The 72,089-nt window shown below is 37.5% G+C and overlaps 1 protein-coding gene across 5 annotated transcripts; it reads right to left on the minus strand.

Moving 5' to 3' along the window:
- Positions 1-2,253: 2,253 nt before the first annotated feature.
- On the minus strand, positions 2,254-56,459 carry AGFG1 (ArfGAP with FG repeats 1). 5 transcript variants are annotated; one of them, XM_029933672.1, is made up of 14 exons: positions 56,372-56,430; positions 54,592-54,652; positions 31,977-32,092; positions 28,582-28,744; positions 27,430-27,583; positions 20,040-20,159; positions 17,766-17,975; positions 16,083-16,263; positions 13,103-13,182; positions 12,799-12,891; positions 8,151-8,198; positions 6,169-6,327; positions 5,137-5,228; positions 2,254-4,529 (listed from the first exon to the last, which is right to left on the minus strand). In XM_029933672.1, the coding sequence occupies exons 2-14, from the start codon at positions 54,598-54,600 to the stop codon at positions 4,470-4,472; spliced, it is 1,485 nt and encodes a 494-aa protein (XP_029789532.1). In that variant the 5' UTR covers positions 54,601-54,652; positions 56,372-56,430; the 3' UTR covers positions 2,254-4,469. The 5 variants fall into 5 exon arrangements, with proteins under 5 accessions (XP_029789532.1, XP_029789531.1, XP_029789530.1 ...); XM_029933671.1 differs by lacking the exon at positions 54,592-54,652 and having other exon boundaries at positions 5,137-5,222; positions 56,372-56,459; XM_029933670.1 differs by lacking the exon at positions 54,592-54,652 and having other exon boundaries at positions 56,372-56,459.
- Positions 56,460-72,089: the final 15,630 nt, after the last annotated feature.

The following is a 72,089-nucleotide window of genomic DNA, read 5'->3' on the forward strand; positions in this document are numbered from 1 at the left end:
CATGATCTCGAGGCTCATGAGTTTAAGCCCTGAATCGGACTCTGCGCTGACAACTCAGCCGGGAGCCTGTTTTGATTCTGTGTCTCCCTCTCACTCTGCCCCTCCCCTGCTCACTCTCTGTGTCTCTCTCTCTCAAAAATAGACGAAAAAAAAATTAAAGAAAAAGAAATGAACAGTCTTGGAATTTCAAAAGATTTTTTTAAGGCTGCTTGCACACAGACTGGTCAGCCCTTCAATGCAGCAATGAAGCAGGTGCTCCCCGAGCACCAGCCCTGCCTGGCTTGCGCTCCCTGGGCACCGCTCCTCGCACCCGCTTCCGGGATCATGTACTACATGAGAAGCACTTGGCAAGGGGCTCGTGTGTGGAAAGGGCTCAGTAAACCACACTCCATGACACACTACTTGGAAGTCATTACTCCTGAAAAAACGGATCCTCTTCAGAGCGGTCTCCGGAGTAATTTCCTGACAGATGCCAGTCTGTCAGTGGAGGCCACAGAGGAGGCGAGGCATTCTGAACACAGGTTCTGTGAAGGAGCACAAGACCGACGAAGGCCCAGGGAGCAAGGCAGGCCCAGTGTTCCCTCAAAAAAGCAGCTTTTACTGTACGCCGGCAGTGCAAGAACGCTGGAGTTGGTGGTGACTAATTACTGCAAACCATCTTTCAAAAGTCACTTGAAAAGAATTTCAAAACATTCTGTTCAAGTGAGAGGCAACACCAAGTGCTCTCTTTAAAAATGGACACGGTATAAAAAGCCGCTAGGGGGAACCACCGCAAACCCCACTCTTACACCGTGAACACCTCCCTTTCATGGTAACAGCGGACTTCCTGGGGGGTAGTGAGAGGAATCCACTTTTCATTAAAAAAAATTATTTAACTATAGGTCAATTATTAACTATAAACATTAAAGATAAGAAACTGCTCATTTTGAGCTTTTCTTCAATAAAGTATTTTAAAAACTTGTAAATAGCTATTTGATAGTCCCCCAAAGCGGTTACCCAATTTTAAAGTGGTCAGAAGTGTAAATGATTCCAAAATAAACAAACATCAATACCCATGAATTCGAACTCGTAATGTCCTTCAAGGAGCTATTCACCCATTTCATCATTATTAAAACGATTTCAAATAGAAACAGGAGAACATCCAGAAAACAGCATTAAGAATGTTTGCAGTTTCAACTCAAATTTCCATTTTTCCCCCCATGCAAAGAAAACCACTGAGAAGGTTAAGGAGCAGGGTGCTTACAGAAACTCCGTGCAGCGCAGTGGCTTCCGAAGTGTGGCTGGAGGACATCTGCAAAGTCCCCAGAGGCCAGGGGCCAGAGCCACCTTCCTAACAACACAAAGACGGCCCAGGTCTCCTCGCTCGTGACCCCGGAGGCGCCCACACGCCCCGCAAGGGCCGAAGAGCTGGGACGCCGGAGCGGGAGGGAAGCTCTCGGTCTCTGAGCCAGGTGTTAGAGAGAGACGCGAAACACAGAGCAGCATGTCCTTCTCATTAACCGTCGTTGGGAGAAAACAACCTTTTATTCAAAATGGCATTTGTTAGCATGCGATGGGTTCATTGTTGTTATATTTAAATGAATAAACACGTGTTCTAAGTACCTCAGCATTAATTTCTCATATAGAAATTTCTGATAGGTACAATCTATAGAAACAGAAGCTCTCTGGGCATCTCCCAAACTGTCGGGCGTACGGTCCTGAGACCAACATGTCCGAGGACCGCAAGTCCCCCTCCCCACCGAAGGAGGCATGTGCTGGCGGCAAGGGCCGTCCCGGGCCGGGCGCGGACTCGCTTCTTCAAATTGACAAAAGGAATGGTTTGAAGGGAGAAAATGATTACCTCATCTCTGTGGTCACAAAAACGACAATAAAATATGCCTTTAAATTGTATCAACAATGTCTGCCACCCTAAAAGAAAAGAAAACGTTCTTTCCAGAGCAAAGGCAGGAGAGAGGATGTGAGTCAACCAGTGAGCCAGAGAACGCGCTGGTCTCCAGCCTCGTCGCTTTCGAGGATTTTCTCCTCTTCAGCACTCAACACAATTCAGATGGTCTACAGAAAACCAAAAGCAAATCTTAATATGAAAGTCTAACAGAAGTGGATTTAAGTCCACATTAAAGCTGGATCACTTTTTAAACTAAGTCTTTCGATTTCATACGCCCTCATTTAAAGTTGTTTCAAGTCAGTAATTGAGAGTTCTCGTTTAATTACAAACTTCAAGATTTACCAAGAAAAAAAAGTAAGTCTTTAAAATTATTTTAATAACAACAGTTTAATTTACTTATGTCTCAGACGGAAAGCCTGGTAGGTTATTTCGGTAATGGCCTACAGTTATATAGCATGACTTTGTACATACGAATTGACTGGGCCCCAATACAATCTAAAGCATAGAAATTCAAAGACATTTCGTAAGTACTCCCTCCGTGAAAGGGGGGCTGGAGGGAGACCCCCAAACTGCAGGCACTCCAAGTACACACCCACACACACACCTAGACTCTGGCACACCCACTCGACTCTAAGAGAAGAGGCGTAATGTTCAAAAAGGGGCAGAGATCCCCAGTCTTCTTGCTCATCAACCACACATTCAGCTGGAGACAGAAGGGACAGCAGCCCTCTAACAAGTCTGCAAGCAGTACACAGACTTTAAGGTAAGTGCAACAACTCACGTAGTCACTGAGTCACTGGAAAAGGTATTCAAAACAAATAAAATGTCTGAAGAAACTGATGTTCACTTCCTTTAATACCAAAGCTTTTTCAAAATTGTTTAATCATTGTAAGATGGAACTTTTCAAACACATATTACATATTTGCATATGTAACGTTACCTTTTCTTGATGACACAGAGTCCTAGTAACAGACTACTGTTAGAAGGTGATGTCATATAGTGACGTCCTCTAGGCTGGCCTAGCTGTCCTTACACTAAACAGGAGACGGTTTTTCACGGTTTTTCTAACTCCTTCCAAACCATCACTTCTGAACTGCAAATATGCTATGGGCTGGTTAAGTCAAATAATCAAAATTTCACATAAAAACAAACGCATGAGCTCCAATACCTAGAGACTCTGTGACTTATGTGCGTTGCTCAAAGGCTTTTAAGAAAAATTAAAATTCCAAGTTTCTCAGTTGTGTTCGGTTTTGTTGAGACTGCTAAGCTATGTCCGGATGAGTGAGGCATTACTGTACATAAATATTAAAACAAGTTCATGTCTTGACTATTAACAAAAAGATACAACTAAACATTAGTATCGTTGCCTTTTTAAACAAAGTATTGTATAACTTTAAGGTAACACTGGGTTCCAGTTTGTGTCCCCCCAGAAACGAACATAAATAAATGTCCTATTTTAATAATATCAGTTTATCCGAACAAAGGGGAAAAAAAAAAACTGAGGTGCAATCATGTCACAGTAATGCATGTCTGCTTCCAATACATTCAAAGACAATATTTTTTGTTTAAAAATCAATAGTTAAAATAGGACTTTTGCAGTCTGAGAATTCAAGATACTTAAAAAATTTGTAAATACACATACATGCAAATTCTTCATATATACAAATTTTCACAAAATTAAGAAGTTGCAAAGAAATTAGAAGGATTATGGTGAATCTGACAAGCTACATTGAAATGCTTTACCACTGACATATTCCTGAATATAGCAGTCATAGTAGTTTTAATAAATTTTCTACATGGCCTTTTTATAAAATTTTCTCTTTTAGACATAAAAGTTAGTCACTAGAAGTCTTCTGAAATTCTAATTTAAGAATTCAAGATGTTCTCAATTCACTACTCATATTTTAAGGCCACTTTGGTAAAGGCATTGCAGCAAGAACACAAAAACGATAGCATATTTTCTAATATTTATTTTTTTCACCTGCAAACTGTAGCAAAACATGATCAGCTTTATGATGCAGACAGGTATCCCTCTACATGTTTAAAGGATTTAGGGATGTATAAATAGAAGAGCTCTTTAGAAAGGAAAAATTCAAGAATGAATAAAACCTTCCAATTTTGACTTTGTAACCTTCCAGTAGCAATGGTTAAAATGATTTTAGGTCATTCCTTCCAAGATATATGACAGCACCTTAAAAGTGGCTGATCTATTTTCCCAGGAACATCTCTCACATAACAATGTGTTAAAGTTACAAATACTGATATGCACAAATAGCTAATTTCTAAGAAAAATATGTACAGTACTGCAGCATAATGAATGTGGTATCTGCAATAACTTAATATTAGCCAATTTTTAATATACATGATACCGCTACCTTTTTCTGCCAATTCACAGGTTAAAAGTTGTTACTGGAGCCCTCTGTTTTGCACGTATTACCTGGTGTTTAATACACAATGCAGGCTTTTTAAAGACTTCTCTCGTGTTTAAAGCTAAGATCAGTGAAACAAGACAACAGTGCAAGAGGCGGAGAGATGTGATGTCACCACGCACAAGTTCGTTCCAGTAAAGTGTCTCTATATAAGGCTATAAGAAAGGGTTGGTTGATGAGCTTCCCGCTGGAAACTGGCCTGCTGGCGCACCAGTCTGAAAGGAAACATAAGACGAAACAGACCCGTAAGGGTGGTATATGTGGGAAAATAGGCAAATTGATTTCATTAAAGCTGATTTATTGAAACAGTATTTATTTACATTAGAAATTCTTTTATAATTAGTGGCAATTATAATTATTCATTATTGTTATTAGCAACATACTATAATAAAATTATTAGGTGTCGGGAACTGTGTTATGACCTTTAATATCCATTATTTCATATAATTCTCATAACAGATTATGCGAAAGGACTCGGCCCTTAAGCAAATGCATTTACGATTCAAACCAAATCTCTGACTTCAAGCCCTTCTCATACTGTTCACTAAAGCCACAGGTACTCATAAAATATTCTTTTGACGAGAAAGCAGACAAGTTTCATGTTATAAAATAGCTTATTTACTGTCCATGCTTTGATCTGCAACTGATTAATGTGTGTTTTTTATATCGAAAAAGGATGCTGCACGGCAGCTGCCTCAATCTGTGAAATCTCATCATGCAGCATCTAAAGGGTAACTGCATCCAGCAGAGTCACATTCTGCTTTTCCTGATCTGAAAATAACACACAACTTATACAAGGGCCTAAACCCCCATCTCACTTACCATAAAAGGATTACTAGATACTCCAGCAGCTGCAACTTGACCGAAGGGGGTTACCACTGGCTTGGTTTGTCCAAATGCTGCAAAACCTGCACCTTGTTAAAACAGAACCACCGATTATAAGCCGTGCCTTTAAGAGACAATCTGGTACTTGTAAAACTTCAGAAGGAGTTTCAGAGGCATTCCCACCAGAGCAATAGTGAAGCATCCATGTTAAACTGTTGAGTCTCATGCTCTTTCAAATCCGAGAGACAGAACTTCCTGTGGCACATCTTAAAAGAGCTTTCATACAGCTCCTCAGAAATGGTGAATTCTAATCTCTCTCAGCTACAGAAACTGCTGGCGTTTCAAAGGTCGGAATTACCAGATGAGCCTGGGGCGGACTATGGGAGAGGGGCTGTTTGTGTGATCAGCACAGGATTCCTTAGGGAATATTTTATCATTACGGCTCTGCCACGAACCAAATTTTTATCTGACTTAACAAAAGAAAGCATACAATTATAATTTACGAATAATCTTCAAAAATCTATGGACTTTCAAACCTTAGCAAATGAGCTTAGTGGGTTAAACAAAAAAAATTCCTGGTCTCTAGTGAAAGTTCCTGAAAACAAGTAACAAACTCTAGCCACAATATAGTTACCTATTTGGAAATTTGGTCTGTCACCAAAATAAATAATTTATACAAAACAGGACACACACAGCAGTTTTTAACGCAAAACAAAAATACTCAAGGGCTTTTAAAATCAAGAGGAACATTAGAACACACAAGATAAACCAGTAAGAAAGATACTGGAGAGTAGAAAGGAGTAGTCATCTTTAGAGTCTCTGATTTCTCCTGTATCTATAACCTGGTTACAAAATCTTACCAAATCACTCCATCTCCCAAGGCCCAAATCACCAAAGGCGTCTATACTTGTGTAGTCAATGTTAGCAGACAATGTCAATACCACGGTGTTCCTCAGACAAGCCTTTTTGTCCAAACATACAACGTTATGGTAAAGAAAGAGCACGCGGGGCGGGGGCCGCTGGGCTTACCGTTGGGCTGCTGAGAAAAAGCTGTCTGCTGGGGGAAAGCCGCCTGGGCCGGGAAGGCGGGCTGCTGGAAGCTGCCGCTGAAGCTGGTGGGGAGACTGTAGGGCGCCGGAGTCCCGAACCCCGCGGGCATGCTCATGGACGCCGTGCCAAAGGTCGCGGCTGACGGAGAAAACAAGGACCCATCACCTCCATGCAACAGAGCAGGCTTTGTTTCTCTTACCACATATTACAGAATACTTTCCCTCGACAAATCTAAGATGCACATTAAAGGTATTTTTAAATTCTACAACTCTAACAAAGTTAGCAGTCAGCCTTAGCACGATACAATTTCACACAATCTACAAAATTCTGTTCTCTTGGAACCCAATGAACAGAATCACTCTATCATTTGAAATCACAAGAAAACGTTCCAAAATAATTATATAAAGTTCGAGTCTAAATAGCAGTCAACTTTTTAAAGCCCATCACCATGCAATTCACATGTATCCTAGTATACATTTTTTGTTTCATTTTGCTATATACAGTAAAATGGCTCCAAATTTAGTTTTATCCACTGAACTGTCTACTTTAATGTAATAAAGTGTGGTCTGAAAAAAAATTTTTTTAGAACTCTAAAAAGTAGTTCACTAAAAATAACAAGACTTATAGGAGAAATAGGGTTAGAAGCAGGCCACTCAAAAAGCTATGTAGCTTTGTAAACGAAGCCCAGAAAGGGCAGGAGAGGGGAGGGTTTCCTAATAAAACTGCCAACAAAACTAAAAGAATATGTGAAGTTCCCAATACATCAATTCCACAGCAATATATGGACCCCCATTTCTTGTTTGGAAGATAAACAGACTGCCATGGACAAGGGGTTTAAGGTAAGAACTGCCGTGTTACAGAAATTAGGGCAAGATGCATAAAGATTGACAAGGAAATGAAACAACCATTCCTTGAAGAGATGGAGGTAGGGAGGATGAGCACTGTGGTCAATACTGCACTGAAATCTGCGTGAACCACCAGTACAAATGCGGTAATGCTGTCATGTCCCCCCACCTCTAAATCACTTAAAACCTCATCTGTGTCACAAAACACATATAGTAGAACAGTATATCACTTACTACTAGTGAAGATTAAAAACAGAACCTTCGCACTTATGTCCTAGAAAAAGTCTCAGTAAAGAAAGAGCCAATAATGGTGCTTTTAATACAGAATACTAGTAATTACAATAGCAAAATAGTGTTGGTATGATGCTATCAAAAACGTGGTAACTCACTGTTATTTCCTGACTTAAAAAAAATTTACCAAGTTGACTTCTGATTTAAGGCACAGGAATTAATACTAAAAATGTCAGATTTATAGTTTATTAAAAAAAACTTGAAAGTCATATAACAGATACCGCACAAAGTAATCTTTATAATCTTATTACTTATAACAAGGCAATTTTTCTCAACCAAATTAGAATGCCAAATTTTCTGAAGTTACTATTGATCAGAAAAAGGAAAAACAAGCCACTTGGAAGCAAGTGAATTAAAGAATAAGAAGCATACTGCAAGGGAAACAGAAGGGCTTCATAACAGACAACAACGCACTGACGGACTTTGACAAATCACTTTTAAGAAGCACTAAAAAGCGAAACTTGTATACAGTTAAGCAAAACCAAACTCCATGGAATAACGTGGTAAAATGGTTTGGTGTATCAAAAAAGTGTCAAAGTACTATGGAATCAAACTCAAGAAAAAGAATCAAAAAAGCTATTAACATTCTAATGTGACCATGGAGGTAAGCAACAATGCTTTTCAACATTAAAAAACAAATCACCACAATTTTCATGTAACTTTAAATATAATGTAACCCTGATGCCACACATCCATGCCCACTCCATTTTAAAACATGGAAAAAAACTCAATTCCACATGCAGGGATCCAGAACACTAGCAGAAGCTTCCACAAGCAGGTAGACAAATCGCCACACAAATCTAGGTATTAGTTGTGGCCACCTACCAAAGTGAGCGTGAGGGAACACTTGAGAATGCATTGCTCCAGAAAGGCCTTACGGAGAGCCACAGAGAGACCAAGGTCAATTAATTTATGGTTAGCTATTGTCAAAACAAATCTGTTTCATTAAAAAATTTTAAAATTAGAATACACTGTTAACAAAGTGGGTAGCATAGGTATACATACAAAAACATATCTGCAAAGTTTTTTTAAGTTTCAACTATATTCACGACACTGTAGTATTTCACCTGTTTGAAGTAAAAGGGAGCCTGCAATAATAAATACCAGTAAAATAAATATCAAATGAAAAACATTTTTGAAATCCATTTTTAAATAAATCTGAACATATTTTTCATGTCAAGATAACAACTATGTCCATAAAAAGACCTCGTGGGTCTCATGAATTACACCCGAAAATACTATTTGTAGAATCATCTAAAATGATCTAGAATCTACCTTCTAAATTTAAAAAGTCTAATGTTGCAGAGAGCACTTGGATGTTTGTTGTATTTACAACTCTGTAAACTAAAAATACATAACTCAAGCAAACTATGTATTATGAAAGGGAAAAATTATTCAAGGTAGTTCATTAGAAAAGTAAGTGCAACTTTCAGTTGAAAATGCGCTGGCTGAAAAAAGAGGTGAGGAAAGTGCATCATGTGCAAATCTTACCTGGCCTAAGACCAGAGAGGTTACATATAAATAAATGTAATGAACAGAAACCAGAAACTTTTCGTTTAACCATCTGGAGTGGAATTATTTCTAAAACACATGTCTGTGCATTTTAAGTTAGCATGTTTCACCAGTTAAATTTGGGGAAACAGAGCAAGTGACAGAGGACGGTGGTTGTGGGTCTTGGTTCTGTCATCTTATAACTACAGGAGATTATGTAACCTCCACAGGGTTCAGTTTCCTCATTTGCAGAGGAACAGGGACAACAGTACCTACTTTACAAAGCTGCTGTAAAAATAAGTTTAACAATAAATTTCTTAAAAGTGCTGTAAATATTCAATGAATGCATTTTACTTGCTAATCGCTGTAAAAGATGTATACTTAAAAGATATACCAGTACTGTGTTACGAATTCAAAAATAAAGAGGTAATTCAGGGGGAAGCATCCTATAATAAATAAGTTAGGTCATTTCCTGTTTACCTCCTTTCTTAAAGCACGTTAAGTCTCTTGAGAACTTCTACAATAAAATATGGGCTAAACTGTTTATACCAACATTTGCCATATATATTTGGGCACAGAACCCTTTTCCATAGAGTATTTGATAATACCCTAAAAAACATGCCCTACGAAATACACTGTGATAAAAATGGACCGTTCGTCAACAGTGGCCATGAACCAATATTCATTGCTGTACCCTCAGTCTGCAACAAGGAAGCCCTGTCAAGTTCTCGTCCTGGAACGTATAATGCCTGTTCTGGATGTACACCATACACACGGAATCACATGTTACACTTCATTTTGTGACTAGCTTCCTTTATTTTACCCTAATGTTGCAGCATGTCTGCTTCATTATTTTTTGTCAGTATTTCATTACTTTTTATTAGCAAGCAAATTTAATGTTTATAACATATTCGGTTTCCCCACTCATCAGATGATGGACATTCTGAGTTGTTTCCTCTTTTTAGCCGTTATGAATAATGCTGCAACAGAACATCTGTGCACCAGCTTCTACGTGGGTGTACATTTTCATTTCTCTTAGGTATATTCTTAATGAGTGGAGTGAGTGGGACCAGTGGAAACTGCGCCAGTTTAGAAGAGTTCTAGGTACAAATATTGTTGCCATTAATTAATTTTTAGTTTATTAATTTTGCCCTGAAGGCAAACCCATCACACCAGTCCCCCCTCGGTAATAAAACAAGGACACAGCCAGATTCTACAGTGACTCTTCCAGCTCGGGACCTCTATTAAGTTATTCTCCTTGGGGGTTAAAAAAAAATCTTTAAAATCTTTATTCATTTATTCACCTGACTCAGTCGGTTGAGTGTCCGACTCTTGATTTCGGCCCAGCTCATGATCCCAGAGTTGTGGGACCGAGCCCCGCGTCGGGCTCTGGCGCTGCACGTGGAGCCTGCTTAAAGAGTCTCTCTGTCCTTCTGCCCCTCTCCCCGTGCTCTCTCTAAAATTATTTTTTAAAACATCATTCATTCATTAAAATGAAGTTAGGGAAATAGAGACTTTTCATTCCACAGCAAAAGAGGGATTTAAGAGTTGTAAGAGAATTTCATGGTAACTGAAAATTGTACTGAATCTGTTAGATTTAAGGCCTCAAGAGCCCTGTTTTAAAAAAAATGCCATTACAGAATCCTAAGATAAGAAGGGCCTTAGGCCGTATCGGCTAATATCCTAAATGAAAGTTCCCATGCAACATGGCAGAAGAAAATTAAAGCCCCAAAGCTTTACAGATGCAGAAGAAAAATTATTAAAAGATATATTCTAAGAAGTGTTATCAGTAAAGTATCTTACATTTTATTATGCAACCCGTCTTTCAAAAGCTACTTCAAATAGAATTTAACAATACATTTGAAAGCAACAAAAAACACATCCTAATAATGTTTATTTTGGCACTGGAAATTCCTAAGCATAGTGTATTTGTCAAAATGTTGCTCATATTTCAACTTCAATAGAAACATATGTAGTTAACATTTACTTTTCATCAATTCTATAACAACTTAATGAAGGTGACCAATGTGATAAATCAAAGTGGTTTATCAAGAGAAATTTTTTTAATCTTGAAATAAAAATTTGTGGACACAGATTTACCTTTCAATAAATTTTTCTTAGCCTAACACTAAAATTACTTTATATTATCTGAACATATACTGTATGTTTTACATTAATGTACATTCTATGTAGAACATTAGCTTTAAAGGACTTTTATACTCTACATAAAACAAACAAAAAAGCCCTTACTTCTAATGACAAAACCAACTTCAAGGGAGTCATGAAAGGAAAATAATAGGAAAGAGCACACAGGAAAACGCAAAGACCATGCAAAGATGATTTGTACCATCTAAATTCTCATAAAAACCCTGCCAATAGGAGAATATTATTCATGTTCTATAGAAAAGGCCAATAATAGAAGTCAGAGAAGTCAGATCAATACAAGTTTTAGTCAACGTACAATTTGAATTCCCATCTTTCTGTTGTCAAATGGGATTATAATGGCTATAAACATTGCAATAGTATCTTGTCGATAATTTTAAACACTCAACAAATGTTAGTACATCTTTCTATCATCTTTATTCATTACACAACTAATATATAAAAAGATATCTTAGGATCACCTAGCAAGCAAATACTAAATCAGGATTTGAACACAAGTCTGGCTGTACCCAAAACATATTCACACTTGACTTTTCTGAGCCTCACTTCCCTCAGCTGTGAAAGAGGGATTACAGTATTTATTTGATGAGAGTTAAGAGGATTGAATGAGACAATGTACAAATCCCTATGAGACATGAGACATTTCACAAATTCATTCCACCAAGCCAAAATAACATGCTAAAAGAAATGTTACACCTATATCATAACTAAAATAATCACTGATTAGGTACACTTGAATTAAAAAAAAACAAACCATTTTCTAAAATTCATGTGTAAAAATACTTATTAAACATCTATCATGTGAGATATCAACAAATTACGACTGAAGACATTTATGTAAAAGGAAAGTTATAGTTCAAACTCCATTAATACAATTCTTAATCTTGCCTATGATCGAGATTTACTGATAAATACCAATTCTCATGGCATGAATGACGCTGCAAGCACCCTGCTCTTTCCAGAGTCCACACCAATATATGCTACGTGCCGAAAGGTTCAGTTCTAAGTTCCCTGGGACACGTGCACAGAAGCGAGGCTGGCTGACGTGAGATTTAGGGGGGTACCGGGAACACCACGCACGCGCGCTGATGCCCCCTGGCGCTGGCCAGCGGCTCTCGTGTTCAGGGCGATACGACAAAAATCAAAGAGGCGCAACACAAAAAGTATGTGGCTGGCTTGCAGTATGAACCAGAACCAAAAAGGGAAGGAATAAAGAGGATTAAAAAACTATCAAGAGAAAATATTAAGATATCATACCTTAAATCAAATCAGGTTTGTATAACTTAAAAAACATAAACACTGTCAAAGAGATAAGCACTAGAAAAGATGTGATTTTTAAGGCCTCATGAAACAAAGCTCATTCATTCCTTGCTATCTCATGAAGAGGAAAATAAGAAAAAAAAACTTCTCATTAAGTCTTTTAAGATAGAATGAGTAATAACCAGTAATACCAAAAACCGATCACCAAATAAGTCAGAACTGCTGTGTTCAAAAGTCCCCTGTTGGTCACCAAGTGGCTGCAGGGACCTAAGGAGGCGTCGTCCTGCACGCCTGGGCTTCCTGGCCTGAAGAATGAAGGCAGGGAATGGGGGTGGGGGGGGGCGCCAGAGAACTTCGAGGGCTCCTCCCAAATATTCAAGTCCAGGATTTTATAAACTTCCAGCTCGTGTATGTCTTTATGAACAAACTCTTCCATCCACTTCCCACTCACTACAGTAACAAAGAAGAACTTTACTTTCTGATGTTTGTCCCATATCTTTGCAATAAATACCTTTCCCAAAGCTTTCTGTTCTATGATCTCTATTTATTTATTTCTTACCTGTTGCTCCTCTGGCATTGGTCTGAAATGGATTTGTAGAAGACGCCACAGAAGGACCGGCAGCAGCAACAAACGGATTTGTGGAAGGCGTAGCTTTAAAAAATTAGAAAAAAATGTTATTAAATCTCAATATATTTGTATTCAGTCATTTAAAATATTTATTCATACATGTATGAAGACCAGAAAACTAGAGCTTTTGGATAATAAATTGTTGCTCTGGTCACCTTCCAGTACCCCTAAGAAAACGCTCTACAACATATAGAGGCTCTTCAGAAAATCCAGTACACACACCAGAAACTCCTACCTCCAAATGGAGCAGGCACAGTTGAAGAAGCAGGCTGTGTCTGTGCAGAAGCACCCACGGGCACTGTTCCAAAAACATTGCTGAAAATAAATGCAGAAAGAGTTCTTTTTGTTTATTTTTTAAAGCAAGGATAATCTATCTACAGGGTGGCCACAGAATGTGGAAACCGGTAATTCTGAACACATCATGTATCATAGCCATTCTTAAACTTCTGAGTCTGGTCTCATTTACATTCTTATTTTTTTAAATTTTTTTTTAACATTTATTTATTTTTGAGAGACAAGAGAGAGATAGATCACGAGCAGAGGAGGGGCAGAGAGAGAGGGATACACAGAATCAGAAATGGGCTCCAGGCTCTGAGCTGTCAGCACAGAGCCCAATGCAGGGCTCGAACCCACAAACTGTAAGATCATGACCTGAGCTGAAGTCAGACACTCAACCGACTGAGCCACAAAGGTGCCCTTTCTTTTTTAAACTAGGCACCACGTTCAACATGGGGTTTGAACTAAAGACCCTGAGATCAAGAACCGTGTGCTCTACTGACTCAGCCAGCCAGGCGTTCCAGGAGTCATTTATACCTTGAAACATTATGCAGAACTCCAAAGAATCTTCGTTTAAATATGTTCTATTAACAATACAAATAGTACAGAAATTAAAATGGAAAATTTTTAAAAATCTCATACTTTTTAAATTAACCACAGAGCCATTACACACTAACATAAGTAGCATTTTTAGGATAAAGAACCATATTTTGCAAAACCAAAGGGACTTAAGAGTCACAATATTTTTGCAAATCCCTTCAATGGCTGTGCTTAACAGAAGATCCGTTGTAATATGTTGTTTATGTTAAAGTGTATGCAAAAAACTGCTCTCGGAGACACCTAGCTTAGTATCATACCCAAAACAACAGTGATAATTTCCTAAAGGTTAGCTACAAAATGGAATTTGAAATCGTATCAATGAACTCTACCGTAATAACATCTACTAATCTATCTTGTACTTTAAATGAATCTTTTTCCAATTTTATATCATTTGGAAAATATCTGATACAAATCTTCTGAATGTGAACAATTTCCTTATATAAAATAAAAAACTATCAATACTCACCTTATCAAAAGGTAATGTAAAGCTTTCAAGTTCATGATGGAGTCAATAAATTTTCCAAAATTCTAATATTTGCTTTGGAAGTGTGAATTTTATCAATTATTTTCCTTAAAGTGACAGATTTCAATTATTGCATTTTTGAGAAAATGTCTGCCAAACATCCAAATCTGAATAAACGTGGTTTATCAGTCTTAAGGAAAAACGACTTGTTTTGTTCCATAAAATAAGTGGCTGGTTTATTCCACAGTCAACCACTCAAGCTGATTTTCCTGAAGCTACCTACCATACTTCAATATGCATCAGAACTACCTGATGCATGCCTTACCTGAATACACAGCAAGTTCAGAAGACATTATTTAAGGGTCAAGATTAAATTTTTTACAGTTTCATCAAGAATATTTGTAAGAATATGTATGTAAGTCACAGGGATGTAACGTGCAGCACGTTGACTACTGTAGTGCATGCTTCAATGTGATCAAGAGATAAATCCTAGAAGTTATCTCTGTGTGGAGGCAGACACCAACTACATTTACTAAGATCATTTCACAGTGTACACAAATATCAAATCATTATGTTGTACACGTGAAATCAATGTTAAATATCAATTATACCTCAATAAAAAAAATTAAAAGAATACTCATAAGAAAAACTAAATCAAGACTATTCACAAGTGAAACTGAATGTGGTGTAAGAAGTACAGTGACTACCACATGACTAGGACGGCTGGTATCCTGGCCACCATCTGTGCTGGGGCACTACCAAGTTTTTGCTTGCCACTGCTTTTGTGCCATCAATACAAGTGTCAAATACTGAAAACACAGATAACTGCTCAGAATTACTGTGAATGTAGTTGTAACTTCACAGACCCCTTGCAAGCATCTCAGGTGTCCCAAATGTCCCATGCACCACACTGTGGACCACTAAGATACTGTAATATCATATCGATACACCATTTGTTATGTATACCTGTCTGTTTCCAGACTTTACGGTTACCTTGCTCTGTGTCACAACTATGTTATCTAACATAGACAATCTGAATGAAAGAAAAATAATAAATACTCTAAACGGTTCTTGGGATTCAATTTTTCCCATCTGGTATAGACAAAATTAATTACCAGAGAGTTCAAGTCATTAGTGTTACAATCCTCCCACTTCTCTCTAGAAAAGACGCTAAAGGAAAATAAATACTCAGATAACAAAAGAAAGAAGAGACCATCTGCAGGACGGAAAACAAACAGACGGATAAAACACTGCACAGCTAAGTCACCTATACTTCTGGGTCTGTTTCCTTACTTCAAAATGAGGAAGTTACAATTAGAAGTGTTTTTAAAGATCTATTGCTATTAAAATGTGTTAGACTTCCTGCTGCCAAGAATTCCTTTATTCCAAACAGATGTGAGCACAGTAATGGCTACATCTATTTGTTCATACCAGTGGGAAACTGAGAGATACAGAACTGGGTCTTGGGTTCTCCTGCAAACATATCTAAAAAATGTTTATTTGCAACTAAAGCTACATGTTACTTCCAGTGTTTAGTCTTCAGGACTGAAAACTGTACCTTGAAAGTATATAATTTGCTAAATGGACTCTGCTCAGTATAATTAAATCTGTATAGAACTCTCCGTTTTGAGAAGTGTACATACTCTCAATTACACTTTAGTGTTCGAGGAAGAGAAGTAACAAAACCTTTAATTAAAGAAGAAGATAAAGTGCAATCACTCAAGGATATCTTAATTAGCAAATTAAACTCCCGTTTCTACAAACTTATAAAAAATATGTCCCTAAACAGCCATTATTTAACATTATTATTCAGAGATGAATTAAATAACAAAAACAAAGCAGACACAAAGTAGGAAGACAGACAAAGACAAGGTACCTGCTAGCATTACTTGTGGACGTGTACGCGTTACTGGACGTGGCGGCAGAGCTGAAGACGCTGTCCAGTTCTGCCAGGGCTGCGTACTTGTCTGAAGATGCACTTGCCTGACTAGGAGCTGAAACCACAGAACCAACAGGAGGTTTACCTGTGGTCCCAAAGCCACTCCCCTGATCACCACCTGTAAATAAACAAAAATAATTACACCAAAAACATAGCTATGCTTTCAATTTATCAACCACACGTGCCATAAAACACATGTAAATTTATTTTTTTTATTTGAGAGAGAGAGCACACGAGCAGGGGAGAGGGGCAGAGGTGGGGGGGAGAGGGTGAGGGTGAGGGCGGGGGGGGGGGGGAAGAAGAGAGGGAATATCTCAAGCAGGCTCCGTGCTGTGCATGGATGCCACAACTCTGGGATCATGAATCAAGATTCGGACGTTCAACCGACTGAGCCAGTTCGGGTGCCCCGAAACACATGTAAACTTAAAACGAATTTAATGCTAAGCGAATGAATGGACAAAATTCTGTAGTCTTATCAATAAACTATCTACAAACTGTTAGACAACATTAGTTGCTATACATACCACTGTGGTAAAGACAGAATACAATTTCTGTAACAAAAACTAAGGGGGGGGCCTCTGGGTGGGTCAGTGGGTTAAGCATCCAACTGTTGCTTTCAGTGCAGGTTACGATCTCACAGTTCGTGAGTTTGAGCCTGGCCTCCTGCACTGGGTTCCACAGTGACAATCCAGAGCCTGCTTAGGGGATTCTCTATCTCCCTCTCTCTCTACCCCTCCCCTGCTTGCACGTACTCTCTCTCTCAAAATAAATAAAAAACTAAGAATCTGTACCAATGTCTCAATTATGCATAAAGAACAAATTCTCAAAGAGCTAAACATCTCTAATAGGTGCATCTCTAAAACAGGTGCATGTCATTCAAGTGAACATATAAATTTATAAAATCCAGACCTAATGGAACAATCCATTAATAGTATCATTTCCCCAGGGTTTTCCATGACAATAATTAGAGACAGTAGTATGAGGAAACACTTTCACAGCATTTATGTGCCACGCACTGTTCTAAGCGACTCAGATGTGATCACACATCTGGGCTTGATACTATGAGTGCCCTCGTATTGGGGACGACGAAGCGGCTCCAGAGATGAGGATGCAGGATCCAGTCCCAAAGCAGACCGTGACTGCTCCCTGCCACACGGCATCCTGAGAGGCCAACTACTGGCCTTAAGATCAAAACCAGGTATACAAATATACTGTAAAACTAATGTTTTTTTTAATACCAAAATATAAACAGTAAAAGTAGTTCAAAATGAGTAATTATAAAAACAACCAAATACCCTCCAGTCAGTATTACTCATAGGATTTGTTGGACCTCTATCGCCTCAGAGCAGTGACACATGCTTTCTAAGACAAAATTAATTTTTGCCAATTATCTTCTTTTAAAATTAGAAGTTTACAAATAGTCTCTAGTTTTCTAGGCCTTCCGAAGGGCCTATTATCATTTCACATCAAAAATGTGTCAAATGGTCATGAACATTTAGCGTAGACAAAATTTCTTTACAAACCAAGAAGAGCATAACAACCTTAAATTGTAATAAACACCACCGAATTCAGAGGACTGTGTAACATACAGATTGTATTTATTTTGCGTAAAGCTCCTACCTTGCCCAGCACTAAAGATGTTGTCTAGATTAGCAAGTGCCGCATATTTGTCTGTAGTCTGTAGACCAGCTTTGCTCGTTGAAACTTTACTAACAGCTGATGCTGTTTGATGACTCTGGGAAGTATTGAAGGTTCCAAAATCAGCACTGGAGGATTTGGGGAAGTTATCAAAATGAGCAAAATTAGCATTTACTGATCCAGCACTTCCACCTGTAACAGAATAAACAGAACACTTGAAATTTCTAGACTTCTCCCAAAATCCTTTGATAGATTATATGATCATTTCTTCCTTAAGTGTTCCATAAGCAATCTTATATTCTTAGATTAATAACTGGCAAATGGTATTCAACTTTAACATGTAGGGTAACAAGTTTCTATGTGTAATTATCTACCGTGAAGTGAAGAGTATAATTCACAGAGGAGTAAGTCCATGCTACTAAGTCTGAAACTCAGTTAGTTTATAGGATATTCATACATACACACACACACACACACACACACACACACACACACACACACAGTATGACCTTTTACTAGTTCTCCCTAAATGGATTCTATCAGCAAGATGCAAAGTATATTACACTATAAGCCCTTATAGCTCTGATGGAAGCTTGGTGGAAATAAATCCCAGAGTAGAGATTACGAGTGTTTAAGATGTACTATTTTGATCCACAATTTCTTAAAAAGTGGGCTTTGAGCTCTAGAGCTTATTTTACTTGCAGAGCTAATATTTAATTCCACATATAGTTTAATATTATAATATATATACAGTATCAGTAAAATCCTGCCCTATTATATAGTTCAAGGAATAAAAATAATAGCACGTAATATATCATCTTTTGGGATTTATAGATCATAATTTATCTAATGGTCACTATTGTTTATCCTGCTAAGATTCTGAAGACTATTCTGTTTACTAGAAACTTCCCTAAAAGACTACCAAAAGACTAAAGCCAGAAAATCTCATTTTATGCTACACTATTGGTATGAGTTCTTTATACCTACACGTTAGTTTTAGCAATTAGACAGTACATACATATAGCTATATATTAAAGTAAGAGCAAAGCACAATTACATATATCTTAAAAACAGAAAGGATACAGCCTGATTTTAAAAAAGAGAACACTTTTCCACCAGTCAGTATATTACAGACATTCTAAAATAAATATGGATAAAATTTGTTTCAGGATTTAAACTCCAGTTCTTTTCAATTAAAACTAAGTAAAGTGTGTTGCTTTTTCAGACTGTGATCTGTTACAAGGAAGCGGTGAACAAAGCACACAATACTAAGCTTTCAAAATTTGTATTAAAACCTGAATTATTAAATCAATTCTTTTACTGTATACTATTGTGTTCTCTAAGTCTGAGCTTAGTAATAGTGAAGAAGAAACAGAAGTGAGAATTTCAGAATGATTACTATTAAAAGATGAGTAACATTCTATAATTGAAAAACCCATGAAACAGCACAAAACATACAAGTTAGTAAAAGATGCCTACTTGACAACACAACTTACTGTTGGAAGCCTGGAGAGGAAAAGCTGAAGTAAATTCACCAAAACTGCAGCTAGATGAAAGCATTCTAAATGCTGGACAGCCAGAAATTATGTAAATGATGGAGTTTAAAGAAGACAAAAAAAGAAAATTGAAAGAAAAGGCTTTAAGACAATGCACAGAGTTAAAAGTTGAAAGAAAAGTAATCAGCCAAAGATCTAATAAACAAGGGTTCAACGAGATTCTGAAAACAATACTTAGTTTACAGGAGAGGACTCAATGTCTCAAGACCAATTCCTGCACAGAAAACTACTTCCAAGTCTGATTAAAGTGACTGTGAAATAACCTAGTCTTGACTAAGACTGACAGTATTTATTTCCTCAAGCTTGCTGCCCTGAAAATTACTTCTATTTTTATTTCTATGGAAGCATCAATTAGCTTCCTTAGTCAAAGCCTAAATCAATGTGTTCTGTTCGGTGAACCTAACAAATTAAAAAAAAACTGTAACGCTCCTGTGCATAAGAAATTTAAGGAAGATTCATATGCAGGAAAAGGAAGAGAACAGATACCATGAATTAGACAACACACCAAGGAGTTCAAAAAAACAGATGGACACAGAAAAAAATAAAGATTTCAGGTTTCCCCAGAGCTTTGTAAGTAAGATAGAACTATTTTTAAGTCAAATAACTATAGAATTTAAGTTTAGAATAATTTTTCAAACTACATCTAGAAAGTTTTGTGTTTCAAAGAAAACATTTAAGCATAATGCCAGAGAAGCTCTACCTGTAGTTTGGGGCTGAAAAGGAGAGTGACTTGCTGTGGGGAAACCTCCAAAATTACTCGAACCACTAGACTGTCCAAATGCATCAAAGTTTGCAAAATCTGCATTTGCAGAATTCTGAGCTGTAAATGGTAAGGAACAATATATGTTAATGAGTATGAAAACTATAAATGAAAAGTATGACAAATGAATTTAAGAATTTTATGAAAAGTTTGTCTCACAACTCACTTTAAAGAGAATTCATTCAGAAATCCAATTTTAAATCCTGCCAATGTGATTTAACCCACTGTCAAACAATTTATTAGAGGGTATCCAAAAATTTCCCCAAACACTTTGTACAATGATAAATTTGTACACAACACCCTTTGAGTGACTTCAGGAATTGTGCTGTAAAAGTGACGCTATTATTAAAGGGAACTCTAAGAGCTTCAAATACATGAGTTACAGTAAAGCAAACTGCGATGCAGGATATAGATTACATTCTGGAAAACTCAGATTTAAAATGGTAGTGAGTGACTCATTCATCAGTTTTGCGAATCTAAAACAATGATACAAGGAAGGGTAAATTTCATTAATATTCTTTTTGTTTTTTATTTTTAAGTTTACAACTATCTCACATCATGGCTTGTAAAAATGAAAAAAATTTAATTGTTTAATAAGGACATGATTGCCAAATCAAAGATATTCACATTCTCTTAGAAGCCTGCTATTCTGGGGTGCCCGGGTGACGCAGTTAAGCATCTGACTCCTCATTTCGGCTCAGGTCATGATCTCAGAGTTGTGAGATCAAGCTCCAAGTCGGTCTCCAGAGTCAGATATGAAGCTGCTTAAGAAAGATTCTCCCTCCCCCTCTCCCTTTACCCCTCCTCTGTTCATGCTCTCTCTCTCTTAAGGGAAAAAAAAAAAAAGCCTGCTATTTTTAGTACATATTAAAATTTGAGAAATGATGAAAATAGCAAAACTTGAAGCACTAGTGTACTTCAGACTCAGTGAAAAAAAACCAACTGGTATTTCCCACTGGTCATCAACCTAAGAATAAATTTTTAGGCTTCCCTAAACTTAAAATATGTAACTAAATACAACAATTCAAGGTTTTTTTTTTTTTAAAGGCTATGACAGATGCTGAGCTAAGATTTTTATAGAGATTATAATGAGGAGTGGTTGGCATGTAGGAAAGAGAATGCTAAGTGGTAAGAATGAAAAGCATGCCCAAAAGATAAAGATTAAATACCATCAACATAGTAAAATTCAGACACTTTAAATCCTTTGCAGGCAATTCTACATCAAAAGGTTTTCATAAAGAAAGAATCTTGCAAATGAGTATGGCTACATCTAATAGATAAATGATGAATAATTTCATTAAAATAATAAAAAATATTTAAAACTCAAATGGCCAGCAATGAGGGATCACTTACATTATGAAACACCATTCAAAGAAATATAATACAGCCATTTAAAAAAAAAAAATCACATAGAAGATGTAATCCTATTAAAAAATGCTTATGATAAAGTACATTAAGATAAACAGATGAGGGGCACCTGGGGGGCTCAGTCAGTTGGGCTTCTGACTTCAGCTCAGGTCATGATCTCAGGGTCCATGAGGTTGAGCCCCATGTCGGGCTCTGTGCTGACAGCTCGGAACCTGGCGCCTGCTTTGGATTCTGTGTCTCCCTCTCTCTCTCTCTCTCTCTCTCTCTCTGCCCCTCCCCCGTTCACACTCTCTCTTGAAAATAAACATTAAAAAATTTTTTTAAGATAAACAGGTTAATAAATTTCAAATACATTTTCATCTGCCAATTCTGTTAGCATGATATTATGTACACAGAAAATCTGCATTTTCGTTAACTTGAAATAGAGTGTTTTCAGATTGGTATTATCTTCTCCTTTGTTTTAGTTTACCAAGGTTTTGCAATGAATATGTATTCTAACTGTAAACTAAAAAAAGTTACTAAACAAGAAAATTCCCACTAACGAAGAAAAACATTGTTCTAGGAAGATAATCTAAAAAACGTACAGCATTTTATGTAACTGCTATCTTGTGTCTACCTGACAGGGTATGACGGCAGGGGGAGTGCACCCGCACTAGATGGACCTCCTCTTATTGGACCCTTGAGCCACCTCCCTCCCGCGTCCTCACGCCCAGCACTTCTGACAGGCGCAGTGCAGCCCTACACACACTCACCACCTTTTCTAAAGATGGCTGTCCTCTCTCTCAAACAGAGGCACCTAAATTAAAAGGCTGTGTATTGCTTAACACAATAATTTCTGTATTTCCTGGATAGTCTGAAATCTTTTGTTATTGTTTTTACTTATTAACAGATAAAATTCAATTTCTTTAAAGGCTGAACTTTATTTGAACAAATGAAATACATCTATACCTTGAGAAACAGGAAGTAGATCCCTAAACTGCTTTATCACTTATAATCTCAAATATAGTCAATAAGTAGGTTATAATAATAATACACATTCTACATTTAACTTATATTTAGAATACTATAGGGGAAATATACATTTAACATTTCAAACATCATCATAAAAAATCAGTTCAACATAATCCATTTTGTTAGCCTATTTTTATCACATTTATGGACACTGCTGTGTTTTCCAACCAGAGGACCAAACACATCAATCAAACACCTATTCATTACAACCAAACAGGACTCTGTAATACCTCTTTCAGCCTTTATAGACACTGAATCTATCCAGTGTCTTCAACAATTGGTTATAGTAAATTTTTAAACTTATTAGTTCTGTGGAATGAAACTTCAGTAACCACAACTTCGGAGATTAAATACTAATAAATTCAATATGTGCAAATTCATGTCTAGAACCTCAAGCAAACACCATACAAAGAAAGAGAAACTAAATAGAATGTGATAATATAATAGTAGATGCTTTTTAAATAATCTTATCTCAAAAAGTACAAAGAAACTGGGGCTCCTGGGTGGCTCGGTCAATTAAGCATCCTACTTTATCTGAGGTCATGATCTCAGGGCTCATGGGTTCAAGCCCCATTTCGGGCTCTGTGCTGGTAGCTCAGGGCCTGGTGCCTGCTTCGGATTCTCTGTGTTCCTTTCTCTCTGCCCCCATCCCCTTCCCTCACTTGCACTCTGTCTTGCTCTCAAAAACAAATAAATATTTTTAAAAAGTTAAAAAAAAAAAGTACGAAGAAGTAATCTCAGTTTAGAATTTAAGGCACCACGTTAATCAGCATGAATCTGGCTGGGCACCGTCTTTCCTCTTCAGTGAGAAACAGGTACTCATGAGAAAGGGAGATAAACGTAGGGACCAGAGACAAAAACGAACTACCTTCACCAGGAATTCAGCTGACAAATACACTTTGTTTCACCTACATGAATTCTTTGTCATCAACCCCAACATTTAAAAAGACAACATCTCACACTAAACAAGATTCCTTGCTTCTCTTCAAAGAAAACCAGTGTATCTAGTAATCCTGAGCCTGCCTGACCCTTTACCAACAGGAGATTGGAACACCCTCATGTGCACATGGTTCCGTCCACACTGCGGTGTATTACTCACTTGTGCTGACTGGGTGCTGAAGACAGGGAAAAGTTAGAGATCCCCAGTATAACATGTGAAAAAAATCAGTCACAGTTTACAGTTCATAGGTTTGTGATACGTTTATTACCAAGCAAAGTAACTATTAAATTCTGTAGGCTAATTATGTTTCTAACTGCACAAATACTTCCACAGAAGACGACTCTTCCTGAACATGGTAATGACCTCACCACTGATACACACCCTCACATACCATCTCAGCCACAATGTTCAGATAAAGGACGAAGACTTCTGCATTTTACGCCATTAAATGATCTGCAAAACAGGTTTCCCTACAAAATAATGCTAACTAGACTGGCATTTCTGAATAATTATCATTTGAAATTAAAGGTTCCATTTGTCATATCAATCTATACAGAGGAAATTTTCACCATAAAATCTTTTTTAAGAAAACATGAATATTTCAAGGGTGAAAGTGCCACTGTCATTGACTTTGTATTTGTGAACCATACACGGAAAAACAAAGATTCAGCGTTCTTGCAAAGGCTGGAGAAATAGACAAAGAATGAAAAAAGAGGAAATAAATGAGTAACTCTATTAGCTTCTTCTTGCAGTTTGTGTATAGATTTTATTCTCCTCGGATCAAATGAAGTTAAAAAAAAAAAAAGCTTATTTGAGTGTGCACTCGTAAGCACTGCTCCTCTTGGGCGAGCTGTCCTAATCAACACGGCTGGAAAACAACAGCCTCACGAATGCATCTTTCCTGCCATTTCCACCACATGTGGAAGAGAGACAAAACTGTCAAGATCTACATTCTCCCATCAATCTGATAAAATTATAGGTTTCTTTTCTTTCCTTGTTTTAAACATATTCTACAATAAAATAATGGCTATTATTTTCAAGGAGAATCCCATGGGAGTGACTGACGGGATGCGCGCCACCACGGCCCAACGCAGTCCGCGGAGCTGCAGTGACCTGCAGAAACGGGTGTGGCCAACAAGTCCACAGAAACACGGCATCAATCCCCTGAATCGTGAACACTCATAGACTGCACTTAAAAACAAAAATCACACAAGGGAAACATGCAAAACACTGAAAATTTACAAAAGCACTTGGTACTTATCAGTCATTTCAGATCATATTTCAGTTAAGTGTGAAACTGAGATAAATGAAAACTACTCAAGAATTACAGAAGGTTCACTCTACATCCACGGATTCTCTAACTCCTGGTGCCAGCACTCAGAAACCATGGTGGGAACAGAGAGCTGAGGCTGCTGTGTGGCCAGAGGAGACTGGCTGCCCACCGGAGCAGCTCCAGGTTTCCTGCACTTTTCACTGCTCGGCCACCATGGGAGAAGGGAAACCCATCACAGGCCGCGACGGAAGCTTCCTGATTTCTCACCCCTCTCAGCATAAGCTTTGCTAAGAAGGAGACCCTCTTCACCCTGCAGTCCCCTTTTAAAGCAAACACATGCAACACACATATGTACACAAATTCCACCACAACTTTCTTCTACAGGACACCCTTAGAAGGTACTCTAATATTTAAAACAAAAAGTTCCCTTAATGCTTGCTAGAAAGAAATGTGGCTGAAGAGCAGCTTTTCTGTAATTTTTCAAACTACCTTAAACAGTACATTCTGGGCATGTATATGTACCTATATACGATATACTTTATTTACACCATCGTGATCTAAGCCAGGTCCTAAAATTGAAAGAAAAAGAAGGGACAGCATCACAATCTCACAGGTGAGTAAAAGGTACAAGAAGTTCTAGAATACAAAAAGGTATTCAATTCTGTAAGTACTTGTTTCTGCTATGCTCATTAAATAGTAAAATATATGTCTTAGAAAGAGTCTTGAGTTTTTCTTGATTATATAATTAAAGTTATGAAAAACAGTGACAAATAATAAATGTTAGCCAATACATACATTCAAAAATATAAAGCAAAGTTTCAAATGATCAAGTAAAATGACCATGAAACAACCTAAATCAATTCGTAATTTTAGTGCTCTATATTTGGTTTGATGTTTACTCAACCACGGACAACGCATAATAGGTAAACTTTCTTTGACTTACACATCAAAGCTTACTGGCATCCAAAAGGTATTTCACACATATCTCTGATAAAAATACAATGTAGGCATTTAAACCATTTACACCAGACCTTGTAAAAAAGTAGAAGGAAGCACAAACAAACTATAAGGACTCATTCTAACTCCAAAGCCCATTTTTTTTCACATTATGCCATTTCTCTGTCCATTCCCATTAGTTACTATTATAATTAGAGACACAAATGACTACATCTATACATAAATAATTTTTAAATATTACCTAGATAACAGCAAGGTTTTTACATTTATTCACAAAACTCCATAATTTCTAATTTCTGGTGAAGTGCATTAAACTCTCTGTAACATGTTAAATCTGATAGTAAAAAAGTTGTATCTTCTACAGCTAACCTAAAGATATTGCTACTCTAAAGATGAGATAATTTAAGAATTAATAAAGATAATAATGGGGGAGCCTGAGTGGCTCAGTCGGTTAAGCATCCAACTTCAGCTCAGGTCATGATTTGACAGGTCATGAGTTCCAGACCCGCATCAGCTCTGTGCTGACAGCTCGGAGCCTGAAGCCTGCTTCGGAGTCTGTCTCTCCCTCTCTCTCTCTGCCCCTCCCCCACTTATGCTCTCTCAAAAATCAATAAACATTTAAAAAATAAAGATAATAATGACAAGAGATTTGAGATGTAGCAAATGTTAAATCTATGAATTCATAATGATATGAAAGGAAAAACAGATCATTATTAAAATATGGTAGGCAATCAACTCATACTGATATTGGATGGCCATAATCAACACATATTAACTTCCTTACACTAACTATACCATTGGATAATCAAAAGATTTTTAAAGAAATATTTCAGCTCATAAGTGAAGGGATGATAAATTTAGATTATCAACATTTTGCATAATGGATCCTGGCACTGAGCATCAACAGCTCACATTACAGAAACAGAAACCACTGGTATTACTAGGTGTTTCTTAAACGGTAAGTGGCAGGCATGCCCCTCCAAGAAAAGAACCTATGATGAATTACACATTTGGATCCAACTATCGATTTACAGAAAATACAGAAGAGAGAAAAACCTGTTACGGGACCTCACAGTGGTGCATTCAGCAAATTCAGACTGCTAAAAAACTCCTCAGGACAAATAACCAGATTTCTTCAACAAATAAACTACAGAGGAGAAAATGGGATGGAAGAAGTACCCACAGAATAAGTGATATACCTCCCTACTGCAATGTGGAGACCTGATTTAAATAAACTCTGTGTGTGTGTGTCTGACCTGGAATAGAAAGTCTAACTAGTGACTAATGAATAATCATTGTTACTCCTATTATTGAAGGGAGTGATATCACAATAATGGTAATGTTTAACAAAGTTCTCTGTTTTATAAATGTAAAATATTTAGGGATAAATTATTATGTCTAAAATTGCTTCACAATAGTGTAACAGGAGGAAATGAGTAGAATGATAAATGAAACCAGATTAGCCATGAGCAATGAATGCACGAGGGTTATATTACCTTGTCATGTCTGAGTATTTGCAATTTTCCAGATTAAAAGGGTAAAAAAAATATTGAAGTCTTTTCCCATTTTTCTTTGGAAAGAGGTCAGCCAGTAGGTGACATTAAGTGTAATCTCTTCTGTGATTAAAAAAGCCCAGGCTACATGATTACATATGACAACAGCCATGTGGGCCCACGCCGTCGACAGAACACACTCACCGACACTTAAGTTTTCAAGAGAATGACGGCTCTTGGTACTAAGCACACATGCCTGGCAAAAAGCCGTGGAGGACAACTGCTTACCTGCATGACTGTTGAAATGTGCAAAGTTGGCAAAATTGGCGGTAGCCGCTGATTGAGGTGCTGGGGCAGCAAAGATGTCTGAGCCGAGATCACTTAAAAGGTCAAACTGCTTCTTTTCCTGCTGCTGCCCTTGAGAGCGACCTACAACAGGGGACTGCAACAGCGCGCGTTAACTGCACAGAGCGTCCAGTCAGACTCGCCACCTTTCTCTGACACTATTTCCAACTCACCAAGCTCAGAACACGGTTTAAAGAGTACAAAATCTTTTATTTGTAGTTTTAGAAAAGCACAAATTTTCAACATGTATTCCCAAATTATCTCTCAATTTTAAATACAGAATCAAAAACAAAGAAATACTGTATTTTAACAGCTGTGACACCTCAGAACACAAGCGAGCCTTACTGCGAAGAGAGAGAGAATGAGACTTTCACAGAATATACACCCTCTCTATGTGGGGAGAGTACCTTTCTCTTTAGCTTTCACTCAAACCTCTTGTAAAAACTGAACAATTTTATCCAGATGTCCTAGTGAGTATGCATTATTAAAAAGGGTGGACTTTAATTCAAATAGTACTATGCCCCCAAACCATCCCTGTGTAGGGACAAATGCCGTCAAGCTAGAGTAGCAAACTGGTCACGGCTCAGTCAACTTACAAGTTACAAAGTTCCGAAGCATAAACTTACCAATTTATAAAAGATTTCAGTCTGTTTAGTTTGTTCAAATAAGGTATGTAATGCAAAGCTGCCTGTGTTTCAAGGATGAACATGCTTTACAATCAGGCAGAGGGTTCTACTACTGAAGAGATCGTTTCTTGTAAAAGTACATCAAAGAGACTATACTGTTCTAACTCTGATGGTCCCACACTGCCCTGTTTCACTTAATGTAGTTACAGGACAGATAGATATTAACAGGGATCCTGTCTATGTACCTTTACAAACCTGTGGAACATTCAAAGAAACGCTAATTTGCAAGAGCAAAAAGAGCAAAACTATGCATATCCCAACCACTGAACCAAGACTCTTTGTATTATCTAAACCACTGGGTTACTGCTTATTCCGTGAGGACATAATGCTACCGTCCTGAAGCCCGCCCAGGTCCACGATACTCAGTCCCCCCGAAGCAGAAGCCTCCACACAGACGCAGACCACTCACCTGACTGGGCGTGCCCTTGTGTAAGTGCAGTGCTGGTGCAGAGTCCCCTAAGAGAGACCTCAGGGGCTTGACCTCGGGCGTGCTGCTCGTGCTACTGGCAGACGACCCTGAAACAGACGCGTGAACGGACGCCACCACTTTGGCTTGTTCTGGAGGGACATACCTAAAACATGAAAAATCCGACAGGCAGTTAGCTGAGGAAAATACAGGGAATACTGTGTTTAAAAATGACAAGCTGAATTCTAACTTTTTGTAAGACGATTTTGACATTAATCTTATTTCAAAACCCTCTCAGAATTGAGAGCTTAAGACTGCACTAAGTGAAATATTCAGAAAGGCTAATAAAGACTAAGCACAAAACTTGTTTCAATCATTTACTTGCAATTTTTATTAAAAAAATTAATATAATAAACTGTATTTTAACAACAGAGGACTTACAGTTAGTTAATCAAGATGAACAGTTAAAACCCTAATTTTTAAAAACTAAAGTATAAGATCATGAATAACATTTGGGAGGAGAGCAGAAAAAAGAAAACATTTATTACATTACAGTTAGTAGTCTAAAATACAAAGGTCTATTACAAATCTAGAAGAGTAAGATCAACAACTCAATTTCTAAATAAGCAGAAACAATTCACAAATGGAGACAGAGAAATGAAAACACTTGTAACCTAATAAAAATGCAAATTAAAATATCATTCATATTTGCTCTGAGCATAAATTTTATAAATTTTGTTACTGTCCGTTAAAATACATAAATAGGTATGTTGTGTCCCAGAAGTACAACTTCCAGAAACTTATCCTCAAGGATTAACTGGAGAGGTGTACAGGGATACGTGGACATGCATGTTATCAGCACTCTGAAATTTCAAAACCACTGGCCACATATCAAACATTCATCAGGAGAGAAATATTCAAAGGGACTATGCTGACAGCTGTATAACAGAACACTGCACAGCTACTCCATTTGGACAAAGAGAGTTGTCCCCAAACTTTTAGGGTCTTTCAGGTTTGATCTCATTCATGTAAGCACAGGATTTACAGGAGGAAGGCAGTGAAGAAAAGTAAAGAGAGGCAGTAAGAGCATAATGCCCAAACACTGGCAATGCTAATCTCTAGGGCTAGGATCACATAAGGGTTTTTGTTCTATTTCTGGACTTTGTTCCACCCTACCCTTCTCCCCTAAAACACCCCCATACCACTTAGGAGACATAGGAAAACAAAGTGGTTAAGGAGCACCTATGTATTCTAGAGACAGAGTTCAAATCCCAGCTCTACCACTCAGTAGCTGTGAAACCTAGAGCAAACTACTGCAACCCTCTGCGCCTCCAATTTTTCATCCATAAAATGGAAACGTGGCTACCATTAGGTATAACTGAGTTAACATTTGTAAAGTGCTTAGGACCGTTCCTGGTACACATGTATTAACTACACAAGTGTTAACTATTATCTATTATAGGACAGTGACAAACAGTACAACCGCTTTCCTGTAATTTGGTATATTCGCTGATGGCATCAAGTTTTGAGTAGAGTCAACTCTTGTCAAAGGATAAAACCAGATAATCATAGTTAGTTCAAAACACTCATCTGAATAAAAGTAAAGAAGTTAAACTCGTATTACATAGGAAGTGAGTTTGAAAACTGGCCATACAATTTCAAAACCCCTTAAGATCTACGACAACAATAGCTTCAATGTTTTTTGGGTTTTTTTTTTAGCTTCAAGGCTTTCAATGCAGTTGCCTGAAGTGAGGATTTTCAGGGAGATGCATCCGGACAGTGCTTGTATCACGGTAACAACCGCCTCAGTGCGCTCTCATTATGTGTCACAGGCGCGTTAGAGGTGCCTCAAACACACAGGGCCCGGCCCACCGGAGTGCTGGCCGCTCCCACGACACGGCCAGCGCTGAAATTTGTATTATCCTTGTTATTATCCTGTTATCCTGTTTCTCAGGACAGAAAAAAACCCCAAAAACCCACACGAATTATAATTATCTGAGGTTCACAGTTATTTGGGTTATAGTTTGATTTAATAATTTTATCATCATCATGATAAATGCAAGAAATCTATGGTTTTAAATCTAACAACTCTTACTCATACACACTTTTCTTTTGCTAGCTGAAGATAAACTATGTAAAATCTTAGCCAAGTTCTATTCAAACTAACTTGCTGAGTTGGTAAAACTGTTGGGAAAATAAAAAATGAGGCTATCACTATGTAAGAAGAAAGGTCTAAGCACAGGATACATGGTCTTGGAAATTAAGAACTGAAATGACAGGAGGTTGATCATATTCCTCATCTTCAGAGGGTCATTTACGCCACCACGCCTCTGCTATCACCCCACCCTCAAAGATTTTCTCGTCTTGAACTAAAACCTTACCAGCATGCTTTTATCTGCGTTCATACCTACCGTGTCTAGTGCTGCTAAACGTGGCCCACACTGCAGCTGGCCTTGCCTTGCAGAAAGTGGTCTCCTCTGGAGGCCAGGGCAGAACACGGCGTCCGCGGGGCAAGCGCATCAAAGCTACTCCTCTCCACTGTGCTCACTGAATGAAGGCGGAGATATCCCACCCAAAACCCACTGCAAGGCCTCCCGCGGGCCTCCCTTCCTCCTCATCTTCTGCCTCTACTGGGCCTCTTTCCCTGATTTTCTCAAGCCCCCAAGAAGGAACTATACGCTACTGAATAATGGGTCTTAAAAAACTGAATTAAACTGTGCTCATATAGCTAAATATGAAGAGTCCAAAGTAGCTGAACAGTAGCTTTACAGGCACATTCCCTGCTCTGCTTTTTAAAGGGCTGAACTAGCCATATGTCCAACTGGTTTTAACTTCTTTTTAAAAATGAACATCTGATGGATTTAGTTAGGGGAGAATAAATGTTTCTTCTTAACCAGGGAGTAAAATGATTTCTTGGGTGAGAAGAGAGAATATTTTGGGCAAAGACCTACTGCAAAATGCAAGTTAAGTGGATGGATTACTATACAAGAGCTTTAGCATACTGCTTTGTATATAAAAGATACTAAATAAATACCTGCAAAATAAATGAAGGTTTTAAGAAAAGAGGCTGTATAAAAATTAGAATGTCTTGAGAAGCTAGTAGGGCTAGAGAAGGAAGGAAGGATCCCTAGCTTTCCAAAAAGGGTACGAGGCCTGGGAATAAGGAACGGGCTGGGCTGCTGCTAGGCACAAGTGATTTAAGTAGAAGTAAGGCTTTTTGAAACCAAATCCAATAAAATGCCAAAATATAAGGAGTATCTAGCTACCTAAATACCTATTTCCTTATTTCCTATAGAACTACTTATTTCTAATTCTTTTCTTCCTTCTGTCAGATTAATCTTACCCATAATTAATGTCATTTTGGGAGCTTTTGTTCTAAAAACAAACTATTCACTCACCATCTTTTCTTTTCATACTTTTCTTGTAGGAACTCTTTCACTTTTTGTGGATCCCTGAAGTCTGGAATTGCTGAAGATCTATCATCAAATAATCCTAGCCAAATCTGTTTACAGACCTTTGGAAAGAATTAAAAAAACAAAAGTGTTAAATTCAACATCTTCACTTAATGAAATTTTAAGGGAAAATTATGATTCTTTCAAAAAGCTAACCTACTTAATACCGCTGCTTTCAATGAGAATATTACCACAAAGTGAAATGAATGAGCAATGAATGAACTAAATTTATTTTAATATATTCCAGTATGCAGTAAAATCTTAGCAACAGCATCATAAAGAGTAACACCTCATAGGGAAACAAATAATGAAATGGGATTTGAATAGATCTGAGGCTTTTTGGTCTTGGAATGATCATTAAACTGTAAGCCACGAGCAAAGCTGTGTAACCTTTATAAACCTCAGTTCCCTCTCCCCATAAAACAGAGGAATCAGACCTGGAGCAATTTCATGGATCTTTGACAAATTTAAAAATCAACCAAATTAGGGGCACTTGGCTGGCTCAGCTGGTAAAGCATGTGACTCTTGATCTTAGGGTTGTGAGTTTGAGCCCCATATTGGGTAAGAGGTTACTCAAAAAAAAAAATATATATATATATCAACAACAACAAAACAAAGTACTAGAATCATAAACAATATGAGCTTAAAGTATAATAATAACAAAAACACAAAGCAGATACAACTCTAGCTTTGTATTTCCCTCCCATGCTTTTTCCCACTAATGGCTAAAAAATAAGAATCTAAGATATTTAACATTTTAGAAAAAATTCAAAGAAATGAAATGATGCAGAACTCAAATAGAACACAAAGAGCAGAGAACTATAAAGAAAAATCTGGTAACATGGACTTCAAAATTTAAAGCTACTCTTCTTGTGGTGTCTGGACGGCTCAGTCAGTGGAGTGTCTGACTCGATTGCAGCTGAGGCCATGATGCCAGGGTCCTGGCATTGAGCCCCACGTCTGGTGATGTGCTGAGCATGGAGCATGCTTAAGCTAGTCTCTCTCTGTGTCTCTCTAAAATAAAAAATAAATGAAAAATAAATGAATAAAAATAAAACTTGCTCTTTAGGGCAACTCGCTGGCTCATCAGTAGAGCATATGACTCTTGATCTCAGGGTTCTGAGTTCAAGTCTCATGTCATGTGTAGAGATTACTTAAAAATAAAATCTTAAAAAAAAAAAAGCTATTGTTTTTCCAAAGACTTAAAAGAAAAAAATGAAAAGGGAAGCCAACTGATAAAAAAAGTACTTGCAAAATATGTTAAGATTCTGTGATCTATGTGGTAAGAACTTGAATTTAAAATATATTTAAAAATTCTAAAACTCAACGATAAAAGATCAGTAAGAGTCAGCGGGAAGTTCAACAGATACTTAATGAACGATATACACAGCAGCACTAGTCACGTAGAAAATTAAAATGATACTGAGATCCACTGCACAGGCACCCACAGATACCACTAAATGGCTCAAAATAAAAAGATGAACCATATCATGTGTTGGTAACAATGTGAAACAACTGGGACACTCACAAAGGTTCCAAAGGTACCACCACTTTGGAAGATAGTTTACAGTTTCTTACAAGTTAAATATACACCTACCATATGGCCCAGCCATCCCTTCTAAGTATTTACCCAACAAAAATAAAAATACCTGTCTACACTCAGATTTGTACTCAAATGTTCACAGCAGCTTTACTAATAACTCCAAAGTGGAAACAACCCAAATGGTTCATCAACAGGTTGAATGGATCAATTTTGGAATATCCAAGTAGGATATACTCTTCAGCAATTAAAAGGAATAAACTATTGATACAGCAACTACATGCTGAGAAGTCAGATCCTCCTCCAAAGTATATACTGTAGGATTCTCCTCATTTAACTTTTAGAAAATATACATTTATCCACAGTGACAGAAAGCAGATTAGTGCAAACATTACAAACGGGCACAAAAAAACTCTTCGGGATAATGAAAATGCTGTCATACGTGCTGTTAGTATAGTGTGCTGTTACTACAGCGATGGTTTCACATAGGTCAAAACTCATCAAAATTATACACTCTGAATATATACGAGTTATCGTAATTAATTATTCTTCAGTAAAGCTATAAGAAACCAGTCCACAAGTTTCCAAAATTGTATCCTTTAAAAATTTAACCAGTTATGACACTGTGTAAAGCACATCCGGTATGGAGCTTCAAAAAGCCCAAAGAACCTGGAGGGATCGTAGAATAAAAAGCAGCACTCCTCTCAATCTTCCCTGCTCACTGAAATGGGGAAGGCAGAAGGAAGAACCAGAAAAAGGACTCCCCCTTTTCCTCTCTCCACACCCCAAGCAGACTTCAAAACAATTTTTCTTGTGGTCCCTCCTACTCCAGATGCAGTCGTCACTGTGATGTCATTCAGGCAGTGCAGGTGACACGCATGAGTCCTCGGCTAAGGCACAATCTCACTATAAGAATTCCATGGCAAAGCCCAAGAAGTACACCCAAAAATGGTAACGCAACTTACTGCCAGAAATACTGTCAACCCTGTATAGAGCAACTTAAAAAGAACCACAATGAACTCTCCTTAGTCAGAAACCTGACTAATGATTCTCTGAAAATGGAATTTTGAAAGAGCCTGTGGCTTTGCAATTACGTTTATAAAGGGAGAACTGGAAGTTTCTAATTCTTCTGTCTTAAAAACTCCCAAATGAGAAAACAAGAGACATGGTAATTATTTGCCCAAAGCCAAAGATTTATTAACCATAACGGACACAATTAGTTCAGGACACTTAATGACATTTAGTCTTTGCAGGCTAAAAATTCTTATTAACGATCATATACAACTTTTTAAGTTCATTTATTTATTTTGAGAGAAAGAGAGCACATGCATGTACAGGGGGAGGGGCAAAGAAAGAAGGAGAGAGAGAATCCCAAACAGGCTCTGTGCTCACTCACTGCGCAGAGCCTGAAATGAGGCTCAGAACTCACAAATCACAAGATCATGGCTCAAGCCCAAATCAAGTTGGATGCTTAACCAACTTAGCCACCCAGGTGCCTTGGCCATACGTAACTTTTTAAAACTAAAAACAAATAGTGAATGAATAAGGAGCATACGAACAAAAAGGAGGTGGGCTGAAGCCAGGTCATTAAGTTACTGTCCTGGCACTCGTTCATCAAGGTGATGCAAAGCAGAGATACCTGGCGGCAGCAGCCAGTGGACATCACTGGAGATCCCCTACTAACTGTTGCAGTTCTGCCCCTGCTCTCTGACAGGACAAATCTTTAGTTCATATTTCTCACGATGTTACCCCATAATAGCTGTCTCCTTTATTGCTCAAGATCCTAACCACACCTGCCACTCTTGGCAGCTGAAGTTGTACCTAAGCGAAGCAGCTCGCAAAAATGGGTTTCCCAACTCCCTGGATCAGCGGCATCAAGGGCACCTAAGAACTTGTAAATACAAACTTTCAGGACCCATCCAAGACCTACGAGATCAGAACCTCAAGAGTGGCTGGTAGCCAGCAATGTGTGCTTCAGCAAACCTTCTGTGGAACTGTGAAATAAGTCAAAGTTTGCAAACCGATGTTTTAGTAAAATCTAGGCCAGCAAATGGAAACGTTCTCTCCATATATATACTACATATGGTTTCCTGTATTTCTCAAAATTACGTAATCACTAATCCTGGTGTTGGGCAAGATTCATTTAGCAGAAACAGTGTTCCTGGGACACATCTGGGAAAACACCACAGTGTCTATCTCTTTGAGACTCATTCACATTTTCATCTCTGGAGAGATGGCTTCTGTTTCAGCCATTCTACTAAAATTGCTCTTTCAGGTTTCTAGATTTGGTGAAGGGGAAGTATACAGTTTTTTGTTCGTTCTGTTCTGTTAGGAAAATAATAAACAGTAACACCTGAAAAGGGACGGTTTTCAAAGCTAAAGGAGAGCAGGAGAGTGAATTACTAGCATAGCAGGCAGCACTGAGGGCTCATGGCTGTATTACAGTGAAATTCGTCTTAATAGTTGTGTTTCCCTCCAGCCTCATCTGGCTATTTAGATACAAAGGAGTTGAGTGACGGCTTTCAAGGTAAAATACAACAAGTTAAAAAAAAGTGGTTATAACAGACCATGAAATCTAAGGTAAGACAAACGAAGACATGATGAGGATGATGGACAAGAAGTTTAGCCTCAGTGGGCTGCAGTCCCAATTGCTGGGATTTAGAAATTAGAGGGAATGAGCTAGGAAGAGAGAAGTAGAGGTGGTCAGAGAACAGGATGCTTGAACTTGAACTCTGAGAGGTGATTCAGTTATCGAAAAATAAGATATCTAAAATAAGATGAAGGATTATTAGAGATAGGAAGTCGAGGAATTCAGGAGGCCAAATTATCTATTATTATGAAAATCATGTGGATTATCTATGTGGACAGTTAGACTGGAAGAATAAGATTAACACTAGGAGAAAAAAGACATTACGTAAGGGGCTAAAATCTGTAATGAAAGAGGGGGTCTGACTGCAACAAGAAGCAACAGGTGACAAAATCTACTGGCAGTAGAAGCACAGTGCTGGGGGCCCAGAAACACCACTGAGGAGCAAGAATGATACCTGAAAGCCACCATCTGAAAGAACTGCACTCATGATGGAATTAGTTTTGGTAATCTCTTTTAGGGAGGTGGATAATCAATTCTAATTATAGAACAATGTGATGGCTGGGGTAGTTCAGGGCCTGGACAAGGGGAACCAGACAGCCTGAATTTAAATCCCAACTCTGTTTAGTAACGGAACCTGCTTCACAGGGATGGTGGAAGGGTTAAAGGAGTTACTGTGTGTTCTCCACTCTGGAACCGGTATATATAGTGAACTTTAACTAGGACTAGTTGTGATCATTTTCAGAGTGGGTTATGGAATACTGAGGTAGGCAAGGACTGGGAAGTAGGACTCCTCAGGAACACAGGAAACTACTGGTCTTCCTTCTATCCTAGAGCAGACAGAATCCATGGTCTTGATTTAAAAAAAAAAAGTCTTCCTCCTCCACATTTCTATAGCACTTTGAACTTCTCACATGAGACTCAATACCAATTACCTCATATATGAATTACTTCACGTGTCTCATTTACTTCTGAATTCCCCACAATGCTTAAAATAATGAGTTGTGCCACATCAATAAATATACCAATAATGTTGAAAACCACACATCATTTATTTTAAAATTACACATCAGCCAATAAGAATAAACCCATGAGACTGTCCGAATAATTTTCCCCATTCTAGTGCTAATCCACTTGTACTCATTATAGCCACTGACACAATCCAAAATACTCTAAAGCATATTTATTGGTCAGGGTTGCCACAGAAAACAGGTGGCATACCCAATTCGAGAAATTTGAAAAAAAAAATTTAATAGACTATTTACAATGCAGAGGCAGGCGGTAAAGAATTCACACATGAGAATTCAGTTCCCCCTCCTCAGTAAGCCGCCCGACCCCACCCACTGGCAGGGAAGGGAAGAGAGGAAGAGGTAACCTTAAAAATGAAGAGGGCTAACTGATGGGAGTTTGGCCTTCAAAGGAAGGATGCAGAGAAGATACAAGAAATCCCACACAGAAGAAGAAAGTAAATATTTTAACCTCCCCCTCCTTCTTCCTTTCTTTCTTTGAGCTGTTGACAATATTCCCCATCAGCTAAACCCAACTGGAAGCCAGGAGTCAAGAAAGCCAATCTGTGTATCCAGACAAATGAGTGGCCTGGAGCCAGAGTAGGGTGAAGACCAGAGCTAGAAGGGCAGATGGAAGCCATCCAGCACAGCACCTAAATCATGATAATCAATATATGCAGCACAAGCAATGTAACAAACTCAATTACAGACGTCAAAGATAGGAAACATCCATATTAATTCTCAATTACTCATATAAAAAAGGAAGGATCAGAAAACAGTGCTGCGCTAGGCTTGAGAAGGAAAATAGATAAGGGTTTATAATCCTCTCATGGACAGCAAAACAGAGCAGAAACTGCGTGAGTGGCGATTTACCTTTATTCTGACAAACCCTTGTTTTCATAAAAAGGATACAAAGAATAAACATTGTGACTGGACTCTGTTTGCAACCTCTAGGTAAAAAGATAAAAAAATAAGGAACGGAGGGGCGCCTGGGCGGCTCAGTCAGTGGGGCAACCCACTCTTGATTTTGCTTCAGGTCATGATCTCATGGGTCTTGAGTTCCAGCGCAGAGCCTGCTTGGGATCTCTCTCTCTCTCTCTCTCTCTCTCTCTCTCTCTCTCTCTCTCTCTCTCTCTCTTCCCTCTCAAAATAAATACACTTTAAAAAAGAAGGAAAGGACAGAAAGACGCTCTGGAATTAAAGGACCTTTTTACATTATGTCAATCTACATATATCCAACTAGATTTCAGACTCTTTTGCCCTTTCACTCCTTAGAGGAAAAGGAGGATTACTGACTCCATAAGATATAATTACAGCATTTGGCAATATTGCCCATAAAACACAGAAACAAATAACTGGAGGCTTACAGAACTGAAAAATTCATGAACAAGTAACAAATGCCCACTCTCTGAAAGCACAAAGAAAACTGTACAGAAATAAATATTAACAGGAAATACAATTAAAAGCTCTCTAGAGAGATACCATGTAACAGCAATAGATTATTTTGCTCTGAAAAGATCATTTTTTTGCCTTAATTTGCCCTAAACATCCCAAATCAGAAAAATATCTGATATATGTTATGATTCAAGTTAAAGTTGAATAATTAATATTCCCTACGCTCATCCAGTCTACATTAGCAGGTCTATGCTAATATTTCTAGACTGACTGGTATGTCTCAGCTATAGCCTATCTGAAGGATACTCATTAACAATGTTTAGAGAAACAAAGACACTAACCATATACCTTATATAAAGGAAACAGTTCTTTTTCAGATTGTACGGTATATTTCATCTTAAATTTGGTTTTAAAAAAATGTGCAAGAATTAGAACATATGCAACTGATTCACTGAAAATGGGCACACACAAGCTTTATGTGCAGACCACTAAGGCACCAGAGCCTTTGTGAACCAGACATAAAAACTGATAGGTGAGAGAGCAAAACTTCTTTCAAATCCAATTTATTTAATCTCAGAGTTTTTTTTTTTTTTTTAATTTAAGCATAATCTACCGCATAATGGCTTCCTTAACATAAAATTCAAATCCTTCACCTATTTAGGCCCCGCGGGAGCCAACCCCCAGCTACCTCTCCGGGCTCCTCCACTACCGTGACTTTCCAGCCACCAAGGCCTCCTCAGAAGGTCTTCCCTCAGCCTCCCAGCCCACGGCGGGGGGCAATGCCTCCCACACCAAATCTCACATACACACCACTACAACAAACTGTCTTCAGGCCCTTTATCTCACAGCCTCTAAATGTAAATCTCATGAGGCAGGAATTTTCTCTGATTCACCACTATTTGTATTCTCAGAGCCTGACACACAGCAGACACTAAAAAAATAACCTAGCACATGAATGAAAGCAACTTCCTAACAGTGTTGAAATACATGTAGTGAAGGAATCATCTTTTTTCCGTTTCACCTAAAATATATAGGCTGACCTAGAACACTTAGCATACTAACGTATTCATGCAGAAGGTAATAAATTCACGGATCTGAATTTTCATATTCTGTATAGACCAGAGGTTAGCAAAATACACCTCACAAGCTAAAATGTGGCCTTCTGTCTGTGTTAGCAGCTGAAGTTTCACTGGAACACAGTCACGCCCACTGGCTGATCTGCTATCTCTGCTGCTTTGCTGGGTAGTTACACCAGAGACTGTACAGTACACAAAACCTAGTATTTACTATCTGACAAATTACAGAAAAGCTCTGCCAACCCCTGACTTAAACTGCAACTGTGGACTTTCTTTGATGCCATCCCAGCATCCGAAAATAATAACGATTTAAAGATGATAATAAATAAAAGCCTGCGCTAGAGGCAGGTATTATAATGTGCATGGGGAATAACAGAGTTAAAACTCACATGAAAGAAGCCTTTCCCTGGAGGAAGTACTTTCCAAGAATGAGGACTATCTAAGGCCCAGCTTATTCTATGGACTCATTCACTAGAGAATAAAGGAGAAAAAGTACCTAGTTCAGTTTCAGGTTAAGGATTAACAGGTACCTGACACTGGTTTTCTACATAACTGACAAGTACAAAGAAACAAAACATAAAAGCAGCAAATACTTAAACACTAGAGAGAAATTAAACGAAAACCTATTTGCAAGCATCTGTGGTTTATGCAGGAGACCAGTAGCTGTAATTTAGAAACCTACCATGGCAACTGAGTAGAGGGCAGTATACACGATGCACAGCACATTCCCAGGCTTGACCTCACTACACATCGCTAATGTCAAACTGCGTACCAGAGAGGTTGCAAAGAACGAAAACCCAGCCACACTAGCTCAGATAAAACATGTTTACAGAAACCATAGAGCAACACCAAGAAAACAAAACCTCTAAGGGAAACTGGGCTGCAAAAAGAAAAAGCCATTTGGGACCTAGGTAGACTGTGAATCTGTTTCCTAAGCCCCTGTGCACGCCACCACCCCCCAACACACAGTTGGATCACTTTTGCTTTTCACACTATATCTAAGTCCCTGTTCTTGCTTACCTTACGTACACTTTTTTTCCCCCTGTTTAACTTGTTAAGACTGCACAGGGCCCAAGTACATCCTGTCTTTTTGGTTTAAGTGATTCATCATTTGAATCTAGCCTCTGTGAACCTTAATTCAGCTTCTTTTAAGAGGGAAGATCAGATTAGTCACTGGTCCCCAGGGTTAGCTGTCCATCCCTGGTCCAATAAGCTGTGTGGTTTTCTTTCTTTATGTTGAGGTTTTTCCCAAGGCAGGAGGGAGTCTTCCCCCTCTCTTTCTTCCGCAAGGAGCATGTGGGCTTGGTAAGCCCTCCCCAACCCTAAGCTAACACATGTTTATTCATGAATACGCTTTGCAAATTATAAAAAGCTTTATAAATGTAAAATTTATTATATTAGTGAAGTCACACTGGTTTCGAGTAAGATTATCAACTGCCCTCCTTTCTCAAACTAATAATGAGTTATGTAAATTAATTACTCTGTATGGGTAACAAAAAAATTGTTCTTTTAATTTTGTATGCTGCCTTTAACAAGCTTCCCAGTTTTAGCTGGCTAAATTTATCAATATTTACTTTGTGATTTTCCATTGCTTTTAGCATATAAAGCCCTTACACGTTTAAATGTTAAATAGTCAGCTATATTTTCTATTAATTTTTATAGTAATCACTTATGTTTTTTTATTATCTACCCTCAAGTGTTTACATCCTTAAACACTACAATTTAGTTTGTCTGTTAGTTATAAAATAATTGGTTTTACATCAGATTTGTAACTATAGTAAAAAAAAGAACTCCCCTATACCCTTTACCCGAAGTCTCTAACGTTAACATTTACTTTATCATTCTCTCCTGAGATAGACAAAATTTTTTCTAAACTTTAAATGGTTTAGAACCTTCTCTTCATAAATATCTATCTCCTAAAAAATAAAGACATTCTCTTGCATAACCATAAGCAAAATAATCAAAATCAGGAAATGTACATTGTTCTCTAATCCACAGACTAGCCAATTATCTTCATAGTGTCCCTTATGGCGAAAGGAAAAGGTTTGCCTGGTAGAGAATTCGAAAGTGTCCTATTGCCTTTAATCTGGAACAGTTCCTACAAGCGTCTCTGTCTTTCATAACCTTGACATCTCTGAAGAGTACAGGCCAATTATTTTGCAGTATGTTCCTTTATTTAGGTTTTTCCCATGAGTAAATTTAGGTGATGCATCTTGGTGAGGAATACGAGGTAAGTGATGCATCCTTTTCCAGCACCGCATCAGGAGACACACAACGTCCGTCAGTCCCATTCCCAGAGGATGTTAACTGACAGATGCCAGATTTCTTCATACTAAAATCACTATTTTTCCCTTTGGGATTGATTAAGTATCTTGTAGGGAGATACTATAAGATATTTTCTATATTTTTATTGCTTTTTTTGTGCTTTAAAATTTTAACCCTAAAATACTTCTGAAATTAATTTCGGTCTACCATGTCAGTTCACCCTCTGACTTTCCATTTACTGAATAACCAATTCCTTCCAACTCAACTGCTGAAATGTGTTTATTTTATAGTAACTTTATACAGTTAAATATAAAGATTATAGCATATCTGAGGACCTAGTCTATAGAGCTGTGCCTATTCTAGTTTCAGATTGTTGTAATTACTGCAAGTTTATATTGCAAATTATTGCCTATAAACACAGAGATATATACTTAGGGTCTCAGTAAAGCCTATCCTATTTAGTCTTTGGTGTACTAATTCTTCCCAAATAATTTTACTTCTTTGTTTTTTTGGATGAATTTTAGAATCATTATCTAAAGAGGAGAAAAAAAACTCCCACCAGTGTCTTGGTTCCAATTGTTCTACACTTAATTTGTGAAGCCTTCCTAAGTCTTAAATAAAGCACAGCATTCTCATTCCCAAAGACAGTTATGAATACCATAAGCAAGACTGCCAAAAAGATAAGATTAACCAAAGGTTTATGTTTCTTATTCTCTACAGAGTAAGTTTTCAATTTTTACATTTCCCAGAATATTAACAAGAACAAACACGGTACTGAGAGAGCAGAATGGGGAAGGTGAGCTGATCACATCTCCTTCAGAACTGATATTAAGTACAGTTTTACGTGCTTGTCACAATGTGCAGGAAGACTGTCTGTGGGTTATCGATGGTTTAGGGGTAGCATCAATACCGGTGACCCACCTCTAACAGGAGCACTACTCATTGTTTAACTCAACCTAAGGCTCAAAGACAGCAATGGATTTGTACTGACACATACTGTCTGGTTGTCCTGGTGACTCAAAGCATGCGTTTGCCAGGCAGCTGACTGAGGTTGGGAATGTAGCCTCTGGCCCAAATGCACAACAAGCCTCTGAAGTAAACCTGATCTGTACCATAGTCTGTGTAAATTAATCATGAGGGAAAAAAATATTTCGTTTTCTTGGAACATTTGTGAGTACATGGGTGGCGCACAGGCTAATCAAAAAGAAAAAAAGGAAAAGGAATATGCAGGCAAAGCTCTTGTGAGGAAAAATGAGATCTGCAAAGAAATGAGTTTTAAGTAGGTTTCCAAAACAGATTATCTCCATGTCCAAAGGAGACGATTTGACCACCAATAAGAATAACTACAACAGACTGAAACACATCAAATACATTAATTTCCTAATATTTGGGAAAAAAACATAATTGGTCATTGTTGGAAGATGTTCTGGAACTCATTTTGAAAAAAGTTAAATATTGAGAACCATATATAGTTTTATGTGCAGTATACCTGATATTTATGAGTAGTTTTAATGTACTTAAAAAAGAATGATAAAAGCACTGCACATTAATGTAAATTTTATTCATTAAAATAGCTGTATTTTCCAAAACCAAAAACATTAGTGAAAGAAAGTGTTTTAAATCTTTGCGAATTTCATGACTACCTGATTTCTCATCTGCCTCTGCATTTTTATGTTATATAGCTCTGAAAAACTCCACTGTATAATCATGAGAATTTAAGTAAAAATAGTAAATGAAGTCTTCAAACCACTACTAAAAATGTCTGATTTTACAGAATCCCTGGAAAGGTCTCAAGGATCCCCAGCAGGTCCCCACACCGCACCTGGAAAATCACTTAGTCAGAAGTCAGCACTTCACCCTGAATGTCTGGGTGTCGGAACAGAGAACTACGAGAACAGCCGCTAACATGACCGCGCCGCCAACATGTCTCTCCATGAAAGAACACACCACCCAACCAGTGAGACACCGGGTCTTCCCTCCTCCAAACTAAACACGAGTCTCAAGAAGCTACTAGATCCAACTACCGATTTCCTGGGAAGTGTGATGACAGAGGAGCACGGATATTACTACATGGATCTGATCAGCAAAATCCAAACAGTGGGAAACTACTGAACAAACTACTGGGCTGGAGAAGGGAGAAGGGGGGTGGGGTAGGGCAGGGGAGGTGGAAGGAAGAGAGGGAGAGAGAACAGGGGTAAGTAACTGGAAGGGAAACTTACAGAAAACAAAGATCTAATAGGCAAGCAAAGCAGGTATCACGTCTAGTAATGTCAGAATAACTCACGTTAAAACCCAACTCTCCAGCAGATAACTAAAAACTCTGCGTACATCATAAAAACTACTAGAAGACACTAGGGAACAACCACAGCAAATAGAATCTTGGAAAAGGAATTGGGTAATTGCTGCTTTTTAAAGATCATCACTAGAAAGCAGGACACGATCTGTGACAATGAGAGCTGGCAAAACTCACACAGAAATCCCGAAGTCTCAAAGAGGAGTTTGCAGCAACTACAGCAATTGGAAAGTGAGCAGCAAATCCAAGGAAGGAGAGAATCAGAGAGGAGCAGCCAGAAAACTCTGCCCAGATCTCTGGCTCACCCCTGCCCTAAGTGCGGGGCTGACTCCAAGCAATTCAATAAAGACTAAAAGAACAGAGTAGAGATTTTAACTGGTATCCTCTATAAGAAGCAGAATTTGTTGAAGTAAAAAGCAAACAAAAGAAACAAACAAAACCAATACTTTTGGAAGGAACAAAACATGATCCAGAGGCTCTACAATGCACCATTTCCAATATTCAGGATATAATCCAAAATATACAAAGAAACAGAAAAGTGTGACCTACAATCAAAGAAAAGCAACCAGTGGTGACAAATCTGTCACCTTTGGAAGTGGCAGACAATGATTTAAGGCAGCTTGTATCCCCATGTGCAAGAGCTTACGATGAATAAAACTATGAAATCTCAGCAGAGGGAACAATTACAGAAAAGAATCAAATGTAAATTACAGAACTGGAAAATATCAAAGTAACTCCACATAAAAAACTAGCATATGGAGATAACACAAGAGTCAGGGGTCGATAAACAGAAACCGTCCAATCTGATGACTGGAGATTGGGGTCGAAAAAAGTAGTTACGTAAACTTGAATATATAAATTAATAGAAATTTAAAGAATGAAAGATTGAGAAAAAAATTAATAGACCTTCAGGGACCTGTGGGACAATATCAAAATGTCTTAACATACATGCAGGTAAAGTCTCAGGCAGAGAGTTGAGGGAGAATAAGGCAGGAAAAAAAGTATCTGAAGAAAAAAGGGTCAAAAAAATTTTCAATGTTAAAACAATTTTGATGAAGACAAATCCACAGATTAACAAAGCTTAGCAAATGCCAAGAAGGATAAATACACAGACTCTCATAAAACACACATGGGTACATCATAGTCATATCTAGAAAGAAAAGATAAAAAGCTTCAAAATGGCCCATCACTTTAGAGCTGCAACAATATAAAGACGTTCTTCTTTTCAAAGAAGAAAAAAGTATTACCAAAGATAGAGAGAGAAACTGTCTAAGACAGAAAGTCATCTTTATCAGGAGGACACAGTAATAATAAATGTTGGCCCCTAAGAGTTTCAAAATAAATGAGGCAAACAATAAAATAGAGAAAATAATACAAATCCACAATCATGTGTTAACTGCTCTATTTATAACTGGTAAGTTACCTACACAAATCAGTAAAGCAGACCTACAAGATCTGAACACACTATCAATCACAACCTATAATTGACATTTACAGAACACAATACCCAGTAACTCCAGAAACACATTCTTTTTGAGTGCACCTGGTATGTTCACCAACAGACATGTGCTGGACAATAAAACAGGTCTCAAAAAATAAGAAAGGGTTGAGAGAACATACAGAGAATGTTCACTGACAAAAACAGAAGTAAATTAGAAACTGATTATAGAGGAAGAGATCTAGAAAAACTCCAAAGATATGGAAATTAATTAATCACTTCTATAAAATCCAGGGATCAAAGAAGAAATCCTAAGAGAAACTAGAAAACATTTTAAACTGAATATTAAAATACAAAAACTTATGCAAAGCAGTTAAAACAGAGGTTAGAGAGAAAATTATTGCTTTAAAAGATTAGGGAAAAAAAGCTCTCAAATCAATGATCTTACGTTCTATGTTAAGCAAACAAAGAGCAAATAGCCCTGAGTAAATAGAAAAGAAATAACAAAGAACAAAATTATAGAACCTAAACATATTTAAGAGAGGGCTCCCATTAACTTTGTCAATAAATATGACAACTTAGAAGAAACAGGCAAATTCCCTGAAAAATACAATTCATCAAAACTGATACAAGAAACAGATAATCTTAATAACCACAGCAGTCACTTTCACTCTCCGCCCCAGTGACACTCAGTTCCCAGTATTCCTCTTTCTATCCTTCTAAAGAGCCCAGTCATCTCAAATAGAGCAGCTGGCCAAAGATGACTGAGTCATCAACTCCCACGTACGATTCCAACACTTGGTACCAGAAGCTGCCAACAGGGGAAGGGGACAGACCAGGCTTGGTCTCCATGTCAAATAACAGTACCTCACCAAGTGGGATTTTTAAAAACAGGCAACATGCCAAATTTGGCTGGCGTGGGAGCAGGGGGCGCAGTTTGCTAACTCCTGATATAGACTATGCAGGGGAATCTTCAAAGAAAAGGGAAATTGGAGGACTTGCACTATCTGACCTCAAGAATGACTTCAAGACAGTGTGGTACTGAATGAAACGGAACAAAGAGCCCGGCAACACACTTCTACTTACATGGTCACTTTGTATCTGACAAAGGTTCCAAAGTAACCCACTGAGGCACGTGTTTTTACCAACGGAGCTGGAACAACTGTATATATTCACAGAAAAATAGGAACCTCAACCTCTAGGCACACCATATACTAAAATAAATCTGAGATTGATCATAGATGTAACTGTAAAAGCTAAAGCTTTCAAAGCTTCTAAAGTAAAATTAGATTATGATGATGACAGTAGGCAGAGATTTCTTAAGATAGACCCAACAAAGCAGAAACTATAAAACTAAAAACTGATAAAATTCATCAAAAGGACAAATTTTGGCTTGTCAAAAGAACCCACTAAGAAAATAAATGAGAAAGCCACAGACTGAAAGAAAATACTCACTAAACAGATCTTACAAAGAAAAATGAATTCTGATATATTCATAGAACAGTACCAGGTACTAAAAAAGGAACAAACTACATGTATCCACATGCATAACCCTCAAAAGGAGTTTTAAAAGCACACTTTATTAAACATAAAAATCAAAACAGTGGTTGCCTCTGCAGAGGGGAGACATTAAAAGAAATGTCAATGTTCCTTATCTTTGCAGAGCTTTGGGTTACCAAATCGGACGCATTTATCAGACTCTTCCCAAAGTAAGATTTTTACATTTCAGTCTATGTCAATTATACCTCAATTTTTTACAAATATTGGATTCCAATTAATGATCTCCTAAGGACTTAAGGGGGGACATGAACTAATGTTTGCAGCTTACTCTGAAACATGAGAAATGTAAGTGGGATTGACTAATGGATGTATATGCAAATGTGTGCTAAAACACACACAGCACAATGTTTACCCTACCTGCACAATTTTTCAACTTTTACATATATTTGAATGTTTCATAATAAAACGTTGGGAGATGGAGGGGGCAGAAGACTGGCAAATCTGGCTGTTGTGCTGGGGCTTTGAGATGATCTTGCCACGGACATCGGAAAGAGGGGGTTCTGAGGGACAGTGCGGCATGCAGCTCAGCCTGCAAGCCGCTCACACTACCAGAGCCCCCCTACCTGCAGTGAGCTGACAGCAGCAAGCTGCAACACAAGGTAACTGCTCACCACCACTCCGTCCTGCCAAAGATCCTAGAATCACTGGCTGGTATGAGATTGCCCTTGGGGAGCTGGGAGAGCCCAGGGTCCAGCAGAAGACTGAGGAGGTATCAACTAAATCTCTAAGAAGTTCTTGCTGGGCATGGCCTTTGCTTACTCCTACCCACAGCTGAGAGTGCCTGTGCAGGATGACTTGAATTTCATGAAACAGAACCAAGAAATCTTCAATGTCATCACCAATTCCTCAAAAATCTATGGGCCCAGAGCCTGTTTCAATTTTCCTCTTACCAGTTCATAAAGCACCCCACAAACAGATGGCATCCTCTGTTGCCAAGATGAATGCCAGGCGCTGTCCCAGAAGCCAAGCAGACTTCCTGCTCCATAGTTAGAACTCAACATCAATTGTGAGCCTGAGTAGCAGCTGAGGCTGAAGCAGTAGAGACACAGGTGAAGGACTAGAACTCAGATGTGTGCCACAGGGCACTTGTGCAGCAGGTCTAACTAACTCTAAAGTCCTCTGAACTGTGAGGTTTCCCAGACCTGAGGTGGCAGGGCCCCCAGATTACAGGGGATCCCGTCCCAGTGGGGTAAGGCCCCCACTCTCATAATGCAAGCCCGGCTCTATCCCACAGTCCAAGCGATACAGTCCAAGAAGTTGCCTGGTCAGACTGTGATCATCTAGCCTCTGACCCTTCATCAGCAGGTACAGTTTCAAAGCCCATATTAACCACTCACAGCATGTGGACCTTATCTGCATCTTGATTCAAACAAACTCTTAAGGGGAAAAAAAATGAAACTTATGAATGAAAAAAATTTGAAACTTGGCTAGATAACTAGATTATTGCTAATTTTTATGGACATGATAATGATATTATGATAATATATTTTTAAAGTCCTTGTTTTTCAGAGATAATATTAGTTGATGAATTTATAGATGAAATTAGATGCCTCAGATTTGCTTCAAAAACTAAAGAGGGGAGGGGGTGGCGCCTGGGTGGCTCAGTCAGTTAAGCACCTGACTCTTGGTTTTGGCTCAGGTCATGATCTCACGGCTTTGTGGGTTTGACCCTGCATCAGGCTTTGCACTGACAGTGTGGAGCCTGCTTGGGATTCTTTCTCTCTCTTTCTTTCTCTCTGTACCTCCCACACTCACCCTGTCTCCGTCTCTCTCAAAATAAATAAACTTAAAATATGTATATAGGTATATATCTATATATCGTTATATCTATAAAGAAGGGACAAGACCATGAGTGCATGGAAATTATATTATACTACTTGTGTAGATATATGAATATCTCCATAAGAAGTTTTAAAAGGAACAAAAAAGACTGACAATTTCTATTTTCAATTATATCCAAATAAATCTTTAAAAACATAACACACTAATAGCAAGAAAGAAACAAGACAGCTGAGAGATGAGAGGAAGCTAGAACGGCTGACACAAATACCCTATTAGGAAATAAATAATGTGACCCAAGATCCCAGTGCAGAAGAAAAAGTTAAATAAATGCTTACAGCATTAGTTATAAACTGGCACCCAGCTCCTTCTACAGTACTCTGGGTTTTCAGTTACCATTCAAAAAGACCCCTGTTACAATATGTTCAAATTAAAGGTACAAGACATGTACTTCTCACAGATTACAAAGGAAAAGGAAACTCAGGAAAAAGTAGTTTGCCCAAAGTGACAAGATTAATTTATTAGCGGTGCTTAAACCAGACCACAAATTATTTAGTCTTAGCCTGGAGCCTTTAGGTACTATAGCAGTTTCTCAAATGGTAGCCTGTAGTCCTCAGCTACAGAATCACAACGGGGTGCTGGCTAAAAATGCCAACAGACACTCCTTTGCTTCACTATACGGTCACAGGCAGAATCTCTGAGGAGTAAAGCCCAGGAGTTTTCACTCACTCACTCACTCACACACACACACACACACACACACACACACACACACAAACACACACACTACATGAATAAAAATAAATAAATTTTAACAACTATGACAAGTAATCTGAATGAAATTCACATGGATCCACAGTCTCCAACTCCCTTGGATATATACTCTCGTATACGCTCACTGCTGTAAGTATAATGAAAAGTATAGGACACAGATGTGTCTACAATGTTTGGAGGGTACTAAAACCAATATAGAAGAAACTGAAAGGAATAGAAAACTATATTGTGCAACACCTTAGAGTGAATGCCATGCTGTGTGTACATACATATACACATATATACACATATGCATATGTGCACACACACACACATATATACAGATATATATTTTTTTAAGTAGAGTGGAGGATTACATAGTCCCTGTCAGCTACAATACTCCTGGAAGACTTCATAGGGGAATAAAAATTCGATAAAGCTTAAAAAAAATTCACAATAAATAAAACATGATGAGCAAAATGGCAAGAAAACCAGAATACAGACAGCATAAATGGAAAACAAAACAGAGATCACTACAGTTTAAACATTTCTGCTGGAAACAAAGCCAGAAAAAGATTAACTAGGAAGGTCACAAAAGGATTTATACCGAGACCCGGAAACTCTGGAATGCCGCAGACCAGGAGTGTCCAACCATCCAACCACCTGCAGATCAGACTGGGCCATTGGTCTGTTCTTGCACTACCCCTGCTCTAACAATGGTTTTTACATTTGTTTAAAGGCTGATATTTTTTAAATGCTCTATTCAAACAAGGATATGCAACAGAAACCGTAGGGAAGTGGCCCTCAGAGCCTACCATATTTACTGGTCCTTTACAAAAACAGTTTGCCAAACCTGCTACAAGCAGCAAGGTAGTCATAGATCCTCTGCATTTGTAATTTAGCTCTGTGCTCAATCATGACATTTAATATGCTGTTATTAAAATCACAGCCAATTTTTGCTATTATTATTTAAGATCAACATAAAAATTAAAATGTTCCAATAATTTACATACGTAACCCAAATATTAATGTAAATGACACTTTGCATATTATGAAAACTAAAAAATCCCTCTAATAAAACAATTCTGTGCAAGGAGTAAAAATAAGTATTGATAATCCTTCCTTTGTAACTTCCACGATCTTAGATTCTGATTCAATAAACATCTGAATATCTACATTATTTAACAAAAACTGCACTCAGACTTTCACAGACTGCTCAACTTCGAAGTATTTTACCCCTTCTGTATAAAGATATTACTGTCACTCTTTTACAGTTGGTAGAAAGGGACTCTGAGAGGCATCTTATCCAATGTTCTCAGCCTGCCGAGTCCAAATCGTATTTAACAAGTCCAGCCCCAATTTTATCTCCCTAGAGAGTTACAGTTTGGGTTAAGATCGCTTAGTTTTTAACAAAACTTTAAAGAAATGAATACAACACTTTGAAACTACAAGATACCTTCACACTTGATTCACGATGCATTCAAAAGTTCATGGTCTTTGCTCTGATAATGTCCCACAAACTTTCTGATATTGGCTTTCCAATTTTCAGAGTCCACTATTCTGTATAAAGAATCACCATCATTTACTTAGTTTACAGGACAGAATGACTTATGAAATAACCACTAGTGTCCTGTTTAACCCCATAATAGATAGAGTATATGCAACAATCATAAAATAACTGGATATTCCAGTAAAACTGTCAGAGCATGTGAATTTAGAATTTAAAATTTTGTTTAGAAATAAGAATATTCTTTGTGTGTGATAGTGTTTGTTTCCTGTTATAAATGCCCCCCATCTCTCTCCCAAAGATGCAATTTAATTGCCCAAAAGCTCTCAATAGCTTATCTCATGAGGCCTATTTAATCATAAGTATAACTTCCTGAAAAATACTCGTCTCCACACTCCAAAGCATCTACAACTCCCACTGAAGCGCTTTCTCACTCTTGAACCAAAACGGGATTGACAAAAAATGATTTTTATTGTCTGCCTCCCCCCACTACACCCTAAGCTTTACACGAGGGCGAGCCCTGTCCACTCTTGCTTACCGCTCTCTCTCTAGTACCCAGAGGCAGTCCATGGTACACACCAGGTGATTAATAAATCTCTGCTTAAAAATGAAAAATGAACCCATCATAAATGTGAACAGAGAGAAAGAAGCACCTTACTTTATGGGCCAATTGTTTTAGAAAGTTTTTTTTTTTAAAGCAGTAGTTTGTTTTTAGGGGTTATCTTTATAATATAAAAATAATCAAATATTGTCTACTGCATGATTTTATTTCTACACGTAGACTTTATGTCTGTGGAGCGCCAGTAGTACTCTTTTATTCCCAGGCCTAAAACATAATTAAGGAGTTAATTTGCTACTAGAAAAGAAAAACTGATACTTCAAAATAAAATTACTAATACATGTTCTTTTTATTGAATTTCTATAGCACTGATCACCAGCCTGCTTTTCATTAACTTTGGTAATCCGTATTTAACCCCGTAGTGAAATTCTTTCAACCAGAGGAGCAAAAGTTACCCACAGTATCACAAAAGAGGATATATAGAGGAAACAACTAAAGATGTTTTTAAAGTTACCAGTAGGATAGGAAAGAAAGTGCTACAAGATAAATACAGTATATGAAATTTTTTTTAATGTTTTATTTATTTTTGATACAGAGAGAGACAGATCATGAGAAGGGGAGGGTCACAGAGAGGAGACACAGAACTGGAAGCAGGCTCCAGGCTCTGAGCTAGCTGTCAGCACAGAGCCTGACGTGGGGCTCGAACCCACGAACGTGAGATCTGACCTGAGCCAAAGCTGGAGGCTTAACCAACTGACTGAGCCACCCAGGTGCCCCTGGAAATTTTTTGTAAAACATTTTACTTCTGAAAAAAATGGCAAAAGTACTTCTGCAAATAATGAACACAAAATGCTTCGTTGAAAAATATTTTACTAATATCTGGCATATAATGTCCTATAAGATACTAATGTACACATCTGCTCCATTCACTGCATTGCAGGGAGTCTGAGAAAACTAAAATAATATTCAAGTACTTTGTAAAGCACATCATTAGAAACTAATGATATGTTATAAATATTAAGCATGTCCTTGACACACATTTATAAATAGTAATAACAGTATTTGCTTACCGCTGCTTGCTTGCAGACCAAGACAGATGTACTTTATTAATGACTCAAATACCATAAGTAGTGCTGCCATCAGTTCTGTGATTTTTCCAAAACTACTGAATAATTCTTAACACAGTTCTGAATGAAAAGTGAAATCTTCCCTAGACATGCACATGTGCTAGGCCACTGCGCTGATGGTGAACAAAACGGATTCCCTGAATCCATGCCCTTTGCCCTGTAACTTGGCAGCTCGCTCCTACTCTTTATTCTGAATTTGGCAGCATGACTTTCTTTGGCAAGCTGCTCACAACTGTAATGCAAGCATTAAAACAGATTTAAGTTATACACTCAGATGACTGTAAACAGGTTTTCCCACATATAAATGTCTGGAGGAACATTCAAAGCATGTGGAACGTAGGTTAATTCTGTTCAACACACTGTGAGTCATTCAGCAACCACTGCGCTTACTTGCTTAAGCCTGCAACGCTCCCAGCACGACAAGCAAACATGCCCCTTAGAACACTAACCCCCAGGAGAGGGAGACCCTGGAATGGCCACCAGTCAATACACTCTCTTTTAACCTATGACACACTCATCTTCAGGTATGACCCATTCATGCACAAGATATAAGACAGTCGTGCCTTTTTAATCCAAAATGTACGTGACTGAGTATGGTCCTCCAACACAGTGACACACAGAATATGGCAACATGTTTTAATTGAAAAATTAACATTTGCATACTTCCTCTATGCATGTTATACTTAATATTTAAACGTTTAAATAAGATAAACTGATAATGAAGCACCTGCACTTAATAGTCTAATATAAAGTTTTGCTAGATTGTACTAACCATCCTGTATTTCATAATATCAATCCTCACCTTCAAAGCATCTCAAGTTTTTAAGAACACAGATACTGTTAATATTATTCAGAAATATACCTAGCCCAAGACTTTGGTTCTAAGATGTTCTAAGGGACACAAAAAAGTATGTGTGTCTTCTTTAACAAGTATTTAAAAGGTTGGTATGTTTTCTAACATTATATATAGTAAATTTACCTAGAGTAAATCTCCCTCTTTGTGCACTGTGTTTGCTCTGCCTTTAATATTCCTGCCACAGGGTGCCTGGCTTGCTCCATCAGAAGAGCACGCAACTTCTGATCTTAGGGTCACAAGTTCAAGCCCCCATCAGGTGTCGAGATTACTTAAAAATAAATAAATAAACTTAAAAACAAACAAATATCTTTTCCTTCCAGCTCAGGTCCTAAATGTTTTACCTCTATGAGATCTTCCCAATCCTCTCCGTTTTGCCCACAGACTGAATCCCTCCTTCCAGATTATTTCTGAAACTTATTATCATTAGTTACCTAACATACGCTATAACTGTTACACATCTGCCTCTTCAACTAGACTGTGAACTCTATGTCAGCAAAGCCCTGGAGACACACCCATAACTGCACCCACAGTACCTTGCATAGTGGCAGTCCTGGCGAGTACTTTAAGAGGCCTATCAATTTCCATGGCTCTTTTAGGATTTAAAATCCATGAACCCATCCCTGTCATCTCTAGTGTTTATATTTTTTTCCACTTTTCGATATGAGTTGCCTAAAATTATTTCCTTGCATATATTCTCAATTTATTTTGATGTCCATCTTAAGAACTGCTATCTTCAACAACATGGATGAACCTTGAGGATACCACGCTAAGTAAAATAAGCCAGTCACAGATGGATAAATACTGTAGGAGTCCACTCACATGAGGCATCTCCAACAGTCAAACTCATTGAAGCACAAAGCAGAATGGCAGTTGACAGGGGCTGGGAAGGGAAATGAGGAGTTGCTATTCAGTGGGTATAAAGTTCATTTATATAAGATGAGTAAGTTCCAGAGATCTAATGTACAGCATTATGCCTACAGGTAAAGAATACTGTATTGACACTTAAAACTTTTTAAGAGAGGAGATCTTATGTTGAGTGTTCTTACCACAATTAAAAGTTCCTTCAATCTTATATTTTGAGACCAGTCTTCACCTAATCTTAGCTACTTACTGACTGGTGCAGATGTTTTTACTTAATTTCCCCACAGACTGTCACCTTTTTAGTTCTATTATGCTGACTTTATCTATGATCATTCGATTTTTAATCTAAGAACAAAAATATTCTTCTATTTCCGACTCTGTGTTCTGATATCCAAAAGTTTGCACACCAGGCCAACATTGTAAGAGTATAATTAAAAGTCAGCACTGCTAGTTTAATCCCAAACTTTATATAAACAATTCAAATTGTATTTTATCCAGTAAAGATATTATTCTATACTTACTGTCATTACAAATCTTCTGCCCTTGCCCCTAGCTTTAGATTTCCCCATGTCAGTCTGAAACTTGATTGCGCAAAATAATTTTTTATAAGCAAAATTTGGAGACTTCAAAGTGTGCTTACGTCTCTGAATCATGTATTTAAAAATATTTCATAATCTTGAATTTATACCTCTCCACTGTCTTAGAGCCAAAAACACATGTGCATAACAAGTAGGCAAGCAAGTTTAAGATAGTACTTGCTTAAGGAAGAAAGTGAGGCAAAGAACAAAATGCTTACATGTATCTTCTGAGGGTGAATAAGAAAAATAAAATGAATAAAATATTAAAACAACATTTTTCTTTCTCTTATATAAAAAATCCGCAAACAGAATAAATAGTATAACTGAAGTAATTATTTCCTTTCCATGAAATAATAAATTTTTTGGTCAATTTTATAGGTTTTTCAATACTAGATCACCACTACTACGAACATATGGTTAAAAAAAACAGAACTAAAAACAAGAAAGCAAACAAAACAGAATGAAAATGCTGGAAGCCCATTAAGACAGAGTTAGAAGGAAAAACCGCCTCTCCCAAGTTCTTACTGGGTTCCCCTCCATGCTGGGCTATCCTCCAGCACTGCCAGCCCTCTCCCTACCCAGCACCTGCCCAACACCAAGTTCAGCAGATAATAAAAGGGCAGGAGGAGACCTCTCGTAAAAGCTGATTACACAATGGCCTAACAAAAGTTTATCCATTTGGTCTTTTAAACACCAACAGTTACTCCCATACAAGATGTCCTCCATAAAATGGCTTTTACATTCAACACTGATCAACTTTCAATACATGTTTCACCTCAGGATAAAGGTATTTCTGCAGCAGATACTAATTCTAAGTACATTACTAAATGAGTACATTCTAAGTATCTAAATATAGAACACAAAAATAACTTTTTAAACACTGAAATCCATCATCTTTATTTGTTTTAATGTTTGTTTATTTGAGCGAAAGAGAGAGCGAGCACAGGGGAGGGTCAGAGAGAGAGGGAGACAGAGGATCTGAAGTAGTGTCTGTGCTGACAGCAGAGAGCCCAATGCAGGGCTCCAACTCATGAACCCTGAGATCATGACCTGAACCACCCAGGATCCCCTCAACAGTGAAATCCAACATTCTAAACAACTTATTAAACCTTATTAAAATAATTGCCAACAAGAAAGTTAAAAATTGTAAAAACACTTACTTCATTTCCATGTTTCTGCAGAAATTCAATTTCCTGTTGTGTAAATGTTGTCATGGAGATAGATTTCACCCTGTGTGGTGGATTTAACCCTCTCCTAAAAGATAAAATATTTTACAATTTACTACTATATATCTTAAAAAAATTACACATCAATGTAAAACATTTTTAATTAGTGCATTCAAACATGGAACAGTTCACTCCATAAACTGAAAGTATTTGAAAATCATTTTAAATCGTTAAGCCCCACAATATATATGTCAAGATTAAGTTAGACTCACACTAAATAATATATTTAAAGATAAATTCAGGTAACTATCTAGTTAGGAATACATAGGACCTGTAATACATGAGCTTCTTGGAAATACAAATGTTGGTTTAGTGTGTTTCTAATGGAAGGAGAAGGTTGTAAGAGCTCTATGGTAAAGAAATCAAAAAGTAATTAATCATTTAAATATTTTCACACTTCCTAAGAAAAGGGCAATGGTTTTTTAGAGGTTTTTTAGAGGAGCTCTACAAATATTCTAATCAAATAGCTACTACCTTTAAGCTTGAGGCTGATTTGAACATTGAAAACGAACCAAGAAAACTGGAAATGATTAACCTGTAAGAAAGAAGTCCTACCTCTCCATCAATTCAAATAAAAATTTACAATAAAAGGATATTTTCAATAATCTCGGAAGGCAGTAAGTGTTCAAAAAGAAACTGGAGACATAAAGGATTCAAGAAATACCTGGACACATGATTAAATGCCTGGTAAATTCTTTTATAACCTTAAAGTCTTTTCTGTATAAATGGCTTAAAAGGACTTTATCTCTAAGCTTCTTGATGTTCACAATGCACATAAAAGACTGACTAGAAATGCACTCAAAGAAGAATAAAAATTATTTACATTTTGCCACAACTACCACAAAGTGACCTACTCAATCCACAAATATAAAAGGTAAATAATCTATGCAAAATAACAAGTAATCTATGTACAATTTCATAAAATTACGTTTAAGTCATAGCCTCTGGTAAAGGCCTCACTTGGAACCCAGGCTCTCGAGCATATTATTAATATTTTTACATAATTTGTCACAATCATCTTGCAGTCATCCAGCTGAGAGACTGAACAAAGATGTAAAATAATAAATGAACCAAAAGTCTTTCAAAAATAACCTAGAAACATTTTTAATAATATTATACAATAATCCTATAAATTTACAATATTATAAGCCAAAACAATAAGGAAAATTCAGAATTAACCAAAGCGCCTCAATGTTCACACCCTGCTCCTTCTCGCTCACTGACGGAACAGTAGAGACAGCACATATTTCGATCATGCTTTGAATTCTGAGAGCGTGCCAATCTGTTTCATATTTTAAAGTTGGGGAAACGTTAAGTTAGGTTTTGTTGCTGTTTTTGTTTTGTTTCAATTTTAAACTAATTTGTTTATTTCTAGCTCTTGGTTAAGCTGTAAGATGCAGAAATAAGGACTATATAGTAAGAGAAATTGAACACAGAAATTTTATCCCTGTAAAACTTTCGAACCTAACTAATGAAAAAACAACTACAGTATGAATTCAAGTAAATTTGCAATCACAAATTAAGTCTTTAAAAATATCTCCTAAATTTCCAAAAGTGAAAATGTAGGAAAGTCTTTATTCATTTAAAGCAATAACCCTTGTTTTCCGATTCAACCGTAGTATGAGAACAAGACCAGATTCACCGCATTCAGGGAAGCTTATTAATTTATGATGTGTATTTACATGCCACCTTGTTCCAAAATAACATAAGAACAAATTAACTTCTTGTTCTCTTCAGTTCTACAACTCCTTCTCTGTCACGTAGCAACAGGTCTTTCCTTTTTCCCTAATAACTCCTTCCCTGTACCTTTCCACCTCCCTTACAGTATCCTTTCTAAAGAAGGAAACAGCAGAGGAATAATTTCCTAATGAGGAAGTGCCAAACAGTGTTTACAAGGGGTATGTTTTAGGTAAGAAATTTCCAAGCAAAGAACTGTATGCCTGTATTTCTGAAATCATTAAATGAGGAAACCCCTGATTCTTTTCTTTGCTTTTCTTCTAAAACGTGTTCGAGACACAAATGTAATCTCATGAAAGCAGTGCCAGGCACAGCCAATTCACTCACAGATCTCAAGAGCCTATGGTATCACAGGGTCTGGTTACACATAAAGAAGGCATTTATAGCACTTTAATAAGTGACAAAATTCTGAACTTATGAAACAAATACAACCACAATGAACTCAAAACCAAACTACAAAAGGCCATTTTTTCCCACTTAATAAGAACACTTTCTCTAGGACTTCTTTAAGTGAGCTGACTCAGTGCATTTAAAATAGGAGTCAATTCGCACAACTACAAGACACAATTTTGCAAGGCCATAATAATTACATAAATTGAGTGGCTCCAAGGAAATTTCACATGTGTTCATGTTGCTTTCTCTAATTGCTCTTTTATATACCATTTAATCAGGCAGATTAACTATACTCTCAATGCAAGGATATACAATGATTTTCCCCTTTTAGTCTCCAAAAGCTTTGTATAGATATTACATGCGTATAAAATAGGTTAGCGGTGCCGGGGTGGCTCAGTTGGGTAAGTGTCTGACTGGCTCAAGTCATGATCTCAGTTTGAGCTCCGCAACTGGCTCTGTGCTGACAGCTCAGCCTGGAGCCTGCTTCAGATTCTGTGCCTCCCTCTGTGCGTGTCCTTCCCCCGCTTACACGTGGTCTCTCTTTCTCTCTCAAAACAATGAATAAACCTTTAAAAAGTTTTAACACAATAGTTTGGTTAAAAAAAAGTGATTAAGTCTAAAATGAAAATAAATGGTCTCATACACTATACGGTAGGATAAATTCACCAATTTGTTACCATTCACACCTTTTGACCCAGTAGTACCCTTTAAGTATCTATCCTAAAGAAGGAATGTGAAACACAGCTAACTAATTACATACAAGATGTTTATCAAACATTATTCATAATAAGAAAACATCAGAAACACTTTAATATCAAAGGGAAATGGTTAAATAAACTAAACATTATACATACTTATGGTTGTCTTCATTTTTATGTTTTAATTTTTAAGATGAAACTTATATAGTATTCTCAGAGCTACATAAAAAATATCTACAAAGAAACCAGACAAACTAAATACCCCCAAATGTTAACAGTCCTTGCATATAAATAATACATTTGGATGATTTTTTTCTATTTATAATTTCCTATTCTCTCCAAGTTTTCCACGATGAATATGTATCATTCCATAATGGGGGGAGGAAATGGCAAGAAATAATGGAAAGTCCAACTGATTAGTAGCAGTAGTCAAAAATTTTGGACTTCGAGTCCTTGCTATATGGATGTGAATGCCATTGCTGAAGAATTAGAGAAAGAAAATATGGGAAGGAGACAACAGTTTTCCTTTCTTAGGCTTTTTCAGTTTTTAAATTAAAAACAAAACAAAACAACAACCAAAAAAAAAAAAACCACTCTGGAAAGCCTGTCCTTCCAAATAAAGCACCAGCGTTAACACCTACCTTTACCTTCGCTTTATTTCTCTAATTCCGGGTTTTCTCGACTTTCTCACTGACATTTGGGGCCAGGACACTACCGTGAGGGGGCTGCTCGGTGCGTTGCAGGATGCAGAGTAGACTTTCCAACCTCTCCTCACTAAATGCCAGGACATCTTCGAGCCAGAAGAAACCATGAAAAAGGCTTCCGGGTATTGCCAAAACTCCCCCAGGGCACAAACTGCCTCCAGTTGAGAATCACTGCTCCACGTGTGGCAAATGTTAATTACCAAGCAAAAGAAATTATTGGAATTTCTTTGGATCTTTACTGAGTATAAATTTCTACAGGTTTAATCTTCCGCAAGACATGCTAATCCATATATAACAACAAAGCTAAAATTTCCCTTAACATCATTATTTTCAGAAGAACAGAAAATAAAAATGAATACTTTTTTCCATAAAATGATAAAGAATGAAATAAATATACCAGTTTAAAATTTGTATACTACATAGTAAATTTAAATTTAGAAAAGACTATGGAAAGTGTCCACCAAAAAAAGCCGACAAAAAAAATAAACTTTATTATGTCTAGCAAGCTTATACAAATTGGTAGCAAACTATAAGTTAATAAGGAACAGTAAAATTAATATTAATGAAGCACGTATACTGGCACCTTATATATTTAATCTCATCCAATTTCTACTTTTAGTACTATGGCAGACAGGATATGCTGAAAAGTCTCCTCTGCTAAAATAGGATAGATACTCCATAAGTTACAAAACAGAACAAAGATAAGCCAAAACAAAAACAAGCAAAACCCCTGTTAACAACATACTGTTGAGCTTTCTAGAAAGGAAAGAAAGAAGATTTCTAGAAACGAAAGGAAAGAAAGAAATCTCTAAGGATCCCTTCCAAAAGGAAAAAAAAGCCAAAAAAAAATTAAAAATTGAGTTGAAACTCGGAAAGTGACCCATGTTCTACACAAAACGTACTGTTGCTCAGAAGGCAAATATCAATGAAGAACAGCTAAGACCAGATGAGAGAGCGAAAAACAAGACGGATCTGTTAAACTCAAGACCCTGGAAGAGAAAGAAAACTGTTTCAGGCTGAAGGATCCCAGGTTCCCAGCAGAATCCTCTCAGGAGGAATGCACTTCCAATTTATGCTATCAGGATGTGGAAATTTTAAGCTCAATAAACTATGAGGTTACAATAAAAATCATCACACAACAAAACATACCACTAAGCTTGTCAGTAGAAACGACATCTTTATGCCCACCTCTCCCAAAGACTTCAGATACTGGAGTGATTAAATACAAAACAAAAAATTAATACAGTATCTAAGAAACATTAAAATAAATAAAAGATGGCATAAAAATAAACAAGATATATGTAGTTACCAGAAGAACCACGCAACTTTAATAGTCAGAGCTTTTGTAAATGAAAAATTAAAAATGTAGAAATGAAAAACTCAACAAAGCACGTAGAGACATTAGATAAACCAAAAAATAAAACTGGTGATTTAGAAGACAGGAAACAAACCATCCAGAACGGCAGCACAAACCTATGGAGACAGAAGAGACAAAGGAAAACGAGATGTGAGAAGGTCTAACATATCTACCCAACACTCTCTTGAAAGAGAACATCAAAAAATAAGGAAGAGGGGCTATATGAAGAGATAACGCTGAGATTTTTCAGATCCAATAAAAGGCATGTATCTACAGACACAGGAATTACAGCTCACCAGAAACAGGGTAAATAAAACCCACACTTAGAAACATTTTGTTTAAACTTCAAAAACAGAAAATCTTAAAAGCTGTCTGAAAGAAAGGATCAAGGTAAAATCTGACTGAAAGCAGACTTCTCAATGGAAACCAAAGACAACAAACATTCTCTTTAAGTAGTAAGAAAAAATAAGTTGTGAACCCAGTAAAACTTTCCCTGAGGTATAAGATCAAAATAATAATATTTTCAGATAAACAAAAACCAAAGGTTTACCCGCAGGAAACTAAAGACTAAAGACTAAAGAAATATATATTGTATACACTCTAAGAAGAAGAATGACCCCAGGAAGGTCCTAAGATGCAAAAAAAAAAAAAAAAAAAAAAACTGGCAAACACGTGGTAAACCTAAAAAAATTAAAAATAAAAAATAAGCTGATTTTAAAACATCCAATTTATGAGGAGGAACAGAGACAAATTTAACATCTCATCAACAACACCCCTTACGTGAGGGTACTTTGGATTTTTAAAGACCTTGTGAGGTTAAAACACGGTCAGTATAGAGAATAAAATTTCAATGATGACCATAAAAGTACATGGAATTTACAGTTCCAAACTAGTATAAAGGGAAAATCAGGGGCCCCTGGGTAGTTTAGTCGGCTGAGTGTCCGACACTTGATTTCTGCTTGGGACATGATCCTACGGTTGTGGAATTGAGCCCCACCTCGGGACCCATACTTAGTGTGGAGGCCGCTTAAGATTATTTCTGATTTTTTCTCTCCCCCCACACCTCATGCTGCCATTTTCTCTCTCAAAACAAACACTTTTTTTAATGGGGAAAATCAAGAAAAATTGCCATTTTAAAAATAAAATTAAACGTATACTTTCCAAATGACCTGGCAATCCCACCCTTATTTACCCAGGTGAGATGAAAATTTATGTTCACCCCAATATCTTTATATAAATATTTGTAGCAGCTCTACTCATATGGATCAAAGACTGGAAACCCAACAGTCCTTCAAATGGGAAATAGATAAATTCAAAAGCAAAGGAATATGAACTACTTAGAATAAAGAGAAACAACTACTGGAATATGTAACTACCTTGGATTAATCTTCAAGGTACTCACTGCGCTGAATGAAGAAGGCAAATGTACTTATGATACAATGTACCTGACATTATCAGAAAGAAAAGCTGGTGCTAGGAGAACTACAGGGAGCTGGCAGGCGCTAGGAAAAGATGCGGGTTAAGGAGAGTCCTCGGCGGGGAGACAGCTCCATGTTCTGACTGTGGTGGTAGTTACACAAATTTATACATATGTCAAGACTCACACAACTGTACCCCAAAAAAGTTAATAGTGATATAAACTAACTTAAGAAATAAAACACGACAGTCCTAATTCCATGTTAACTATTCACAGTAACCACAACTTCTACACAACTTTCTCATCAGTGGACCTACCTTCTTCTCCACCTACCAAGTTTGACCATTTCAATGAATGAAATCTGATGAAAACTGAATTACTTATCTAGTTACTTTAAAGGTGGATTGTGGAAGCTGGTGCCACTTCCCTTTCTTGCTGAGCCCAGTCTAGCTGTCATGTGAATTCAGTGTTTATAAAACATTTTACTGTAATGACATTAGTCATAACTATTGGATGAAACTGTTGAGCAAGTACGCCACATCTTTTTTATAGTGCCAATATTGAAGTACCACCCATTCCAGATCCTAAAATACACATTTTAAGTCTCCAATTTAGTGCCCAAAAAAAAAAAAAAAATAGGTAATGACTCATTTAATAACAGCAGTATTGATATTTTGAAAGCATGTTTTCCAGTTAATTGGTTTCAAGAAGTTCCAAAATTACCTCCTGGTGGAGCCCAATATGTTTTGCAGGGTAATTAAGTCATATGCAGGTCCCCAGGAAACTCAGTTCTAATGACCACCACTCAGGTATGACTGTAACCAGACGGCGTGACTCATTCCGTATGTCCACCGTATGCTGCTCTTAACTATGCCTCAAACAATCCCGCAAACAGCCATTTGTTCAACTCAAATAACAATGTGTGCTGGGTGAATAGGAATACTTATTTAATTTTATTAATTGTTTTTCTCCCCCTGGGAGGAAAGCTGGTTAAAATATTCTAATAGGTTATGGAAATTGATGCAGTCACTACTACTGACATGAAGTAGTAAAGTCAATCTGATATTTAGATCTATCCCAATCCTAGCTATGCAGTAAAAATATTACATTTAAGTAATGTTTCATATCAGAAAAAGTATACACTTAAAATCTACAGCAGATGGAAGAGGACAGGTTATCAAGATTCTACAAACTGTTGATGCCAAGGCACTAATATGTCCTGGATATTCCAAAATATTAGTGTATCCAGAACCTAACTTTAGAATACTGGAAACACACACACACACACGATGTACACCACATCTAGTTTTTTTGGGGGGCGAAGGATTGAAAGTCACAAATACAGTCTGTAAAAGGTCCTTGTAGCACTTATGGGAAAATCTAAAAAATAATAATAATTAACAATCTAAACCTAAGTAAGGTATTCCAGTTAGAAGTAGACAAAACCCAAGAATGCTTCACAAACCTCTCCAAACCTCACTGAAATGAGAGCAAAGAAATAAAATGGCATTAACTCACAGAGAGACCGAGGAACAGAGAATAAAGTAAAGAGAAGGAGGCCAAAATTATACTATAGTTCTCTAATAACAGTTTGGAAGATAAAAAGTGAATCTAACAGCAGTAACTGACTTTGCAGAATAAAGAAAAGAAAAGCAGAGAACCCCACTAGAAGCTGATTCCCGCTTCAGAATCCCTAAAAGATTCACAAAAGGAATCAGAGGCAGGCTGGGAGAAGGGGATTTATATAGGGTCAAAAATAAACTCCCAGTTCTGCTACAGCCACAAGGCTACCCCTCCAGGCCCCAGGCAGAAATCTGAAGGAAAATTTAATCTACAGAGATTATCCAAACAGGCTCTGGACTCAGGCATGGCTAAGGACCGTTATTAGGTACTACGCTAAAAACCAGAGGATTAACTGGGACTCTACAAACTGAATGATAGATGATGTGCCCCTAGTCTTTTCCCTCAACTTGGATCCTAGGAAAATGGTAGCAACGTTCTTTTTTAGTCACCAACAAGAATTTTGGAGAAAATAACCTCTTAACTAAAAAAAGGCATGATTTCCAAACCAACAAATCCAAAAGAATGGCTAAAATAATAAACAAAAGGCCTAACCAAAAGACCTAACCGTACTTCAATATACGGTTCAGATCAGCAGGGATTTAAAAAAAAAAAAAAAATCATACCTATGCCTAGAGAGGGAGAGGGAAAATGGGGCACAAAGAATCAGTAATAAGAATAGCATCAGACTCCCCAACATCAATACTGAGGATATGAACAATTAAGCAATGCCTCAAAATTTCAAGGATAAAGTATTTCCTTCCACCTTTATAAATGGTGGCAAACTATCAATTTAAAATTGAGGGCAGGCAGAATAAGACATTTACGACCATACAGCTCTCAAAAGGATCTCCCACTGACCTTTACCAAGAGGCTAATGAAGATGTGAGGCTCCTGGAAAGAGAGGGTCTAACACAGGGTAAGCATGAAAAAGAATTTCCAGATTGAAGGCAGAAGAAAAGTGCCAGGATGAACACCGCATAGTAGGTCTAGAAAGCAGTATTTCCAGGACAGAAAATGACAAAAGTGCCCAGAAAAGATTTATCAATTAAAAGGAAGGAAGGAAGGAAGGAAGGAAGGAAGGAAGGAAAAGGTATCTGATGCATCTGATCATACTGAAAGAAGTTTTATGCCTCAAGCAGAGATTATCTAGAGATATATTAATGATACAGACATGAAAAATGAAACAAATGAAGAGAACTTACACAATAACAAACTTCAGGGGGAAAAGGTTGTATAAGAAAATAACAGTAGTTATATACCAAAGGACTCAGCTGAAAACAATATGCACATACTTGCAATAAGGCAAATACTGAGTAATGATTTAACCAACAACCGTGATAACATTATTTGGAAGAGGTAGAGACCACAGATGGAAAGGGAGAGATAAGTGTTAAGAGGACCAAATCCTTATCTTTCTCTTTGTACAGCAGAGAAGTCAATATATAAAGCTAATGCTAAAGCTAAAGCTAAAACTGGGGGCGCCTGGGTGGCTCAGTCGGTTAAGTGTCCGAATTCAGCTCAGGTCATGATCTCACAGCTTCTGAGTTGGAGCCCCGCATCCGGCTCTGTGCTGACAGCGCAGAGCCTGGAGCCTGCTTCTGATGCTGTGTCTCCCTCTCTCTCTCTCTGCACCCCCCTTGTTCATGCTCTGTCTGTCTGTCTCTCTCTCTCAAAAATAAACATTAAAAAAATTTTTTTTAATAAAGTTAAAACTGGAAAAAAAATTTCAAATAGCTGTAACTATGTTAGTTAGAAATACTAAGGTAAACACAGAAGGCGGGCACAGACAAGAGTTCACAGTCACTGTCTAGAACAATCAAATAGAGGAAGGGAACAGGAGACCGTGGCTCATTATAAGCCTTTGCCTTTTTAAATTATGTGCATTTATTCTTTAGAGAAAAATTAAAATTGAATTAACAATTAAACATAAGAAAGAATGGATATAAACAGTTCTTGCTCTTCAAAACTAAGTTTAACTGATGTATACTTCTTTAAATTTCCAAAGTATCAAGTCTCTACTTGACACGAGCAATCTTTTTTATAGAAGTACCTACTGAACACTACCGTTCTCAGTTCGAGATACCAAGATTCACTGAGTAGGAGATAAAGTTTCAGGCACAGAAATGAGGAAGTGTTTTCATGTCTTCCCACATAATTAGTTGTACTGATTTTAATACACTCCCCATCAAAGAGCTAGCACAGTTTAACAAACATGGGGGAAGAACAGAATTTTTAGAATCTGGCAATTACAAAAAAATTCCTCTTCATTTGTAAACATGTATGCTTCTCTATAACTTCGATACACTCGTCTCCCATTTCCTCTCAGAGAATGAATGTATTGCCTCTTCCACTGACAGGCCTTAAAATTCCCAAACACAGTGACCATACATACAGCTGCCCACACCCACTAGTCTTTACTTCTTTAAGCTAATAATGCTTCCGGTTCTTGCAGTTTTGAATCTGCTTATCATCCTGGTAAAATTCCTTAGAGCATGCTGCAGTTAATGTACTTCTTAAAAGAAGCAACCAGAATAAAAGCAAGGTGTATTTATGACTTCCCTGCCTCTCAAACAGTATGGTTCCAATCAAAAGGAGACTACATCTTACTCAGCAGTCTGAAAAAAAATATGTTCTAACTTAAAAAAAAACTGTCATTCCTTGTATTTCGAGCAATTCAAACAAGCTTCCCATTCCTATTGTAAAGTAAGTTAACGAATTTCATTCTAATCACATCCAATCAAGTGTCTTTAATGCAAGAGTTCTCAGGTGTGGGCCTGTAAAGACTGTCACAAGGAACCTGCTACTAATTACTCAAAGTTAGAAAGGATTTACCTTTTTTTGTACACAGGAGAGGAATCCATGATGGGTATTCCTAACCAATTATCACCTTGACTGTATGAAGTGGGAAATACATTCACGAGTCAGGGTGAACAATGGGAAGGAGAACAGCACCCAGGCCGGAATATCTCCATGGGACTTTTTCAAGAATGTGAGCATTACGGACACCACATAGAAGACAGTGATAATCTGATGCGACCATACCATATATGCTTAGGAGTCTTCGCAGGGCAGAAGATGCTCACAGCACTACAGGACAGTCCCCCTTAATCAATTTGTAGGATGAATCATGTTTTTTCTCCCTGCTGAACAACCTACAGCGAATGCCTACTGCACACCAAACACTCACAGCTAGGAGACCGCTCTCTCCTGCTCCTTCCAGCGGAGTTTTGTTTATCAAGAGCCATTTAATAATAACTTGGTAACACAGTTGGCAGGGTATTTGGTAAATATATAGTTTAATTAAAGATTATGTAAAATAATGACACAGGAGAACTGTTTCCATAAAAATGAAGTGAAGTATTTTGGAAACTTAATTGAGTCACTATGAAAACTTGTTATTTAACTGTAGACAAGAATTGTAAAAGACTTGAAAAAGAGATCTAGAACAATCCAGCACTTAACTTGCTTTAAAAGTAACTTAAAATTCTAAATATTGTAAACAACATAATGTGAGTTTAGATTAGAGCAAAGGGACAAAGAGTCTAATCAGTGGAAGGAACTACATTCAAAGAAAAGTCCTAGATGTTACAAAAAACTGACAAATTAACAATTACATGTTAAAATTAAAAACCTAAGTATATAAAAACATATATACATATACATATACACACATGCATATATAATTGACTTTTTAAATAAATCTAATCGCCATCAATCCTAAATGCATAGGATAGGAAGTTTTCATTACAATTCAGATATAGAAAATTTAAAAAAATTCATGGCAACGTAGATAGGCCAAATTCAAAACAGCACCATATTCCCATTACTCTCACAATACACAACAGCAGTTTCTGAATAAAATTCAAAGTTAAGAAAACACATTTGCAACTAAGTTTCTTTAAATTTTTTTAAAAAGCATAGCTATGAAGCAAAAATGCATGATACATACATAAACTGTCCTGCTTTTAAAATCTAACAAAGTGAAAACCCACCATGTAAATACTCAAAATACAGAATTCAAAACAATTTACAATAATCCATGGGAAACCTTTATACATTTGTTAGTGGTGGACTCGGCATTAGTTCTGGATTTCAACACCAATCAAAGTATCACAACAAAGCACTAAGAATGTATGCTACAGGCACCTGGGCGGCTCAGTAAGTTAGGCAGCAAACTTCAGCTCAGGTCATGATCTCGCAGGTTGTGAGTTTGAGCCCAGTTTCAGGCTCTGTGCTGACAGCTCTGAGCCTGGAGCCTGCTTCGGATTCTCTGTCTCCCTCTCTCTCTGCCCTCCTCCTCTGCTCTGCTCGTGCTCATGCTCATGACCTCATTCTCTCTCTCTCAAAAATAAACATTTTAAAAAAATTTTAAGTATGCTAATTTTACAATTTAAAGTTGTTTTGTATGGAAACAATTCTCACATGTCATAATTTACATAATCTCAATTACACTATATATTTACCAAATACCATGCCAACTGGATTGCCAAGCTATTAAACAGCTCTTGATAAATGTAACAGTACTTTCCTCATATGTTACAGAATCCTGCCTGACACACAGCTAGCACTCCATAAATGTTACTAATAGTTATTATTACTACATTTCCTATTTCAATGAATACTTTAATTGCTGTATCCCCAACCATGTAGTACACCTAATGAATATTTGCTTAAAAAAATTGTCCTTCATAATTGAAATATCCAATTGTCTTCCCACTTATACTAATTTGAAATTGTACTACCTTTTCAAAATATCTCACTGAATATAGCCACATTAGAGTACTAAAAAAATGAAAAAGGAATTAAAGATATAAATCACTGCCCACTGTGATCTCATAAGGTCCTGATTATAAACAGAACTCCAAAAGACTATTTGGTTGCAATCCACTCTAATACTAATAATTGTATAAAAACAAATTAAATGCCTTTTCATCTAACTTTAAAATTCTTGCAATATTCACCAGTAGTCAAAAGTCACACAAAATCAATAAGAGTAAGTTAATAACAGGCTGTATTTATACACCTACTGAAATTCTCATTTTAAATACACTGCCCAAATAAAACAGCTGGTATTAAGAGGGGCAAAGTATTTCTCAAATGCTATTTTTTATCTTACCCTCCTGAAAAACTTGTGCATTACTTTTCAAAGATGAAAAATTCTTATTTACTGATTATACTAATATTAAATAATTTGGTCTAAAACTAGTCTTTTTTTAATTTTCATGTTTTATTTTATATTTGAGAGAGAGAGAAAGACAAAAAGCAGGCAGGGGAGGGGCAGAGAGAGAAGGAGACTCAGAATCTGCAGCAGCTCCAGGCCCTGAGCCGTCAGCACAGAGCCCCACGTGGGCTCCAGCTCATGAACCACGAGATCGTGACCTGAGCCCAAGTCGGATGCTTCACTGACTGGGCCACGCAGGTGCCCCAAATTTTTTATTTTTTATTTTTTCTGAGAGAGAAAGCATATGAGTGAGGATGGGGCAGGGAGAAGGAGAGAGGGAGAGAGAGAGCACGTGCGCGCGAGAGAGGAAAGAATACCCGAAGCAGGCTCTGTGCTGACAGCAAAGAGCCTGATGTGGGGCTCAAACTCATAAGCCATGAGATCATGACCTGGGCCGAAGCCAGATGCTAAAATGACTGAGCCACCCGGGCACCCAGGCACTCGATTTCAAACTAGTCTTTAAATCAACTAAAAGTTCTTTAACAGGAAGGCAATGTTTGACTGTTGGCTGTAATGGAGTGTCCATTCATAATTTTAAGTATTTAGATGGCTAGGACCAGAAAGAAACGGACAAATCAATGTTACAACCACCCCATTCTAGTTCAATAATAAATAGTATAACTGTATCTAAATTTTAAGTTTCACAATCTGAATTCAGTCATACATTCTGAATGAGCATCAGACAAGCATAAGACAATCACCAGTAAAGACAAGACTCTGAGTCTAGTAATATAAACAGTAAGACACTTGTCCAGTTTATTTAAACAAAGATACGACTAAATGAATGATAAAAGGTACGGAACCTCTGAAATTTAGAATTCATGATAGTAGATACCATTTACTGAATAGCAGCATTTTCAAGGCACATCGAGGTTTCCAAACGGATCCAGGACACTCTGCACCCGATAGCCTTGCTTAACACCTTGTCCTAGGTCACAAAGCCAGAGGCAGTGTCAGCATCTGATTTCAAAATTCGTATTCTTCCAAGTATACCATGTCACCTAAACTAGCAAACATATAATAATTATTAGACTCAATAGTTGCTTTATTCTTCTCAAACTATTTTCCTGTATCACTGCTTTTCAAGGACAGAAGTCCTTAGGAGCTACTGTCCCTTCAACATTTCTGCAGTAGCCATTAGAGCCTGCGTCCATTCCTTCCTTCCCAAGAATCCCAGATTTCTGACTTGAGAACGCTATTTGGGGATCCTTGTTGTTCCAGTGAAGTCACTGCAGAACGTGAGTCCAATCAGGGCACTGGTTCAAGATAGCTACATGACCCAGTGAACTGCACCCTTCTGGAAAAGGGGGGACACTGACAGGAGTTAAGGCAACACGCAGCCGAGGGGGCAGCCGTCTCCGGATGAGGGAAATCTAGGCAACACCATCCAGCTACTGGAAAATGTCTTACTTATGAACAAAGGTTTGGAATCACATCTGAAAAATCCAAACTGACAGATTTTTGTAGGGGTGTCCTCATTCCAACGTCTCTCACATGCTGCTCTCTACTCATGGAATGGCCTTCCCCCCATGCTGACGCCTCCTACCTACTGAGCAGCTACTACATACCAGGCACCAAGTGAGATGTCAGACATGTTATCTCTAATACTGAAAACTAATCTATATCCAAAATCTACAAGATAAACTATCCCATTTATAGGTGAGAAAAATTCAAACTCAAGGAGATTGAGTGACATTCTCAATACCACACAGCTGACAAATGGAGCCAGGATTCAAGACCAGGTTTAGCTCATAAGTACTGTTCTTTCAACAATACGAAGCAGTCGGCCACGTGGATCTAGTCTTTAAAGGTCTTTGTTCAGGAATCTCATCTTCTGTGAGGCGTTCTCTATCTGCCCATTTACATGTAGAGAAAGGATCACAAAGTATCATCACTCTGTTCACACAGTTGGACTATAAGCTCCTGAAAGATAGTAGGATCCAAGTAACACCAGTGCCTCCTCCCACAATGTATGTGACACAAGCCACGTGACAAGTAAATATATGTAGAATCACCAGTGAATGGAGATATGAAGTCCTATCTATTACAGGTTAAATTCCTTAACATTGGTCATCCTACTGAAATTACTTCTATAAAGATATTTCTGAAACGCGGGGCTTTAGGGAGAAACATGTAAATATTTGCTGATCTTAAACATTTGCTGCCTAGACTCAATGTTGCCCTGCTACACTTCTGAAAGACGACAGAGAAACGTCAGAAATTCAAAACAGTAGACATTTTTTTCCAAAGTATTTCTTTTCTTTATTTAATTTTTAATGTTTATTTATTATTGAGAGACAGAGCATGAGCATGAGAGGGGCAGAGACACAGAATCTGAAGCAGGCTCCAGGCTCTGAGCCCGACGCAGGGCTCGAACTCACAAACCGGGAGTTCATGATCTGAGCCAAAGTCAGATGCTTAACCGAATGAGCCGCCAGGCACCCCTCAAAGTATTTCTAATGTACCAAAGGATCCTGTGTTTAGTAAAAGCAGAATGTACTTCTTATTATGCACATAACAGAACTCAAAGACATTTAAACCACTGGACTGTTGGGCTTCATC

This window comes from Suricata suricatta, chromosome 3, assembly GCF_006229205.1.
Source record: "Suricata suricatta isolate VVHF042 chromosome 3, meerkat_22Aug2017_6uvM2_HiC, whole genome shotgun sequence".
Taxonomy (NCBI): Eukaryota; Metazoa; Chordata; class Mammalia; order Carnivora; family Herpestidae; genus Suricata; species Suricata suricatta.

Excerpts from the sequence above, each read along its gene's own strand:
- AGFG1 (XM_029933670.1), bottom strand. The coding sequence starts at position 56,425 with ATGACAACATTTACACAACAGGAAATTGAATTTCTGCAGAAACATGGA. Across the intron at positions 12,892-13,102 it reads TGTGCCTGCTCCATTTGGAG|CTACGCCTTCCACAAATCCG; the intron begins GTAGGAGTTTCT and ends AATTTTTTAAAG. Across the intron at positions 5,229-6,168 it reads TTTTTCTCAGCAGCCCAACG|GTGCAGGTTTTGCAGCATTT; the intron begins GTAAGCCCAGCG and ends TGTTTTAACAAG.